The following is a 72,089-nucleotide window of genomic DNA, read 5'->3' as shown; positions in this document are numbered from 1 at the left end:
AACCAAGTTATAGGGTTCTTACATTTCTCATCATATGCATTTTTATTTCTCATCTATTGTATTATAATCTTAGGAGTTGCTACTGAATGTGATTTGGTCACAAGGTTATGTTTTTCATATTTATTTGTGAAATTTTTCAGAATGCTGAAGCTTAAAACCATATGGAAACTGATTTCAAGGTACGAGTCTTTCGTTAAACTTTAGATCTGGTTACTTTGTTCATTTTTGTTGAATACATTAGTGTCATTACTTTGATTCTCTTATGACTTTCATTGGTTTCATTTTTTTTATAGGTTTGACAACAACTAAAGGTGGTGTTCATTAAATCAATAGGTCAAATCCAACTACATTGTACTTTACGGACCGCTAATTCAAGGTATCGGTATTTTGCCAAACTTTAGACCTGATTACTGATTGATGATGCTTTTGATTATGATATGATGCATATATGTATGTGTTTGTTGATACGGATTTTAATATTGAGAGTTTGCTGTTATTTTTTTTTTTGTTATACGCATACGAATTAATTGATAATTATTGACTTAACAATTATGTTTGTTTAATTCTATTGCATTTATTATTGAATGGACCAGACTTGAATGTTAATTTTGTAGAAAACATCATAGGGATGTTATTTGGGTTTGTTTTTTCGGGTCTTGGGTTTTTCGCGGTTTATACAGGTTTCAAAGTTTTAAATCTAGACCCGAAACCCAACCCAAATCTCCCACGATTTTTTCTGGTTCGGGCTGTTCGGGTTGGTTAATCGGGTTTCGAGTATCTAAGAAAAAAAACTTAGTTAACTATAAGGTCACCGGATTGGGTTAATCAGGTTTCGAGTATCTAAGAAAAAAAACTTAGTTAACTATAAAGTAACTTAGATTTATAGCTAGAGTATCGTAATCGATTAAACAAAATGTGACATCCCACATCGGTTGGGGAGGAGAACTAAGCCTTCTTTATAAGAAGGTGGATACCTTCCCCATCATAACGCGTTTTGGGCGCATAATGGTAGTGGATGAGAGGAGAAATCCACAGTTAAGCGTGCCCTGATGGGAGTAGTATCAGAATGGGTGACCTCCTGGGAAGTCTCCACTTGGGCAACCAAAAGCAAATCCGTGAAGCGATAGTGGTACGTCCCAGCCAAAACGGACAATATTATGGTGCAACGGTAGCTGGGCTGTTACATATGGTATCAGAGCCAGAGCCAGGGCCAGACCGGTGGTGCCAGGTCCCGTGAGGACGCTGGACCCCTAAGGGGGGTGGATTGTGACATCCCACATCGGTTGGAGAGGAGAACTAATCCTTTTTTATAAGAAGGTGGATATCTTCCCCATCATAACGCGTTTTCGGCGCTTAATGGTAGTGGATGAGAGGAGAACTCCACAGTTAAGCGTGCCCGGGTGGGAGTAGTATCAGGATGGGTGACCTTCTGGGAAGTCTCCACTTGGGCAACCAAAAGCAATTCCATGAGGCGATGGTGGTACGTCCCGGCCAAAGCGAACAATATTATGGTGCGACGGTAGCTAGGCTGTTACATATTGTATCAGAGCCAGAGCCAGGGCCAGACCGGTGGTGCCAGGTCCCGCAAGGACGCTGGACCCCTAAGGGGGGTGGATTGTGACATCCTACATCGGTTGGGGAGGATAACTTAGCCTTCTTTATAAGAAGGTGGATATCTTCTCCATCATAACGCGTTTTCGGCGCTTAATGGTAGTGGGTGAGAGGAGAACTCCAAAGTTAAGCGTGCCCAGGTGGGAGTAGTATCAGGATGGGTGACCTCCTGGGAAGTCTCCATTTGGGCAACCAAAAGCAAATCCGTGAGTCGATGGTGGTACATCCAGGCCAAAGCGAACAATATTATGATGCGGCAATAGCTGGGCTGTTACACGAATATACCATAATTGATTAAACCATACTTGATTAAACAATTAAGTCAAACATAATATACATAATCAAACTTGATATGAACCTACTAATCGATTCAACAGTGTCAAAGTTTAAACTATACTCGATTAAGTTCAATACACATAATCTCGAATAAGCCATACTCTACTAAACTGTTAAGTCCAACATAATATTTAGGTGTGGACATAACTAAAAATCGATGTATCCTACATTTTTATGATTTTGTGTGTACGATCAGATTACCTAGGTTTTATGTTCCCAAATCCTAACATGATTATATTTTCCTAAAGTCTTATGATCATTTAATTATGAAGAATTTTTATGATAACATTTAATAATTTAAAATGCTACTATTGTCTTTTATTATCAAAATCGAACCCAGATTTGAGCTCGATTGCGATCAAATAGAATATATCATAATAAAGTTGGTTATTAAATCTGCCTAAAATATCATAATCAATTAAACAATATATACCAAAATCAAAATCGAGTGAACCTACTAATAATATAATGGGTTTTTTTAATTAAAAGGCTTTTCGGGTTGACCCAAAATCCAAATGTTAGACCCAAGAAGAAACCCAAATTAGTTCGGTTCGGGTTCGGGTTTGTCTTATCTTGGGTTCGGGCTTTTTCAGCTCGGGTTAGTTTGGGTACGGGTTTTCTCAGGTTGGGTTTCGGGTAAAAGTGACAGCCCTAGAGCAGCATGTTGTTTTGTTGTTTTTCCTACTTTTTAAATTATAAGGCTTTTCATAATTTAATACAATTATGGATCTTGTTTAATGTTTTTAGGATTTGTTGAATATTGATCTTTTAAGTGTAGAAATCTTATAAAAAAATTGATTTTAAAAGTAATTTTTGAATTACGATTCTATGGTTTGTAAAAATTCGTGAGTTAACTGATTCAACCAAGTTATGGGGTTCTTACATTTCTCATTGTATGCATTTTTATTTCTCATCTAATGTATTATAATCTTAGGAGTTGCCACTGAATGTGAATTTGGTCACAAGAGTATGTTTCTCATGTTTATTTGTGAAATTTTTCAGAATCCTGAGGCACAAACCATGTGGAAGCTTATGTTTGGAATCACCAAAAATTGCCATAGATGTGGATTATGCTGCTATTTTAGCTGTAATTGACCCCATGGTATATCTCTGTCTATTTTATTATTTGAATTTATATTGTTGTTTAAATTTTAATTACATTTAGTATTTGTGGTTTCTTACTTCTATAAATTTCACATGGTCAACTATTTATGTTGACACATATCCATTTTTCAAAAATTTTCAAGACTTTACACCAAAAAAATATAAAACTTTTTACCCTAAACACTTAAACTTTCTTCATGTGTTCAGCCCTTCTTAAAGTAGCTTTACACTATTTTTAGATTTAAAAAATAAAGTGGCAAAAAAAAATTTTATCAAATTTTCATTCTTTCTTAAAGTTACTTTGAACACATATTTGAAATTTTCCATTTGTTCATTATTATATATACAATTCACCTTATATAAGATTATCTTCAACATTAGCATTAGTCTCAATAGTTTACATATATCTTAATCTAAATTGACCATACAAATAAGATTATTTTGAAATTTTTCATTTATCTTATATTAGATTATCATTTGAAATTTTCCTTACTTCTATAATTTTCATATGATCAACAATTTATGTTGACACATATCCATTTTTCAAACTTTTTCAAGACTTTACACCAAAAAATATAAAACTTTTTACCCTAAACACTTAAAGTTTCTTCATGTGTTCAGCCCTACTTAAAGTAGCTTTATACTATTTCTAGATTTAAAAAATAAAATGGCAAAAAACTTTCATCAAATTTGCATTCTTTCATAAAGTTACTTTTGAACACATATTTGAAAATTTCCATTTGTTCATTATATATACAATTCACCTTATATAAGATTATCTTCAACATTAACATTAGCTCAATAATTTACATAAATTATAATCTGAATTGACCATACAAATAAGATTATCTTGAAATTTTCCATTTATCTTATATAAGATGTAACATCACAAATTTCATGAGTTATTTAAAGAATCGGTTTAATTAAATAATAAAAGATGAATGTAATTATCTAAATTACAAGGGTTTAGTGTCAATAGATGAAAAGTTAAACATGAAACCCTACCTCCTTCCTATAAATATAGCCACCATCCCATTTTATAACAATCTCCACCTCTAGCCTCCCTCCTTACCAATTCCCGTTTTTAGAGAGCAACCCACAAAGATCAAACGATTCACGGAGATCTAACCGTCAGATCGATCTCAAATTTAAAATGAGTGTTCATAGAACATAAATGAAGATTTCTACCAGACAGATCTTCGATCAGAAGTCGGGAAGCCCGGTTTTCATCAGAAAAACATTAACAGTGGGAAATGAAGTTTTCCGGAAACTATTTAGATTTTCCGACGATGGTGGCGGCGGATTCCAGCAGAGGCAGCAGGCAGCCCTGGTAGAGCTCGGCGACCCAGTCACGTGGCCGCTTGAATCACTCAATTCCGAGTTTGTTTGATATGGTTTTGGGCTATTCGAGTTTATCGATTGTTTTTCCCTAGATTTCCCTAGTCTCATTGTAATTCTGTGTTTATCGATTGTTTTTAGGTTACCCCTTGCACTTTAGGGTGTATTGAGAAAGTGAGACCGACGGGTGATTTGACTTATAGGGAGCTTTAGTATTGTTGTAGAGACTGACAGGTAATCCGACCAACCGGTAAGTTTGAACGCCGCTTAGAGTTTTCATTTAGGTCACACCCACAGAATGATCAGGGATCCACTAGGTTATCTAAGTGTGTCAGATTTTAAGATCCCAGTTCCATCATAGTTTCCATACCCGAGAGAGATCTGAGAGTTACAAGTAGGATTCTAAGCCTCATTAGTGCTTCTCCTATCTTTGAGTTTGTCTAGGTCATCGTGTTGAAGTCAGTCAGTGTCGGTTTTTAGTTCAATTAGGCAATCGTTTAATCAGTAAAATTATTAAGTTCTTATTCAGAGTCTAGTTTAAGTGTCGCTAGTGTCATTTGGGTTCGATATCCGGACTTCATTAGGCTTTACTACCGTTGATAGGTACACTTGCCTATCTAATGGTCTAGCAATAGGATAGTCTAGGTTTATAAATTTAAAACTAGAGTGTCTAGGTTAGGTTTAATAGACCGCTTTCAGCACATCAAGTTTTTGGCGCCGTTTCCGGGGATACTTAGGCGATAGCGAAACTAGCTTTGATTGAACTTAATTGGTTAACTAGTCTTTTTGTGTCTTGAGTTGTGGTGTGTATGGTGAGTCCATGTCTTTGTGTATTTTGTGATTACTCTAGTGAGTCTATTATTTGTGTGTCTAATTGTCTGCGTCTAGTAAGTCTTAGAGAGTTTTTTTAGTGCGTCAATTAAGTTTTAGTAAATATTATTAATTATATATTTATCTGGTGCCCGTGATCCGCTTTTTTGAGTGTCCATTGCAGTGATCATTATGGAGCATTACTATAGGAACCGTCAGCATGGATACAATTATAGTTATCGGGATCGTTTTAGGGAAGTTTTGTGTGAGATATGTAGTGGACCCCATTGATCATATGATTGCTATTATTCACAAGGTGGTCGCACAAACGAGTATGATGATCATCGACCTTACTCGCAACCGTATGAGCCTCAATGTCAATCATCATCTATACGCGAACTCACCAGATTCACAGATGAGTTGTTGCAAAAATGTTTAAATAGTTGTTATCATTGGGATCCAGAGCAAAGTAGAATTAGAACTGAGCAACATATAATGGAATTTGATGAAGCAGTTAGAAAAATGAATGACAATTTCAGGGTATTGAGCGACTGGTTGGCCGAAGATCGAGAGGAGCGTTTAACTAGTAGTATATAGCAAATTGGTTGTGATCCAGAACACACCCTGGAACCGGAGACCATAATGGACGATGAAGTCCCACCTCCGATTCAACAGAGCGTTGGCCATGTTGGCTCAGATTATCAGTATTCCACGCTTTGGTATTGTGGATCCGAACCCGTTGATGATGATTTTTGGGGTGATGAGGAGATAGAGGTAATAGAGTTGCCTAATGACACTGTGGTTGAAATTGAAGAAAGTGATGAGGTGAGGGAAAATGCCATGGAGGAGGAGCACATGCTTTCATGGGAACTGGAATTTGGTGATGAGTAATTAGATTTGCCCCCTCCGTGTTGCAAAGAAGAAGAGTTTGACCCACTTGGTGATATAAAGCTTCTTGAGGATTTACTGTATAACGAGCCAAGTGTGGGGATTGAGAAGGAGCATTGTGAGGAGAGTCGTGAGGATGTAAGTGACTCGGTTACTATGGCATTACACATCGAATCTGGTAAACCAAATAACGAACCGTACTCAATCTCCATTCGGAGCGTATCGAGGTTCCAAAATTTGGCTAGAAGAGAAAGGATACCGAGGCTCAGGGATCGAATTGTTCTTAGGAAATTGTCATACACACCTAACTTCACTGAATCATTATGTAGGGATGACCACCTCTTGGATTACACGCATATCATACAGTTCGGTCCTGGGAAATTCAAGAGTTGGTGGGCCGAGTTGAATTCATATCTTTGGGCCCATAAGAGTTTTGTGATTGATTTCTTCCCAAATGATTGTAAGAGCAGAATGTTGAGGAGCATCGATGGGAAGAGGATAAAGGAGAAGCCTCCTGATTGAGGTTTCCGGAGCGAGTCCGGCTGAAGACTCTTCTGTAAACTTAGCGCTTCCCGGGAGGCAACCCGGTAATATGTTTTCTATCTAGTTTATTTTATTTTGATTTTATTTCTTATTATGCCGGGTGTTTTCTTCTTTTGTTTTCATGTTGTTTCAGGGTTGTGTATGGACGGTTGATGAGCTAGGGTTTGAAGCAAGTGTGGGGATGCTGACTACTGCAGGATTCCCGAGACATTTTCAGAACTATTATTTGTTTATTGCAGCATTTGTTCGTGAGTGAGAGTTTGGTAAAGAGCACGTGATTTTGAGGTTTTCGTTCGAATTGGAGGGCAAGGAACATGATCCACCATACAATTTCACCAATACATTTACCAGGGGAGTCTGTTCCACTTTATTTTTCTTTATGCTTTATTTGTGTATTTTCCTTGCCTCACATTGAGGACAATGTGAAATTTAAGTGTGGAGATGGAGAATTGACGTTTTAAAAAGAAAAATAAAATAAGCTAATAAAAAATATTTCAGAAAAATCATAAAAAAAATTGAAAATTTTAGAAAAATGTCCCGAAAATTTTAAGTTAAGTTTGCAAAATAATGGAAAATGATAGAAAAATTTAAGATTGGTCTTTTAAAACTACTACTATATATGAGATTAAAGAAAAGGATAGCGCACTTAGCTTGGGATGTGTCGGTAGGCCCAACTAGCTTTGAAAGGTTTCCCTTGATTATTATTAATATACCTAATATTCATAAAACTTGTGGGTTCTCATCTTGAGGGGGGATACTGAAGCTGAAAATTCGATAAGGCATAGCGAGTATTACTATAATTTGACTACCTTGATGTGGTGAGAATTACATGCACTTAAATTTAGCATGCCACTCTATTTTATGAAAGTAAAGAACGAGTGATGGCGCCCCGGCATGTCCAATTTTTTTTACAAGCTTAGAAAAATAGTTATATATTTAGGTAAAAGATGCCTAAGAGTATAAAATCTTGTTGCACGAACATAAAAGATGTGCAATTATTTTGAAAGAAAAAGTGAATGAGAAAGTTATGAAAATGCCAAAGAAGCACTCACACACAAAAAAAATCAAAAATAGAAAAGGAGGCCAAAAGGCACATACTAGACGGGGCCGAGAGCTTACGTGTTACCAAGGGGATGGTGACTCTGAGGATATACTATTGGGGTTTAAGGTTTTTAGTCAATAAATATGTTTAGGAAATACTAAGGGTGGAGGCCTGAGACCGTCATATACTGGGTTGCAGCTCGGGTGAAACAATGCTGGGCCGAAATCCGCTAATATAGTTTTAGGTTTAGCAATTGCTCGTACGACCTCACTTGACCTTTCATCCATCTAAATTACACCTAAGTGCATTTTCTTCTTGCCATTAAAGGGTTTTTAGCTTACGGTGATAAGTTGAACCAGTCTGTTTCAACCCTGTTTTATATTGTCTTGATTATGCTTGAGATGGGGATAAGCAGATCTCTAACTCTTTAGGTGTGAGACCCATAGGTTTATTGATATCACTTGAACTTAATCATTAAATATGATGAGGGGCTTGATAGGCTGGTGGCTGGGTTTAAGTGGACAACAATATCGGCAATCACGGTTTTTGCGTTTATCTGTGCTTAAAAATTAACCTATATGTTTTAAAGATCGATTTTAAATTATGATTCCATTGCATTATATATTTTTCGAGGACGAAATAAGCTTAAGTGTGGGGATGTTTGATGTGTTGCAAAACACATCTGGTTTTAATACTCAATTTATGAATAAATCATGCTTAATCACATTGTTTATATATAAAAATGGCATGTATTTATGGTTTATTGTGTTTATAGGTACCCGTGCATGGAAATAACGAAAACGAGGCTAAATCTTGACGAAATGAGCACACGAGAGAATGCACGGGAGTGAAAGAATAAAACTAGAAAATACAAATGGATTGGAAGTGGAGATAATAGAAGAGAATATGATAAAGGGTCATCATACGAATACGTAGGAAAAAACAGGGAAGAAAACGAAGCTATGACGAAGTTTCTACGGACAAAACAAAGAAAATACTAAAAAAACATATCAGAATTATCCTCCACGTGGCGTGGAGGATTGGGCTTAATGCTACGTGGGTCTCGAGGCACTCAGAAAAGGAAAGCGACTATTTTGTCTTATTAGACCCCTCGGAGGATAAGAATTCATGCTACGCGCGACTCGGAGGACCGTATGTCGGCAAAAAGTTTTATAAACCCTATATAAACAATTTTTATCAATCCTAATCGAATTATTCAACCTTTAGCCGTCCCTTAGGGACCCTTGGGGCGATTTTGGAGCAGGAGAGTGTTCGGGATCAAGACATTAAAGGCCGGTGCACGAGATTGATCATTAAGCAAGTCTTGGTTCGTTTATTCGGTTTTTCTTGTGTTTTCTTCTATTTTCAGAACATGTATGTGCTTAATTATTATATGTTGCTGCTGTTCTTGATGATTATCGGCTAGATTCCCATTCTACCTAGGTTTTTGATGATTACTTTGTGATTTATGGATTATTGTATGTTTATTGGATCTTATTGTTGGTTTAATGCTAAAGTAAAGAACTTGATAACAATTTTTATGATGTGTATGCGTATTTAGGTCTGATTTATCATCTTTCTTTGTTCCACATGTGTCTTGTTGAATGTATTTCAGTTATTGATGCATGTTTAGGTCACTTATTGTGTGTTTGTGATTATTTTATGGTTTTGCTAGGTGTAGTAATCCATAGGAACATTGGTTGGTGATTTGTTAGAACTTCATATTCTACCTATCTAGATAGCTGACACGTGATAGATAGTCGGGTTATCTTTAGGGTTAGGATTTTAGGTTTAAATACTCTGACAGGAGGTTTCCCTAGATTTCCCTAGTCTCGTTGTAATTCCGTGTTTATTGATTGTTTTTAGGTTACCCCTTGCACTTTAGGGTGTATTGAGATAGTGAGACTGACGGGTGATCTGTCTTTTAAGGTACTCTAGTATTGTTGGAGAGACTGACATGTAATCCGACCAACCGGTAAGTTTAAACGCCACTTAGAGTTTCCTTTTAGGTCACACCCAAAGAATGATCAGAGATCCACTAGGTTATCTAAGTGTGTTGGATTTTAAGATCCCGGTTCCATCATAGTTTCCATAGCCGAGAGAGATCTAAGAGTTACAAGTAGGATTCTAAACCTCGTTAGTGCTTCTTTTATCTTTGAGTTGGTCTAGGTCATCGTGTTGAAGTCAGTCAGTGTCGGTTTTTAGTTCAATTAGGCAATCGTTTCATCAGTAAAATTATTAAGTTCTTATTCAGAGTCTAGTTTAGATGTCGCTAATATACTTTGGGTTTGATATCCGGACTTCATTAGACTTTACTACAGTTGATAGGAACACTTGCGTGTCTAGTGGTCTAGCATTAGGATAGTCTAGGTTTATAAATTTAAAACTAGAGTGTCTAGGTTAAGTTAGGTTTTAATAGACCGCTTTCGGCACATCAGTTCATGCGAATTCTTTTGGCATGCGAATTGTTTGCATGCGACTGGATTCCATGCGATTTGATTCCATGCGATTGGTTTACCATGTGACGCGAATGGTCTTGCAATGCAATGCGATGCGATTCCTTAGGGACTTCACTAACCTAGAAGAATGATAGGGTCAAAAGTAGTGAATTGATACTATAAATTATTATATAGATAGACGTGGATAACTAAGGAGAAGTGTTGCAATACTTCAAAAAGGAAACATGACCCATGTGAGTTCTAGCCCCATTTCTCTTTGAAATGTTTTCGGGGCTATGTGCATACTTGTAAGACTAGAAGTATATATATACTATTATATACATATATGATGAAGGTGAATAGCTAATGCAAGAATGAAAGAATGTGGTGAGAATTTGTATGTGTTTGGTTTGATAACTTAATGTGATTGTAAGAGTTGAATAAAAAATATAATGTAAGAATCAGGGTGGCAGACCCTTCTAATACCTGGGCAAGAATAGTAAGAGTCCAATGTAAGAGTCAGGGTGGCAGGCCCTTATAATACCTGGGCAAGAATAGAGTGGCCGACTCTACGATATCGGTGCAAGAATTCAGGTGACAGACCCTTAAATATCTGTGCAAGAATTCGGGTGACATGCCCTTATAATACCTTAGCAAGAATAGAGTGGCTGACTCTATGATATCAGTGCAAGAATTTGGGTGGCAGACCCTTATAATATATGTGCAAGAATTCGGGTGGCAGACCCTTATAATATCTGTGCAAGAATGTAAGAATAACCGTTTGTTGTGTAAGAAAATGTAAGAATAACCGTTTGTTGTGTAAGAAAATGTGAGAATAGTTGTATGTAAGAAAATATAAGTATAATGTAAGAATAGTACCGAGTAATATTGTACGTAAATGAAAGAACGTGTAAGAATAATCATGTAACTTGTTAAAGTAGAACTCACTGAGCGTAGCTGAATTTTAGTATGCACGCAGGTGAGTAGGATGAGGCAGGTTGTTTGAGGTGGGACACATGGCATACGAGAAGAGACTAGCGTCGAAAGAAGATAGAGTCATGTGATTTTGGTGGTTTATGTTGAGACTATATATTGTGTTTAAGACAAGATTTTGTGATTTGTAATATATTGGTTAAAGTTTTAAGAATTCCGCAAAATGTTTAATTAACTCTGAACGCCCTGCTTGCGGTGCGCGCATATAATGTATATATGTGTGAACCCTCGGGTGGGCAAAAGTAAAATTGCACTAATTTTGACGTTATTTTACTAATCTCGTGAAAATAACGTTAAAAGTGGCGGAAGGTTAATCAGGCATCATGTGGTGGCGTTGATAGCCGAAAGACAAGGGCACATGCACCGATCAGCCGGTGTCCCGATGATTGAGTGCTATGTGCCTTATGTCCAAGGCTTGATGCAAAACTACTATCGAGCCGGGGGTCTCACCGGAAGCAGCCTCTCTATCCCTATGGGATAGAGGTAAGGCTGTCTACATCTTACCCTCCTCAGACCCTACCATAGCATTGCTATTGGTGGGATATACTGAGTACGATGATGTTTAATTAACTCTGATTTCAGAACTGTTTTTATGAGTAAATTCAACGTCCAATGTATGGCACCGGTATCGAGGCCTTACATAAGATTATCATTTGAATTTTTTCCTTACTTTATATTTTTCATATGGTCAACAATTTATGTTGACACATATCCATTTTTAAAACTTTTTCAAGACTTTACACCAAAAAGGTATAAAACTTTTTACCCTAACCACTTAAACTCTCTTCATATGTTCAGCGCTCCTTAAAGTAGCTTTAAATTTCAGGCTTTCCAAATCTGCCTTTTCTTTTGTTACACCCTATATTTTTTATTTGACCTTACATATTTTCATCAAGACCAAAGTTTTCAAACCTTTTCACCAAACAATTAACAGGTTACCAACACATATTCAACTTTATGCATTTTTGATACATACCTAAATAGATTTTTGCTTTACTCTTCAATATTATAAATACCACCCATGCTCCATCATATATCTACAACTCATCTTCTCATTTCTTTGTTTTTATTGAGTTCTTACACTAACAAATACACTCAACTCATGGAACCCAAGTATCATCTTCTCTTCATATTTTGTTTTCTTTTTAATGTTTTATATCATCAACATAGTTCATACACTGTTAAACATTTGTTGACAAACATTTATATTTGTTTACAGCTTGCCTGAACTCGGTAACGTCACTTACCTGAAGGATCTGGATTTGTCACGCCATGATTATATGGTCAAGGTTCATGTAATCCGGTTATGGAAACAACCCACGAACAACAATCCTCAACAGTGGTACTCCATTGAAATGATCGTTGTTGACGAGCAGGTATATGTTTCTCCGTTACTCATATATTATCATTTACTTGACTTAATAAAATATGAAACTTTTTCATTTTATCCTTACAAGGTACGACTATGCAAGCAAATCTTCTTCGTCGATGGTTTTCTAGATTTGAAAGTATTCTCGATGAATCATGTTATATTTTAAGACTTATCAAACTTTTTTCGTTTACACTGTTTGCTTAAATAATAGTGTTAGTTTTCTTCTCTGTTTAGTAAATACCACATTTAATCATTGTTTAGTAGGACTACCCAAACAAATGTATTTTTTTATATCGTAGTTCAACCATTTTGTCCTTTTGGTATATTTTGCTATAAGTTTTCAATATTTTTAACTATTAACAACTCACCTAACTAAGCAAAATATTTTACAACTATTAACATTTTATAACTATAATTGTATGAAGCTGTTTTATCAAAACCGGTTTTGAGCTGCTATAAATAGAACCGGTTTGATAAAAACCGGTTATAAACCGGTTTGCCTATATTACATTACAAATCTAATTAATAGCTTAATTATCCTGTTATAACTCATATCCATTTTAATACACAGTTTGCGTTGAAATTTGAAAGTCAATTTACTTTAAAGGAAATAATATCGGATATTAAACCCATTTAGAATTTGACTAAATCATTTACTAATATATCGGATATTAAATAGAGAGCTGACATTATATATAGAGCTGGAAATTTATTACACAAATGGAAAGTTGTTTCTACCAATAAATGTAAAGTTGTCACTATAGAAAAGTCACTTATTACTCCTTGCCTTTTCTTTATGAATTCATATAACAGAACTGGTTTTAAATTGATTGAAGGCAAACCGATTTGCAACTGACCCAAACCGGTTTTATCAGTTACAAGTTTCCAAAGGTTCAACCCGGTCCGGTTTATAACTAATTTAATATAAAACCGGTTTTGACTATTTTGACTCTAAACCGGTTCAGTTTCAACCGAAATCGGTTTAATTAAAAAAACCGGTTTGTACACCTCTAATTGCAAGTAACAACACCTTGCATTACTAAGCAATTTAAGTAAAACTACTAATATTATTATTTTTCCTTTTTTCTAGACTATTACTAGATTATCAAACCAACAATTGGTTTAAATGAGTCCAAGTACAAGTACGTAGACAACCAAAGCAAGCTAGGAATATATTGTGATACCGAAGTCTACCCATGCAATCAATTCTCTAGTCCAACATATGGGTTTTCATTCACAAACTTTAAGCGTATCGTTGAACAAACTTTTCTTGAAAATCAACCACTAGGTAATAATAAACATCAGTTTTATTCATTATAACTTACAATACTTATTTGTTTTTATAATTATTTAATGGTTGTTTGTTAGATGTAAATGGTTTTGTTGCTGATGTTAGGAACCCTACGAAAATCAAAACACAAAGGGGAATAAATGCAAAGAAAGTGATTGTCGTTCTTCAAGATCTACAGTATGTCTTTTTCTTAAATCATTTAACTATAAATATTAACTCTCAACAACTACTTTTTGAACGTTTTCTTTACTTTCTTGAAGGATGCAAAAAATTTACTTGACGTTGTGGGATTCTTATGTTGATATGATACTTGAGCATTGGGAAAACAGAGAACAACATGGTCTCATTGTTGTCATCCTACAGTTTGGTACGCTGAAGTACTTTGGAAAATCTTGTTTTGTTAACAAGTGTTTTAGTGTTTCAAAGCTTTTCATCAACTCTGACATTGATGAAATCACTTCCTTTCGAAACAGGTATCATAACTTCAATACTAAAACAATAATTTTTTAACATTTTGTTATTTACTTTTATTGAGCACTTGATGTTTTTTTGAATAGCCTTCTCCAGAAGTCTGCTGGTTCTTCATGTTCCACTCAATCTTTTAAGCTGTCAGGATTGTTTTTATCTTTTTATGATAAATACGTTGAAGAACTTAATCTGCATCAGGTTATATACATTACTTTACTATAATAATCGCTAATTCTTTTAAGTACTTATAACTTATAGTTATATTTTTTAGGTCAAATCTGTTGTAATTGTTGGGACAGTTCGGTTGATACCCGAAGACTTGCCTTGGTATTAATTAGCCTGTAAAACTTGTAACCGGAAGGTTACCAAACAAACCGGTGACAAGGAGAAAACTGTTGGTGTTTTGGTTGACGAGGAGGATGTTTACAAGTGCAAAAACCAAAGTTGCAATAACAATGTCATTCACTATCTGCAAAGGTATTAACAAATTCATAAGTTATCTTAATAATATTATTCATTTCACTGTGTTCGTATCTGCTTACCGACTTAAATACAATTTACTTTTTAGGTTTAGAGTTCCATTAGCTGTCCAAGACTCAACCGGAACTGTTTCTTTGACATTATTTGACCGTGATGCTTGCAAACTTCTCAACACAACTGCCTCAGCTCTTATCCACAAATATGCAAGTCTTAAGAACGGCTTATTACACATACAATATTATGTTTGCTTTTTTATATTTTTTTGTGGTTTATCTTTCAATATATCATCACAGGGGATTGATAACGGCGACTCTCCCACTGAATTTGATGTCCTTTTGGGAAAAAGTATGCTTTTAAGATTGAGATCTCACAATACAACTTAGATAATGGTTTTTCAGTTTGTGGCATTACCAAGCTAACTGATGACGTGGATGTCATTGCTGAACTCAAAAAGAAGGCCAACAATGTTGAGGTTGTACTACTGTTTTTTTGGTTCATTAAAGTTGCATTTATTCATCATAATCATTTTTAATAATCAATATTTTTTTTTTAATATTTAGGTGGACAACTCTACTTCCATTGGTAACGAAATCAATGATATCCATTCACAAGGAACTGTTGACTTGAAGGTATGCTTGTATGAACTATTAATTTTTTCATTACTTAAATTTATGATACTAAATATTTGACTTACAATGTAGGCTCTTCAATCTAATTATCTTACTATGGGTTTCCTTGCTGTTGAATCAAAAAAACCAGCAACTCAAAGGTATGTTTACATGAAATAGAAATCCATTTTTCTAATTTGATATTTTATTTTAAACTATTATTGTTTAAGTTATTCCATATTGAATATATGTATGGCCCCGATCCCAGGCGCCCTAGTTTGTTACAGCGATAGTCTATACAAATCGCAACGGAAATTTAATTTTTTATAAAATACTTCTAACTCTAGCTAGATCTTCAATATGGATAGCCTCGCGCGCACCCTAAGCTTGCCACATCATCAATAATACCTGCATGCATACTAAAAGTCAGCTACACGCTAAGTGAGTTTTAACGTTTCTTTCTTTTCATAAAATTTTGAATTATAATTAAATCTCATTCTTTAAACATTCATACGCAACGTAACACTCGTCTATAACTAGCCTCGTACGTACTTGCTCATAATCAAGCCTTCTATTCTTAATTGTAATCGAACCATATCCAGTTAGAGGGATTTGACATCCTAACTCGTTGCGCATGCATGAGGCCCGAAGGCTCTACGCACGAACATGCACCCGTTCTTCTTTGTATAACATCCATTCACATCAATATACATATTATTATTCTACGCAAATATTTGGCAGGGCTGGCTCCCTACCTTCTTTCTGTTCTATCCACTAACATTTACCCATGCCACTAGTATCCATAGATGGACCATACATTCACACAACGTATATCTATGCATTTAAAATTATCATGTCATGCAATCGTACTACATATGCACACATAATTAATAGCTACTGCACTTAGTATCCCTAATTGGACCACTTATTCATTGTATCCATAATTGGACCATCTCACCATAGTATCAATAACTGGACCATATTATCTTTTGTATCCATAACTGGACCATATTATTCTTCGTATCCATAACTGGACCATATTATTCTTCGTATCCATAACTGGACCATCTTATACATATTATTCTAATCAATAAATTCATTGTATCTATAACTAGACCACATTACTATCATAACATGTGCCCGAACACAGTATAGGCTTTTTGTAACGATTCCGGCAAATTCAGGTATACCCTAGCCGGAATATACCATTTATGTGTTATTTAATACTAAATATATGAATTATAATGTGTTTGTACGAGTATATAAGATTCCCAGTACGGATTATACTCGAATGTACAGTTAGTCGTATTGGAATTACGATTAACCGATGAACGCTTATTGAAACCCGAACGAATCGGGGATTACGTCATAGATGAAATATATGATGTTTAGTAAGGTTTACGAAGTATTAAGGCTTCGGGATAAGTGAATTATAGCACAGAAAAAGGATTTCGATTTATTAGTACGTCGGTACGTTAAACGAAACCTTTAATATCAAACCAAGCAAGAGACGATCGATCAAGCCGAAAAAGATGCACAATGACCGACAATATGATGTGTTGAGTCAATAAATGTCATGGTTTAAGTTTTTAAAGATTTTAAATCGGTTTTATATAAATTTTATTTTTAAGCCGAAAAACGACCGTTTTAGCCTCGTTTTAAGCCGAATTAAGTGTTTAACCGAAAAACGAACTGAACCAGATTATTCACAACATTATCCGGATTACACAATCCAAATGTGTGGCCATGGTTTGAGATGTGGGCCCCCCCCACCATACATGGACCGATCGGTCCATGGGTGCACACACACACACTTCATTTTCTTTTTTCTACATTCCAACTCTCCAAATCCTCTCAACCCTTTACACATTCAACCAAAACCTTTGATTTTTAAGAAGATCCACAAGGTATAAACATGTTATTATGGTTTGATCTTGCTTTTTAATTCCAAAATCATGAGAAAATGAGGTTTCAAGTGAAAAATGGGTGAAAACCCGAGATGAAACCGATTCTCGCATGATCAAGTGATGTATACAAGTTATACAAGGGATCTTGGTCCAAGAAAGGAGTTAAAAGAGTCAAAAACGAATTTTTACGGTTAAAATCTTTGTTTTGATGTCTTAACCGAAACCATGAATGAAATGGCTTGATTGTGGGTATAACTTGCTTGGTGTGGTGTTGTTGTGCTTGTAGGTGTTATATCTAGTTGCTAGCAAAGGCTAGAAAGCAAGATCTTTGCGATCTAAAGCTAGAAACACAAGGTAGTTCGGTTTTTCGTATGATTTGTAAGATTTGGACAGATTGTGGTAGACTTAGAGTTGAGTCATGAAATTTCACAAAGATGATCTACACATGAAAATATGAGATCTATGAAATTTTGGTAATTTTTGGGTAAAGGATGAATATTTGGTGAATTTAATGCTCGGTTTTGTCTAAAAATGGTGAAAAATAGCTAAACATCATGAAAAATTCTGGAAAAATTCAGATAATTTTTTTATAACATATAAAAGTCACATACAAAATTTCAGGTCCATTGGAGAAGTCTAAGTAGGCTTTTCGGTAAAACGAGATCTAGGGTTTTCTAGCTCAGTTTTGGTAAAAATAGCATGAAAAATGAGTTTTTGGTTCTGTAAAAATTACTGGGAACTATGTGGATGGCAGGAGTCATCCCAGAAAAATTTGGGATTTTTCTAAGGTCGTTTGGTATTTTCGACATATTTGGTGTTTAAATGACGTTTAAAAATAGATAAATAAATGTTAAATATAAAAATTAATTCTGGAAATATTTTTATAAAATTCCTTACTGTCAAAAACTGATTTGTGCAAAATTTCAAGATCCGAGACTAAACGGATAATTATTTGTGCTAAACAGAACATAAAAACAAACTTTTAAAGCTTAAAACGCGTAAACCGGCAAAGTTCGCCTAAGCGAGCTGACTGGTGTATAAAAACCCTAAAAATGGACTATTTTCATGAAAATGAGTAAATCAAGTAAAAATAAATCATCCGAAAGTAATTCGGATGATTTGGGTAATTTTACCCGATTTAGTCGTTTCCGGTATATTAAAGACGGAAACGGGCCCCGCGGCCAAACGGGGTGTCTAAACCGAGCTCTAATTTCACCACTTTAATTAAAATATCAATAACAACTATTTTCGGGTCATATGTGGCCAAACTCATTTTTGAAAACATAAAGGCGAATAACCGTGCTATGCACGCAAAACGAGAAAACAGACTAATGGTAGTTTTAACTAAAGAACTCTAAGTGATATCACAATCTAAGTCCTGAGAAGTGTATTGGGGTTAACATTGTCCCCGGATCGTGTACGGTACTGGGTTAACAGTGTCCCCGGACGTACCGGTTAACACGAATTTAAGTTATATTAATAGAAATTGTGTAGTAACGACTTAGGGATCGTATTACAGATCCGGACAGGTAGCCGTGCCAGTATTACATCTCTGCTCACCAAAAGGTGAGTTTCACGAGCCCCTTTTGATTGAACTGTTTTAAATATTTTCCCGAGGCGGAAAGCATGTTTTTATCAAAGTGTTTAAGTACATGCCGATCGCATGGAAATGAATGTATTTATATAATGTTTATTGTACGGGAATCGTACGGTAATGTATTAAGATGGTAATTGTCTGAGTTGCTAATATTGTAAGACCCGAAACAGTGTTCTGGGTTAACAGTGTCCCCAGAGGTTATTAAAAGTATTTCTGGGTTAACAGTGTCCCTAGAGGTTATTAAATGTATTTCTGGGTTAACAGTGTCCCCAGAGGTTATTAAATGTGTTTCTGGGTTAACAGTGTCCCCACGGGTTATTTGATAGGTTTCTGGGTTAACAGAGTTTTCACTTGTAGGCTCAGCATAATTACATCATTAATTTATGATTATTAAAATGATTTGTCATGGTTTATTTAAATTAGTGAAACTCACCAACTATTCGTAGTTGACCCGTTTTCTTTACATGCTTTCTAGGTACACCCAAATTGGAATGAGTGATACGTGCTTGATGATGTGTGCTATTTTGTGGAAGATTAAGGATCTATATTTTGCATTAAATATATTAATGTACTATCGGTAAAACTTATGTGATAACACCTAGATGGTAACGAAACTAGGAACAATGTAATTCGTTTAAATTAATGTAGTGGTGTTTTCTTTATAAGCAATGCTGTTGATATCAGATGTGTTTGTTGCATCCCGTGCACGTTTCCGCTGCGGTTACGGGGTGTTACACTTTTAGTCCTTTATTGTGCACGTGTCTGTGCTTTCCCTTCCATAGCACTCTGTCGTTTCCATAACTAGAGCATCTGACTATCGCATGCGTGTCTGCCTACCACTCATGAGTACTAGTGATGTAGACAGGTATAAGGTACTACGACCCTCCTGATGCCCACATCATGACTTACTCACGTTCTTAATACATTCTTAACATTATTAGTTAAATAATTTTATTACTAATCTACACATGTACTTTCTCTCTTAAAACATATCTCGTTCGTCTTTTATCTTCTTTCTTGAGTATGCATACAGCCCCAAAACGTTTAAGGAAAAAGGAGGCTAGAACTCACTTGTAGACGATTCCTTTCTGAGTTAATCATAATGTCTTTCTTCAACTGAGCTCGATAACTTTTATTGAATAACACGTATTAATTTTCTATCTTTTATTCTTGAGTTAACAGAGTTAACTTTTAAGTTAACTAATATGAACTCATTATTTATGAAACCGACACCGAACTTGTCGCTTACAAAACTAATCTTTATTCGTTAAGATCTCTATAAGTTACCAACCCGAACTTTCAAGTTAATGATTCCTTAAGGAACCGGGTTAACGATTCCTTAGCGAACTTATATCTTAACGAATCCTAACTTTATTACTTTAACGAACCGAACTTTATTAGTTTAACGAACCGGTCTTTTTAAGTTAACGATTCTTTTAACATGCTTATAAGGTAGCGGGTTCTTAACGAGTTTGTGGGTCATGATCCTTAAATGAGTCGGTTCTTGGGTTCGGGTTAAGTTCTCATATTTGAACCGAGTTTCAAGTTTTACTTAGGTACATTCACATCGGAGTCGTTTAGATTCCACTCGAGTCACATTGGAGTCAAATACATTCGAGTCACATAGGAGTCAAATACACTCGAGTCACATAGGATTCAAATACACTCGAGTCACATAGGAGTCAAATACATTCAAGTCACATAGGAGTCAAATCCATTCGAGTCACATAGAAGTCAAATACATTCGAGTCACATAGGAGTCAAATACATTCGAGTCACATAGGAGTCAAATACATTCGAGTGGATTTTTGGATCGAGTCCCTTGTTCCACTCGACTTATTTCGAGTCGATTTTCTTCTTCCTCATTTTTATATCATTCGAGCCGAACACCTTCCTCCCCAATCGACTCGATTCGATTCGATTTGGGTGTCCACATTCTATCGACTCAACTTATGATTCGGCTTCTTTGTTTACTCGACTCACCCTCGAACCGAACCCAACTCACTCATTTATATATATATATATATATACAGCCCAATCACTTCAACCGAGGTCCGTCTTCCTCACTTGGTTCGGTTAGGGTTTACTACAGTCAATTTGGTTCTTTTCGTTTCTATCTTACAAGACCCGTTTATTTATTATTATAACTTTTAACTAGGAAGAACGAGATGAAGATGAAAAGGATAACTTTGATCTTAATACATACCTTAGAGATGACACTAGGCTAGATCTTGATTTACTTGAAATCTCTAAACAAACCTTCTTAGATCTTGACTGGATGAGAAAGGGTAGGGATGTTTGTGTGCACAGGAGGGTGGAGTGTACATGTGTTTGATGAAGATGATGGAATGAGATACTTTATGGTTTTAAGTTGTTTATATAGGCTAAGCCTAGGCTTAAGGTCCATTATCCCTCTTAAGCCCGATAACCAACTTAATCTTATCCTTTCATCTCATTCTTATTTAATAACTTTAAATAACAACAAACGATAATTAAATAAAATTATTTTAGTTATAAATTCGAAAGCGTGGGTGTTACAATACATATTGTGACACTTTTATTATATTTGTGTTTAGGCCATAGCTAAATCCATGGCTGATAATGGCACTCCTTTACCAAAAACTTTGAATGAAAAATGCATTGAAAAAAGTCATGTTGGTGAAGCTATAGCATTTAAGAGGAAGTCAAAACATCCCGATTTTAAGAAAAACTTGATTGATAGTTTTGATCATGAGGATATTGGCCAATAGTTTTGATCATGAGGATATTGGCCAATTGCAAGCCAATTCTTTTTATTCCCAAGATTGAAAAATGATATCTTCAAAACTTAATGTTCTATGTTTAATTGTCGTTTTTTATTTAAATGTCTTTGCACTTAGTTTCATGGTTTAAGAACTTCCAAATCATTTTGTTGGACTTAGTCCAAGGTTTGTGTTAGGAATTTCATTTCCTGGAGTAACTTTTGTAACATTTGGTTAAACTATTATTATCGTTTGGTTATTTATGTGACGCTTATTTTGTTATTGGTTGGATATTTGGTTTTATTGACTGATATAGTATTAATCTTGAATGTGTAATTACAAGGAAATATGATAGAATATATAGCATGTATAGGAGAGCTATTTTAGGTATAAGTTACACAATTATTCTAATGGAGAGAATAAAGGATGTAGAGCAATTCAAGGAGAGTAATTTAGGGAGGTCTATTCGTGATAGGTGGACTATCCGTAATACGCCCCCGCAAGATGAAGGCTCCATTGGAGACGCCAATCTTGGACCGGAATTTTTGAAACGGACCCCTCGAAAGTGCTTTTGTGAGGGTGTCGGCTGGTTGATCAGCCGTGTTGATGTGAAAGACACGTGGTAGACCGGTAGCCACTTTCTCTCTAACAAAATGGTAATCAAGGGCAATATGCTTCATTCTTGAGTGGTACCCTGGATTTGCACATAGGTAAGTAGCCCCGGTGTTGTCACAATATAAACGTGGTGGATTCGGGATAGTGACATGTAGCTCATGTAGGAGGTTTTGAACCCAAGCAACTTCCACGGCAGCATTGGCGAGGGCCTTATACTCGGCTTCCGTGGAGGATCTTGAGACTGTCTTTTGCCGAGTGGATTTTCAAGATATAATGTTTGTTCCAAGATATAGGATGTAGCCCATTGTGGACCGACCTCCATCAGTGATTCCACCCCAATCTGAGTCGGAAAATGCATTGATAGCAATGGGAGTGCTTCTAGAGAGAAACAGCCTGTAATGAATTGTACCCTTTAGATACCTTAGAACACGTTTTAAGGCTTGCATGTGTTTCGTGGTTGGAGCATGCATGTATTGCGAGAGTTTGTTAACCGCAAAGCACACATCCCGCCGAGTGAAAGCCAAGTATTGAAGTGAACCAAGAATCTTGCGATACGAAGTTGGATCGATACGGGTTGACCCATCATCAGGTGAAAGGGGTTCCGATGAGCTAAGAGGTGTAGACACATCTTTTGCTCCTTCCATATGAACTTTGTGCAGAAGATCCGAAATATGCCTATGTTGAGATAAGAACAAACCACAGATGACTTCAACCCCCAAAAAATGGTGAAGTGGACCAAGATCTGTGATGGAGAATCTGTTGGATAAGGTCTCCACAAAGTCTTCTATGAATTTGGTGCAATTTCCTGTTAAGACAATATCATCCACGTACACCATAAAATACATAGTTTTACCATTGTGATGATAAATAAAAAGTGACGCATCCGATTGGGATTTGGTGAAGCCACGGGATAAAAGAAACGTGGTGAGTTCCAGGTACCACGGCTCGGGGTGCTTGCTTGGTACCACGGCTCGGGGTGCTTGCTTGAGACCGTATAAGGACTTACGGAGTTTACATATATGGTCCGGGAATTGTTTGTTAGTGTAACCCGGTGGTTGGGCCATGCAGACGTCCTCTTGTAGAGTGCCATGTAAGAAGGCAATATTGACATCAAATTGACGTAAAGGCCAATTTTTGGAGAGAGCAAGCGATAGGATTAATCGAATTGTCACCGGTTTGGTGACTGGACTAAACGTTTCGAAGTAGTCTTTGCCGGGTTGCTGATGAAACCCTTTGGCCACTAAACGAGCTTTGCAATATGAGGTTTGTGTTTAACCCGGAACACCCATTTGCACCCAATGGGAGTGTGAGACGAAGGGGGTACATTATGGAGTAACGCATTGAATTCGTCATCCATTGCATTTCTCCAACAGGGTTCTTTAAGAGCTTGAGAAACTGTGGTTGGTTCATGGGTAGGCGGTAGGGGGTGAATGGTGGTATAATTCACGTACTGGTCACCAAAATATTTGGGGTTTGGCTTTCGGGCTCGAGCAGGCCGTGGTGAATTTTGTGTGTTCGTGTGAGAGGGTGAGGCTGGTGAAGGTGGTGATTGAGGTGTTGGTGGCACCATGCATCCTTGGGAGGTTGGTGAAGTGGGTGTAGTGGTGAATTCTGTCGGGCTTTGAGTCGTAGGTGGTGGTGAGTGTGGTTCGGCAGTAGGTGGAAGTGTGGTACGGGTGGTTGTTTCAATTGGAGGGGTAAAGGGTGGTGTTTGAGAATTGGCTGAGGTTGATGGAAAGGTAGGTGGGAGTGAATTGTTGACAGTTGGTGGTGTGGGCTTGGGGTTTAAGAAGTCAGTAATGGATATGGTGGATGGAGGTGATTTATTTTGGTCACGAAAGGGGAATATATGCTCAACAAATTGGACGTGCCTAGAATGATATAGTTTATTCGTGAGTATATCAAAACATTTGTATGCGGATTTGGATGTGGAATATCCAAGAAACACACAATGAGAGGATTTTGGATGAAGCTTGGATGGTGAGTAAGGGCGAAGCCATGGATAACATAAGCATCCAAATGGTTTGAGTTTGGTGTAGTTAGGAGAGGTAGTGTGTAACATTTTGTAGGGTGTGTTATTGTTAATGATAGAAGTCAGTATCGTTTTGTTCAGGTGTATGCGGAGGTGTGGTGAAGTGAGATATCCCCAAGGTTTGGAATATGGGAATGAGAGCTTGATATTCACCTCCATTATCTGAGAAGAATGAAATTATGGGTTTTTGAAAATATTTTTCAACCATGATTTTGAACTGTGGAAACATCCGATTTGTACCGCATGGGATAAAGCCACACATACTTGGTGTGGTAATCCACAAAAATTACATAGTATTGATAACCGTCAATGGACTTATGAGTTGGTCCCCAAACATCACTATATATAAGCTGTAGCGGTTGTGTAGTCACAAAAGAATTCTTATGAAATGGACGTTTATGACTTTTGTTGACCGAACAAGATTCACAATGAAATTTAGAATTAACAATTAGACTTTTGATGGCCTAGAGTTTTTTTAATGGACTTTAGGATCTGGACAGATGATGCAGTTCAAGGAGAGAGTTGGTGCTGACGGTGTTTATTTGTGGACTAAATGGAGATGAAGCGTAGTACACATCATTGTCGTTAACCCCCCGCATCAGGTGCGCCCCCGTGCGAAGATCCTTCACAAGAAAATAAGAAGGAAAGAATTCAACAGAAACTTGGTTTGTTTTGCATAGTTTGGCAACGGAAATGAGATTTTTACGTAATTTAGGTACACAGAGAACATTTGGAATAGATAGGGAATGAGAAGAATTGGGAATGGAGGTGTCACCGGTGTGGGAGATGAGAAGTCCCCTACCGTCTCCTAAGATGATTTTGTCGGAACCACCATAGCACGATAAGGAATGCAAATGCGACTGGGCAGACGCGATGTGGTGAGATGCATCAGTGTCAAAAAGCCAAGGAGCTTGAACCGAAGTCGAGCGAGTGGTTGTTGTGTTGGCAACCTGGTCATTGTGGATTGTGATGTTATTTTCCTGTAGAAAACTTGCTAATTTGCGACAGTCTGGGGTGGCATGACCATTTATGGAACAAAAATGGCAGAAAACGTTGGATCGATAGCGGTTAGGAGAACCATTTTGTTGTGATGGTTTCGGGCCTCGATAACGTTGTTGACGCGACCCACCATATCTGGTGTGGGACCCTTGAGAGTCGCGTGATGGTTGGGTGTGTGTATGGTGAGAACAGCAGGTGGGTTTTGAGTGGTATCTTTGATAAGTCTCTCAAAGTCCACTAGTTTGTCATATAACTCATAATAAGAGACAGGTGTGCCTCGAACTCCGATTGCAACAACAATAGGTTTAAAATCATCGCCCATTGATTCAGAATGTGAATCATCAGATCCTCATCTTTAATTGGCTCCTGGGCGAAGGCGAGCTCGTCCGCGATCGACCGCATGTCAAGTAGGAAGTCGGCGCAACCCTTTAGGGTTTGTGGCTAGTTTAGTTTTGAGTGAGATGATTCTAGAGCGAGAGGTATTAGCAAAGGTTGTTGTCAATTGCTGCCAGGCTTCACGGGATGTGATAGCAGACGATATGAGGGGTTGTATCACGTCTGTTCAACTGCCGAGAAGGGCGCTAAACAAGAGTTGATCTTGTCTATACCAGCGAGAATACTCGGAGCCGGTGGTTATTGGTGGATCGGAGGAGCCATTGATGAAGTGATAAAGGTCTAAACCGATTAGAGTTGATTCGACATGTTTTCGCCAAACCAGAAAATTGGAGGGGGTGAGTTTAATCGTAAGGTGACTAGATGCCGTAATGTGAATGATGGCCGAAGAGGAAGTGTCATCGGATTTGGGCAACATCGTTGCAAAGTGGGAAAAAAATAAAAGGAAAAATGGAATTCTGGTAGGGATCGATATTCTCAGAGGAGATATGGCTAGGCTCTTGGTACCATATTGACTGATATTGTATTAATCTTGAATGCGTAATTACAAGGAAATATGATACAATATATAGCATGTACAGGAGAGCTATTTTAGGTATAAGTTACACAATTATTCTAATGGAGAGAATAAAGGATGTAGAGCAATTCAAGAAAAGTAATTTAGGGAGGTCTATTCGTGATAGGTGGACTATCCGTAATAGGTTTCTTACTGGTCTTATGTTTATTTTAAATAAACTTTTTCCAAAGAATTAATATGTATTCTATTATAAACTTTTTTGCAATTGCAAAGTCCTTTATAAATTATTAGGCTTATGTGTTATAAATTTTAAAAGCTATTAAAATTTTCCACAGATACAAACGCTAGAAATATATATATACAAAGCTTATGCGAAAGAGAAGAAAATTACATTTGGATGCAAAAGATCAAAAGTACTCAACTCTGGTTGCAACATCAAAGGTCGTATTTCAACACATGTGTCATTCAATGTTTACATTTCACATTTATAAACCTGTTACTAGATTATGGAGGTTTTGGTTGTATTTACATTTCATATTTATAAACCCGTTGCTAGATTATGGAGGTTTTGTTTCTAGCTCCGCAGCGCTTGGTCCTTATATATCAAATCCATCTGAATATACCAATATTACTTCTTCAAGCGTACAGACCAGAAGTCCATCATCTAACATTACAAATGGTATAGATTTACTATTTTTTTTAATTTTTAAATCATAATTTGTATGTTTTAATTTCGTATAGATTCGAAAGAAAAGAGACTAATTAGAAAAGAAAAGATGGATACAACTTTGAAGGTAAGATGTTTTTAAATATCGTTTTCATATTAAAAGAACATTTACTGAATTTCAAGTTAAATACAAACATTGTTAATAAATTTATATTTTTTGATAAATTTTTTTTTCATAACAGCTTTGCACACATGGAAGTCAGCTCAAAGAAATTAACCACTAGCGGAAGTCTTGTGTATTGGAATGAAGTTGTTAGTCCTTATAGATCAATTCCATATCATCACAACAATGTTACTTCTTTACAAGCACATGCTACACTTCCGCTATCAGACGTTACAAACGGTATAACATAATACATCTTACATTTTCAATCATTCACATGCAAGCAATTTTTTTTAGTTTTGACATTCACTATCCTTTAAAATACTTTATATGTCATATATATCAATAACATTTCTTGCTCAGTAATGATTCATGTTGTATTTTTTTTTTAAAACCAACTTAATTACTTTATTAGTTATGCTTAATTCCAAATTTTATGTATTGCAGCTTCAATTAGCAATGATGGTCATACCACCCTCAAATTATGTCGATAAATCAGAAAACAATTTACGGATAGAAAAAAACAAAACCTTCAACGTACTCCTTTAACACTTAACTCTTCAACGGAAAATAAATCTATCCAAGTATCGCAAACTATACTAGGTAATGTATATATTTTAAATTAAACTTTTTACCTTGAAATTCTATAATAGTAGAGGTTTTTAAATATATATACATAGATGTTACATATTACTTCCTTCGTAGGTATATGTACGTCCGAAAAAAATAATCAAGCATCTTCATTCAATAATTCACAATTGAAGGGTATATCCAAGTCAAACAACAAAAATATTTCAAAGGAAATTTCGTTAGCTTTAATAGAAGAAGATCAACATAATGATGGACAACTTATTGAAGACATTTTTTCTAGTAAATCAAAAGGTACTATTCAATTTAACAAATGTATTTATTTATTATTGAACTAAGTTATACAATACTGCAATATAATAGGATGGTAATAAAACTTAGAAAAAACCATTAACAGATTACTTGGATCATGGTGATCAAAGTCATATATGTGACAAATGTCATGCAAAATTGTGGAAGAATGAAGCATTATAAGGAAATAAAAGACTCTCCAAATCAAGCTTTTCTCTATGTTATGGTTACGGCAAATTTAAACTTCCAGATTTGAAGGAGCCGCCATCTAATTATAAAAGTCTTTTTAGTTGTTCGGATTCAAAAAGCAAACATTTTTTGAAAAACATTCGTCGTTACAATTCAATGTTTTCCTTTACCTCAATGGGTGGTAAAGTTAATTCATCCATTAACAAAGGTAATGCTCCGTTTGTATTTAGACTTAGTGGTTGAAATTACCATGCTATTGGAAATCTACTACCAACGGATGGATCAAAGCCAAAATTTTCTGATGCGCTTAAAGTGGTATATAAAAATAATGCTATTAATCAACCTAGCACAACGAGTAATAAAAACCTAGAATACCCTAAACCAAACCACTAGCAACAGGCAAGTGAACCTATCGGGTGTAGAATAGCTATGGGAAGTCCGGGAATATCGAACCATAGAGACACTAATTAAATTAACGAACTTAGATTCTAAAAGCTAAATAAATTAATAATTAAGAAAAAGATTATTTTTTGATTTTTATTTATTTTATTTTAAAACTAATAATGATTTAGACTATTTAATTAAACTAAATTAACTAATAAATTAAACTTAAACTATAAAGACTTAGATGAAAACCACTAATGAGAAAGGCGTTACCTAGGCAAGGAATCCAAATTGTAATGACTCGGGCTTTTATCGGTTACGGGAAAATGCTACTGGAATCGGGAATCTAAAAATATGAACCCTAGGAAACCTAATGGGTCCCTAATCACTCTCAAGGTGCCACCTAAGAGGAAATCCTAGAGATCATGTAAAAAGCACCGGCTTATCGGCTCACATGTCAGTTCACCAATTATGATTAATTACCCTAGAAAATAGCTAACCCATCGGTTTCACTATCTCAATGCACCTAAGTACACGGGGTGGTCTAAAAGAGATCTAAAGGACACGGGTAAGCAGTGAAACTAAGGAAAACTAGGCAAACTTCCAGTCAGACAGTTTAATCTAAAACCCTAATAACAAAGACAAACCCGACAGCTTATCACCCGTCGGATATCTAAGCAAGTAAGAATATCAACTTCTAATAATTTGCTAAAAATCAGTTTCTATGGTGAAAGAGGTCAATAAACCATAAACAAGTTGCAAACATACAGTAAACAACCCTAACATGCACCTATAATCGAAAGACATTCGATCAAGCAACATGTGAAACATTCATTCAAGCACAAATCAGAAGTAAATACGCATAAATAATATCCAATAAATCTGATCGAAACTTTTAATTAATCAAAACCAAATAAACAATTCCCGAAAACCGTTTAAACCCTTAATCAATCACAAAACATCAATCTAAGCCTAGATAACTAAAAAGGTTTAGCCAAGTACCATGCTCAAAAACATAAAATAGTTTGGTTCAGCACCCAAGTTTATAATAAAAAAATAATAAATATAAACTGAAGAAACCGTGTTTAGAATGAGTAGGCGTGAATCTGAACACCTTCGAAAGCTTGATGACCTACAGCTTACTGTTTCTTTCTTCTGTTGACTTCCATCAAAGAAAAGTATTTGTTATAATTATGGTTGATGGAAGCTGCCACTTTTCTTTTTCACCAAAGCAGCTAATCCACTGGTTAAGCCTCCAATTGCACCTGGAATCTTCTAAACTTTCGTACTGTTTTTCGGCTGCTCATGTCTTCTTTATATATATTTCCTCTTGACATGTAAACCTACTACATCTATTCAAAATTGGTTCTTGGGCCGACAAAAGACCATAAATGGTCGATCCAATAAGAAAATAAATATCACTCAGTATATTTTATTTAACTCTACATGCATATGTAATTTTCACAGTTACGTTCTTTTCTTTCTTTCTTTTTTTACTTTCACTTTTTTTTTCTTTTTTTCTCTTTTTAAGATACTGTATAAAATAATTAATTATAGTAATACTAAAAATTAATAATATATAACATATGCTCGTCTTTTCATTCGTCGGTCTCAAGTTTAGTAAAAATGTTTCATTTTAGCCCATAGTCTCTAGAAACCATTTAAAATTCAAATGTGAACCAAATATTAATAATATTCAATAAAAACTTGGCTCAAAAGTATCCAAAATAGTAGAGAGATATTTATATAATAATATGTATGTTTTAGACCACATCATTTTCTCAGTTGTATATATGTGACACCGAAAATGAAGTTGCAAATAGACAAGGAGCTAATGATTAATAATTAACTTGTTTATTTATTTTCATTTTTTTAGGGAAATTTCGCTTAATGATTAATAATTATCTTGTTTATTTATTTTCATTATTTTTAATCGTTACTTACTTGCTGCTTTACATATTCTAATCAGTGAAATGAACAATGGCTCCACATCAAGTTCAAACATTATAGATCTTGAGATTATTTAAGATCTGAAGGTCATGTTAGATTCACATAATGATTTGGTTAAATCTTATAGAATTGCACGAGTTCGTTTTAAAAACAATCCTCATGCAGATCTAAAGTTGGAGACATTGACAGCAAGATGGAAGAGCATATAACTTGCCTACCACTTCCGAAGTTGCAGCTTTAATAGTTGGAGACATTGACAACTCATTGGAACCTAGAGATATTATTGTTAAGACTAAATCAGGTACGATTCAGCGAATAAGTGAACTACATCCTTTGTATTCACCGCTTCAATATCCGCTACTTTATCCATACGGTGACGATGGTTATAGAATAGACATCCTTTATCGAGGTGTTTCTACTTCAAACAAAACTAAAAGGCACACATGCACAATGAGGGAGTTCTTTGCTTACAGATGCCAAGACAGAGTTAATGTTTTTTCTTTGCCTCTAAATGCGAGGAGGCTTTTTCAACAATTGTTAGTAGATGAGTATACTATGATAGAAAGCGAAAGGCTCTTTTACATACGTAACCAACAAAAGAAACTAAGATGTGAGACTTACGAGAATCTACGGTCTGTTAAAAACCAAGGAAATAATGATGTTTCGAAAATCGGTCAACGCGTTATATCACCTTCCTCTTTTACTGGTAGTTCACGGTACATGTTGCAAAACTATTTAGATGCCATGTCGCTTTGTAAGTGGTATGGATATCCAGATTTTTTCATAACAATCACATGTAACCCAAGTGGCCAAAAGTTAAGAGGTTTCTTGAAGGCACGACACTCAAGGCGGAAGACAGGCCTGATATTTTTTGTAGAATATTTAAAATAAAGTTTGATGCCATGATTAAGGACTTGAAGGATAATGTAATACTCGAAAAAGTTCAAGGAGGTATGTTGATCATCATTCTATTATTCACAAGTTTTTACATGTTTATTGATAATGAAGTAATATATTAAAACTACTTTTATTATTGTATTTATGATATATAAGTGATAAACATTTTCATATAAAACACACCTACATATATAACATCAAAATTAACACATTCAGGGTTACATACATAAGCAGTACAATATATTTTACTATTAATATTATATAACATGTAGAATTAGGTTATATCCATATTTTTTTAACATAAAATTTTGTACCTAAAAAGTTGAAGCATGTACCCATGATTAGAGATAAAATCAGTACTTTACTTCATATAAATTTTAGCAAATATAATCTATTTATTCACGATTTTTAATAATTTTCACAACATTTTTTTATCATCAAATTTCTTTTTATTATTTTATTTTCATTTTTTTAGTTGTATATATGGTGGAGTTTCAAAAACGTGGGTTGCCTCATATTCATCTGTGCTTGTTTATGCATGTCGATCACAAGCTTCCAACAGTCGACCATATTGATCCATTCATTTCTGCTGAATTACCTGACAAAGTTGAAGATCCAGAATTGTATTATCTTGTAAAGGGGTTCATGATTCATGGTCCTTGTGGCATTGAAAATATGAACTATCCATGAATGATTGATGGAAAGTGTTCTAAAAAATTTCCGAAGAAATCCCGTGAATATACATCCATAGACGGTGAAGGTTATCCTGTATACAGAAGACGTAATGATGGGCGCTTTGTTGACAAGTCAAATATCATGTTAGATAACAGAAGCGTTGTTCCGTATAACCAAAAACTTTTAAAAAGATATCAAGCACACATCAATTTGGAGTGGTGCAATCAGGCTGGTTCAATCAAATATATAAACAAAGGCCATGATATGGCTTCTATTTGTTTTGTACCAAGCAATCAACAACATGACCATCAAGAATCGGTAGATTAAATAAAAGATTAAAAGATTACTATAGCTGTAGATACATATCTGCATGTGAAGCATCATGGTGGTTTTTCTCTTTTGACATTCATTATAGGAACCCTTCAATCATTATTAGGCTTCCTTTTCATCTTCCAGGACAACAACAGGTTATATATGAAGACTTAGGTGCTGTTTGTTTTTTAAGAGGTAAAATGTCTGCAGTCTGCGGACCACATCTGCAGACATCTGTGGAAGAAGAGGTGGACCAAACATCTGCAATATGCAAGAAGAAGACTGTTTGTTTTTAAACGTCTGCAGAGTGCTATAATAAATAGAAAATTAAATAAATCGATTCATTATACCTAACTTTTCTACAAACTTTCTTCAACCAAAAATTAATAATAATCGAACACATGCAACAATAAACAATCAACTACAACATTCATTATATCAATCCTTTCTACAAACTTTCTTCAACAAAAAATTAATAATAATTGAACAATTACAAGAATGGTGAACATTAAACTAATCATTATACCTAAACTAATAATAAGGTTGGATTTAAGTTAAAAAATTATCAAATCTGAAAATTACAAATATGAAAACTACACAATGATATGTTGGATATGCTGAGAAGAGGTTGGAAGAAGTGAGAAGTGAAAGGTCCAAGTCTGCACAAAGAAGAGGGCGCGCAGACGTTTATTAATGAAATGTCTTCGAAAAACAAACAGTCTATAGAAGGCAATATCTGCGCATGGTCTGTGCGCTGCAGACAAAAGAGGTCAGGAAGATCTTTTGTGAAAAAATAAACACCCCTTAGATGATATAGACGATGTCTTAGATAAACCTTCAGTGGCTGCTTCTAGTTTTTAGAATGGATGAACTGCAATAAAACTTACCCAGAGGCATGTAAACTAAGTTATGTTGAGTTTCCTACAAAGTTTGTTTGGAAGGTCGATAAACGCATGTGGGAAAAAAGAAAAAATGGGTTTTCAATTGGTAGAATTCATTCTGTTTCTCCCTCTCTTGCTGAAGCATATTATTTACGAATTTTGTTAAACAAAGTAAAAGGTCCAAGAACATTCGATGAAATTAAAACAGTCAATCATGTAGTATATCCTATATTTAGGGATGCATGTTACGCGTATAGCCTTTTGGATGATGGCAATGAATACATTTAAGCAATCTCAAAAGCAAGTTTCACAAGCAGTGGTTCTTGTTTACGAAGTTTATTTGCTATGATGTTAATGTCTGAAAGTATCTCTAGACCTGAAATTGTATAGGAAAGAACGTGGAATTACTTCTTAGATGATATTCTGTTTCACCAGCGTATTCTTTTAAAGAATCCAGGTATCAACAATTAAAATTATTTACAATTTGATTTTATAATTATACTTCAAAAATAGTATATTTAATTAATGAGGACTATTTTTAGTAACACTTCCAGGTTTAGTACTTAATGAACAACGGCTTAAGAACCTTACATTGTTTGAACATCAAAAGTTCCTGCTTAGAAATAACTCCAGTATAAAAAGGTTTCCAACAATGCCTTTTCCTGATCATGAATCTATCTCTTCCACAAACAATCTCCTACTTAGTGAAGAACTAGCTTACGACAAGGAGATTTTAGCTCAAGAGTTTGCTCAGCGTTTTTCTTTACTGACTGATAAACAACGACTTATTTATGAAGAAATCATCACATCAGTAGGTAAGAATAAAGGAAGCGTCTTTTTTGTTTATGGTTTGTAAGACCCCGTAACCCGGGAATCCTACAGTTGGTAATCACATCCAAAATTTCACAAAAATTTAAAAACCAAAGCAATTTGTTTTAACTTAAAACCAGTTCAGAGTATAAAATCGGCGGAAAGTCATAAGTACTAAAACCAGTTCCCAAAACCAAATTTGAATACGTCTAGTAATAATTGAAAAGAAACAGAGTTCATTATTGAATTCCCCGACTAGATATGCCTTCAACCGCCCAAGTAGTCTCGAGCACGTCCAAGCGGTAAGCATACTCCTTTAACCTGAAACTCACACTAACATACACACAAAGTCAGCTTGAGCTGAGTGAGTTCAAGTTTTAATAAACGACATTTTAATAAATCATTCCAAGAGTTTAAATATAATACGGGATATGAACAATTAGGCAGTGGGTAAATAATAAGTAGTCATACTTATTTATGTATAAATATATCCCTATGCATAACATCCAAGTAATAACATCAGAGTCGAACATGCGTACGACCCAAACACGTGATACGGGATTTTAGGGACCCGTTATGATGATAATGCCACACGAGCCGCCCCCCTTACGGGCTTTCCAGTGCCCGCCACAGGATTTTAGAACCTGAGTAGTATAGTTTGGCCTGGCCAAAATCATCATGCACGCAACATTCCATCCGATGGTGATCATGACACACGAGCCTCCCCCTTACGGGCTTTCCAAGGCCCGCCACAGGATTTTAGAACCCGAATAGTATAGTTTGGCCCGGCCAAGATCACCATCCACCGTATGCAAACACAAAGTAGGCATACGCAAACATCCTTTTTCAATAATAACTAATTAGCATCACTAATCATAGGCCTAACACATGTGTAAGCATACATACATATATATATATATATATATATATATATATATATATATCCAAAATATACCACAACAAAAGTAAGCCTATGCAAAATCATTTAAACGGTTTATCAGGAGTTAGGTGTGTATTCTAGCCCAAAACTTGAAAAGAGTGAAAAGGGGCATCATGAACTCACCTGACACGAGGCACAAAGTCACCACGAGCTAGAGAACCCCTAAGTATTCCCACAACTCACACGACTGTCGGATTGTACACAAGAATTACTAACGATACCGAAAAGACTCGTTTATCCTACGAGGCGTTCTAACATGGTTCGAGTTACCTAAACCCTCGACCTCACCAAGTTCAATTATAACATCCCCCAAGGCCTTGTATATACTACAACGACCCTTAGGTACTCCCGGGAATAAAGAATTCCCAAATTACCCCCAAGAGTTGTTAGATGAGACGAATATGCGCGTTTATGAGTTGTTTAGCACTTAACCACCAACTCAGCCCCATGTGGACCAAAATTAATAAAATCACAGCCAACTAATCCACATGACACTACACAAGTTGGATGGGTCGATAACTCGCAAGCACAACGCACAAACTAATCAATACGCGAATTCGCGTTGTACATACCCGTTTGAGTAACCGACAACCAATTCAGCCCCAATACTTAACAAAATAATTTTCCAACAGCCCGTACATTAAACCGAAGCTATCCAAACTGAATTGGTCGTTAATTACTTCAACCCTCGCGTTAAACGCAACAATTCACTATTCTAGACAACCGAATACTAGCTTGCAATCTACCACTAGTTGACCAATCAAACGAACGCCAAAGCACACAAATTTAAAGTATGTTGCATTGGACATACCTAGGAAGATTATGGAGCAAAAACCTCAAGCAAAACAGCCCCGAAACTGCTCAATTGGACAGCCACCCGGTAAGCCTAAAACAAGCGACTTATCGATCAATACGCGAGATATAAAGATGAATTAGGGTGTAAAAGACTAGCATGGGTTTAGGACTAACCTTGAATTGAAGTTTTACACTTGGAATTGGCTGCAAAAAAAAGAAAAATGGGACCTTAGCTGCTACTCTCTGCTCCGATCGGACTGCATAGGGGGAGGGTTAGGGTTTTTTTGATTATAATATAAAAATATTACACTCTAGTCCCTTGAGTTGGAAGGATGTAGCAAGTTGTATGAAAAGTAAATTAATTTAACGTGCCGGAATGACGAGAGGGTCTCTGAGGAATGCCGGATAAATCCCGAGAGATGTACATACTTTACATGCTTTAAATCTTTTAACTGAAATTAACGGGCGTTACATAGTTACGGTGGGACGTGAAAAACATTTCTTTGGAAGACCTTATCTGCATCCATAAGATCTGAAGGGAAAATTTTTTTAAGTGTCGCTTCAAGTGGAATTGCATCTCTTTATTATCAAGAGGAAGGACTGCACACTCCCGATTTCACATTCCTATAAATTTAGTTGAGGATTCATTGTTTACATAAAGCCAGACAGCGATCTTACGCGTTTATTACATGAAACATCACTCATTATTTGGGATGAAGCACCAATGATACATAAACATGGATTTGAAGCTTTGGATAGATCCTTAAAAGACATATTTTCATCTAAATTTGGAAAATCATCTGACCTACCATTTGGTGGAAAGGTAATAGTTTTTGGAGGAGATTTTCGACAGATACTACCAATTGTCCCCGGTGGAAGAAAACAACAAGTTGTAAATGCCTCTTTAAGTTCGTCTTATATTTGGATGAACTGCAAGGTGCTTAAACTAACAAAAAACTTAAGGTTGACAACTTCAAACGACTCATTTCAAATAGAACAAACAAGGTTGTTTGCAAATTGGCTTTTGGATATAGGGGAGGGTAATGTTGGTGGTCAAAATACGGGTGAAGCAATTATAAAAATACCAGAAGACCTTCTCATCAAAGATTCAATAGATCCAATTTCTGATCTAATAGAATTTGTATATCCATCTATTCTCGATAACTTCCAAAGGCCAAATTTCTTTCACGAAAGAGCAATACTGGCTCCAAAAAATGATGTTCATGAAATTAACGAGCGCTTGCTCTCATTATTTCCAGGAGATGAAAGGGAATATCTAAATTCAGATAGTATATGTCCAACTAAAATGATTAATGAGAATTTAAATGAAAGTTTATGCCCACCCGATATTCTTAATGGAATTAAAGATTCAGGTTTGCCAAACCATAGATTGGTATTAAAAGTAGGTGTTCCGGTTATGCTTCTTAGAAATATTGACCCAAAAAGTGGATTGTGCAACATAACTAGATTAAAGGTAGTGTCATTGGGAAATCGTGTTATAAAAGTAGAGATTATATCTGAAATTACCATCGGAGAGCGTCACTATATTCCCAGAATTAACTTGATACCTACAGACAAAAAACTCCATATTAAGCTACAAAGAAGACAATTCCCTCTTGATGTATGTTTTGCAATGACCATAAACAAAAGTTAGGGACAATCACTATCAAGAGTTGGTTTGTTTTTGAAAAAACCGGTTTTTACACATAGTCAATTGTACGTCGCATTATCAAGAGTTACGAGGCGAGATGGGTTGAAGATTATTATTCTAGATAGTGATGCCAATCTTTCAATTACGTCAAATGTTATATACAAAGAAGTATTCAGAAATCTGTAATAAGTTTGTAATTGCTTTAGCATCTTTTATGTAATATTTAACTTATAAGTTTGTAAATACTTTTTGATCATTATGAATTATTTAATTTACTTGGTTACATATTTATTTGATATTCAATTTTTCAAATATTATCTATATCAATATGGTATAAAAATAATTTTAAACATAGATAACCAAAAACAATAAAATATTTCTTGCTTTTCTTCTCTTATCATTATTATTTTTGATTTTCTTAATGCATTTGCTTTCATGTTCACCTTCAAGTAAAACAAACAATTGCATTTTTAATAACAAAGGTAAAACGTAAACAGAGTATTATTATACAACTTTGACAAATCTTCTTATTAGTGACTTCATTTATGATTTATTTTTTGTCTTAACATAAATCCTTAATAAAGTATAATATCAAATTTAATGTATCATATTATATTTTTACTAGTTTGAGGCCCGTGTATTACACGATTAGTTGATGAAAATTTTAAACATTAACTATTAAGTGAAATACAATCAACAAAAATGATCATATAACGTTAATAAAATTACAATTTACATTAAATTAACAGAAATTACATAACTAAGATTACACAAATATGTTGCAAATAAGTAAAACCTTTATTGTATACTACATTTGTCATTGTATTGGTCAGTATACACTGCTTATCAAAAATCAAAATCTTTAGTCCATGTCTGCTTGTAACTCTTGATAATGTACAAATAGGCCTGCTTATAACTCTTCTATGTGACAAATATTGTTCTTCAAGTGCATTCCAACCCTAATAAATGATATTGTATCCATAAAACCAACAAAAAAAATATCCATGCACATAAAATATCATACCTTTTAATTAGTTAATATGATTTAATTTGAGTTCATCTGCTAATGAATGGATCGGTTATGATTTACATTTAATAAAAATATTGAATTCATATATTGAAATGACTTAAAGAATAAGGACTATTTATTGAATTGGGTTGAAAAAAATGTGAGAATGGATATAAGATTGACAAGTGGCAAGAATATGTAGTCTTTTATTAGAGATGGCGGTGGGGATGAACGACGGTGTGTGTTAAGAAAAGAATAATAAAAAGATCTGGAAACTATTATTTGGACGGGTTGATTCGAAATAAAAACCATATATTGAATATGTGTTAAAAAAAATAATGAGTGATAAAAGCTTGAGAAGTGACACAATTTATAGCAGCAAGATTTTTATTTTTTTGCATTTTTTACGTGTGTTGGAAATATAGTGACATCGTGTCTTGGTAAAAAAACTCGGGTCTACTTTTTTATCCGATCCAAAAGAGAAAACATGACTGGTGCTGCTACCTTATCGGCGGTGGTTCAAATCGGAGAATCCATAAAACCATTACGCCTTCCTTCTTTTGCCTTACACCAATCAATCGTCATCATCATATGTACTCCATTTCATCTTCTACGCCATCTCGCCTGTTCTTCACAGCCACAAAAGACTAACTTCACATCATCTGCTACCAAGCTATACGTCAGCGGTAACCTAACCTTCTTTTTTTACGATTCCAATATTCATTCATTCATTATTATTATGTCTCACCTTTGTTATTGTTAATTTTAATGTCAATCATACTATCATTATAGGGCTTTGAATGCCATTAATAACCAAACACTTAACAGTAAATAATGAATCCAAATCAACCCAATTCACCTAAAACTCATTAACCGAAATTAACAGCCATATATTCATGTATTTCTAGCTGTTAACCTCTAATTTATGTATTTATGAGCAAACGTTTTAGCCTGCACCGAAAACTACGGGTAAAAATGAGCCGAGTCGAGCCCGAGCTTGACTAGGCTGCTTGAGCTTGGCTTGTTTTGACTTAAGAGGGCTCGAGCTCGAGCTCGACTCATTTGGTGCTCTTTTTTCCAAAGATCAAGCTCGGCTCGTCTATTATTAATTCATTTATTTATTTATAAATGTTTTTAATTTTCCTGTATATGTTGGTAACCCATAAATGAGCCGAAGCTCAGTTCTAGCTCATGTAGTACCTTAAGCAAGCCGAAGCTTGGCTTGAGCTCGGGTGTGGACTGTGGAGTGTGAAATTATACATAGAGGTACAAGGCTAGAGTTTTGGGCTCGATGAATAAATGAGCTTTATTTGATGCTCAGGCTCGACTCAAGCTCGAAAAAGGTCGGCTCGTTTCAAGCTTCTTACGATCTGAACTTGAGTACCTCCCGAGTAGCTTGGCTCATTTGCACCCCAACCGAAAACTGACAAACTAACTGGATTAATTGAACTGATTTCAGTTATCGGTTTTGGTGGATGATTTTGCAAAAACCGAATTTTGGTCTTCGGTTTCGGTGGAGTGGAATAAACAACCCGAAATGATATATGCAGTCTTCAGCAATTAAACAATATGTATTAATGTGCTATTTGTAAGATTTGAGGATGCAATTTTGACCTAAAAGTCAACAGTTAATGACTATTAATGTAGAAATAGTAAAGAGTGGCTGGATTCTATATGTGGTTAGCAATTAATCAATTAGGTGAAAGATCAAGCAACATTGTAATATAAGGATCTGAAATTAAGGCTTAAATTCTTCTTGAATTACTAGAAGAAACTGTAGTTCAAATGTTCAATAAACAGCAGGCATGTTTATGCTATGATATTTGTTAAACCTAAGTAATTGCTTTTCATGTGAAATCTATGGTGTCGGGGTATGGTACTAAGAACCCTAATTTATTGTGTTTTGGGCTTATTTTATTATATGGGCTAATACATTTGTTTTTGGGCTGAGGGGGTTTTGTGGAGGTAACCCTAACTGGGCTAGGCCCATTAGGGTACCATGATGGTGGCCATGAGGCTCCCTATATAAGGAGGTCTCCACCTCCTTATCAAGGGTTGGCAAATAGCTCAATAAGAGCCACCACCATATTTTTGTGTCTGTGAACAAGAGATCCTCTGGATGTCTTAGCGGTCACCTCCACACCCCCAAAAATCACAGCAGATCACAGCAGCGGTCGGAGCAGAGCTAGCAAGTCGTGGTTCGTTCATCTCGAAGTCCGTGGAAACATTGTCATGGGTCAGGTCAGATTCATTTCACGTTTCTACATTTGGCGCCATCCGTGGGACGGCAATGAACCACACTTCGCTTCTCGTTTCGGCCCTCCGATCTGTCCATCAGCATCTCAGATCTACGGATCTGTTCATCAGATATACGGATCTGTTCATCAAGATCTACAGATCTGTTCATCAAGATCTCAGATATACGGATCAATATTCCAGATCTGTTCATCAATATTCCAGATCTGTTCATCAATATCTCAGATCTGTTCATCAATATTCCAGATCTGTTCATCGATATCTCAGATCTACGATTTCTTCTCTCAGATATGTTCTTCCGTAGATCTAAAAAATATTTCCAGATCTGGAAATACTATCAGATCTGTTGGAAGAAATACACAGGAAGAAATACTATCGGATCTGAACAATGATCTGGAAATACACAGGAAGAAATACTATCGGATCTGAACAATGATCTGGAAATACACAGGAAGAATACCCGATATTTTGGGGAAAACCCTCATATCTGTGCTGAATCAGATCTGGGTTCGCTCACGCGTCAAGCATACTCAAACATCTAAGTATGCTCACGCATCGATGCTCAAGCATCAAGCATGCTCACGCATCAAGCATGCTCAAACATCTAAGTATGCTCACGCATCGATGCTCAAGCATCAAGCATGCTCACGCATCAAGCATGCTCAAACATCAAGCATGCTCGAGCATCAAGCATGCTCAAACATCAAGCATGCTCACGCATCACGCATGCTCACGCATTCAAAATCTCTAGATCATGCGCGCCACCGCGGATCAACTTCGGATTCCGCATGCGCGCTCCCGGCGATCACTCTTCGCCACAGCGGTTTGCATTCACGCCACCGCATACATGTTTTTGTATACATGTTTCACACTTCCTTTTATTAATTTGAGCAATATGACAACATTATATTGACATCAAACTAAAAATAAAACGAAGTAAAACATACATGCGCGAGCTTCAAGCTCAAACGCGTTGACGAGTCTTAACTCTAAAACGTCAAGGCCTTAGCCCAAAAATATGTGCCTTAGCTCAAACTTAAAAGTTGGGAATCCTCATAAACCCACAGGCCTCGCGCCAAGGGCGGAATACTCATAGACCCACAGGCATCGCGCCAAGGGTGGAATACTCAGACCCACAGGCCTCGCGCCAAGGGTGGAATACTCATAAACCCACAGGCCTCGCGCCAAGGGTGGAATACTCATAAACCCACAGGCCCCGCGCCAAGGGTGGAATACTCAAACCCATATGGCTACGCGCCATACTAAAAGGTTCGGCCACGAGCCGCGCAAGCACCTGTGACATCATTATTATCTGGCAGTTTGTGCCTCCATTATTATTTTGAAGACAAGCCGGGATAGTCATCCTGCGCAGAAGAGGCCCTTGTCGGCCAGTCATTATCATCATTTTACAGCTCGTAAGCCGCCTTGCGCGCCAGCTTCATTATTCTACAAGCTCGTAAGTCGCCTCGCGCGCCAGCTTCTTTATTCTTACAGCTCGTAAGTCGCAATGCGCGCAGGCTCTCATTATTCTACAAGCTCGTAAGTCGCCTCGCGCGCCAGCTTCTTTATTATTACAGCTCGTAAGTCGCCGCGCGCGCCAAGCTTTATTATTCTTAGCTCGTAAGTCGCCTCACGCGCCAGCTTTATTATTTTACAGCTCGTAAGTCGCCGCGCGCGCCAAGCTTTATTACTCTTAGCTCGTAAGTCGCCGCACGCGCCAGCTTTTATTACTCTCAGCTCGTAAGTCGCCTCGCGCGCAGGCTTTTATTATTCTCAGCTCGTAAGTCGCTTCGCGCGCAGGCTTTTGTTATTATTATAGCTCATAAGTCGCCTCGCGCGCAAGCTTTATTATCAGGCCCCGCGCCACTATTATTATGATGCGTGCTATATCTTATTCATACTAGTGCACCATCATCATCATAAGGATCACAACATGTCACCATCATGGAGAAAACCTCCCAAAACTCAAAGACAAGGCCGAAGAAAAGGGGAAGAAATAGCCTCACGATCTAGCACACCTTATAAAGTCCAGTGCTCCACCTAAACGCTTGCACGCCTAGGAGCAACACTGGACTTGGGGGGCTTGTCGGGGTATGGTACTAAGAACCCTAATTTATTGTGCTTTGGGCTTATTTTATTATATGGGCTAATACATTTGTTTTTGGGCTGAGGGGGTTTTGTGGAGGTAACCCTAACTGGGCTAGGCCCATTAGGGTACCATGATGGTGGCCATGAGGCTCCCTATATAAGGAGGTCTCCACCTCCTTATCAAGGGTTGGCAAATAGCTCAATAAGAGCCACCACCATATTTTTGTGTCTGTGAACAAGAGATCCTCTGGATGTCTTAGCGGTCACCTCCACACCCCCAAAAGTCACAGCAGATCACAGCAGCGGTCGGAGCAGAAGCTAGCAAGTCGTGGTTCGTTCATCTCGAAGTCCGTGGAAACATCGTCATGGGTCAGGTAAGATTCATTTCACGTTTCTACATATGGGTTTGAAAGTAGGCTTGTAAACGAACCGAACAAACACGAACGTAGCATGTTCATGTTCGTTTGTTTAACTTAAATTATCGAACATGGACAACTAAAAGGACTAAGTTTTCTTGCTCGTGTTTGTAAGTTAAGAAAATAAATGTGTTCGTGTCCGTTTATGTTTGTTTGTTAAAAGTATAAACAAATGGTTCACGAACGAGCATAACTGAGCGTAGATGAATGAAGATAATTTTGCAAACACCAAACGAACAAACATAAACAAACATAAATGAGTTTAAATAAACGAATGTAAATGAGCGTTCATGTTCATATATGTACGAACATGATACGTGTTCATGTTTGTTCATTTAACTAGATGAACTAAAAATGTTGTTTGTGTAAGGTCATTTATCAAATAAACGGGCTTCCCACCGAACGGTTCACTGAATGTTCAGTTTGTTACTTTGTTTACAACCTTATTTGAACGTTCAGCTTAATGGTAGAATATCATATTTACCAGACAAAAAATCATAATATCAAATATATTAAATTTTAAATTTATGACATATAGCGCTTCTGTAAAATTTGCATTAGGATATAAGAGTTTGGAGTGTAAGGAGAAAAAAGGGTATAATGGTCACATTAAAAATTGTATTAATAACTGAAATGGGTAAATTTGAATTATGAAATATTTTGAATGGCAGGTCTCTCATTTAGAACCTCTGAAGAGAGCTTGCGAAGTGCTTTCGAGTCTTTTGGTCAACTTATTGAAGGTATTATACAGTGTTGCGAATACTTTCTTTATAGTTCTTTACTGCCATATTATTGTTAAAATATAGAAATATATGCGTGTATATCTGAAATGACGATAATGGATGAATTTTCAGTAAATCTGGTGATGGATAAGATTGCTAATAGACCAAGAGGGTTTGCCTTTCTTCGATATGCAACAAAGGAGGAATCTGAGAAGGCCATTGAGGGCATGCATGGAAAGGTTAGTTTTTTAGCTTTATTATATGCAAGCAAATATTCCGAATCTGTAACTTTGAGAACTATTACAACATTCTCAACAAACTTAACTTAAATCCCATATACTACAACTCGTAAAGATAAGTGTGTGTGTGTGTGTGTATATATAGATAGATAATAAGAAAATCCCCAAAATGGCAATTTTGACCAAAGGGGTTCAAGTGTTTAACACTATCCATATTTTTCACAATAACCCAAAATGGTCATCCAAAAACAGTCTGCTCAATGTTTCTTCACCTACCATCCGCCTACACTTAGAATCCATAGATTTCTGCCACCGTATGTTTAATTTGTAGGTTTAATTGACACATGTAGTTTTAACAACGAATTGTCTGAAGTTGTGAGAACATATTATCATATCAGTCGGATTGCAACAGCCTGACATGTAAGGAGAAAGAAGAGTATAATGGTCATATTACGATTTAATGAAATAATTGCAAATGCAATTTCAAATGTTTTAATGGGTATTTTGGTATCAACTTTTTTGGTTGGGTAAACATGATATTTTAGCAAGGTTTTAACTTCTGTGCATCTTAAACAAAATGATCAACAATAATATAAGCAACAACACTCATCAACCGATAGATTAAAGTACCTCCAAAAAAATAGGCGTGCAGAATCTAGAAAAGAATCTGCGGACAGCCGTCTTTCCTTGTCCGGACTCAAGTTTTTCTTCAACCTGCAGTAGTTTGGTCAACTTACTCAACAAAAATACATATTTTTTCAAAAATAAAACAAACAAAAAAACTTACTTCTTCCATCTCCTTCTTCTGAGATGCTTTTGAATCTGATCTCCAAGCAATATAGAGCAAACGCAACCCAAAAAATGCATACAGAACTGCATTATAAAAAAACAGTTTAACGGTAGGTCAATCTTCATGTTTTTAAATTAAAACCGAATATGATACTATGATAGCAAACATTTGTTCTCTTAACATGCATTTATATCTAATAATTAACAATTCAGCACAAAACGTGAGTTGCATGCCTGTAGCAGCACTGTTTGTGTGCTTCCTCGATATCAAATTTGGAACAATCCTACCAAGTCCTGTAGAAAGTATCTGCATACCAAAATAAACCTCAAAATACAAAAACACTACTAAGCTGGTAAATGAACCGAACGTTAAGTGAAAAATTCATAAACAGTTCGGCAGGAAGTTGGTTTATTTAAGTACTAATATGATCAAAATATTTTGTTCATGTAGTTAAAAGAGAGAACATAAATACAAGTCTCGTTCATTCATTTATGTCCTTCAACATTGGTTTACGTTTTTGCGTTCATTCACTTAAATTCAATAATACGCTTGTTTACATTCATTTATTTTCGTTAGTTTACGCTCGTTAATATATTCATTACAAATCTTTGGTTGCTTACAGCTTAGTCTACTTTTAAACATTTTCCAATACAGTGTTTTTCACATTACTTTTGACTAGTTTTAGCTCAGTTATGTTCGTTCATCAATGTTCAGTTTAGTTCATTCATTTACGTTCATGAACCGTTCGTTGATATTGTTAACCAACGAACATGAACAAGAAAATCCTGCTCGTTTAGTTGTTTGTGTTCGATCATTTGCTCGATAAAAGTTAAAACCAACAAACACGAACATGCTCTGTCCGTGTTCATTTGGTTCGTTTACAAGCCTAAACACAACCAAACACAAATGGATAAATTTACCGTCATCACAAACAGCGCACTGAGGGCACCAGACAAAACAACTGACTTTGGATGTCGCATTGCCATAAGAGCTGCTATAATAAAAGTCTCGTCTCCAATCTACATAAAAACAATAAATGAAGAACTGAGTTATGGATTTTGAGAAGGAAAAAACATCATAGAATTAGACCTATAAATATTCAACAAGGAATCATGCATCTAAGCTACAAATTAAGTTTTAGCTAGCAAGAGGCCTTTGGCTCGATGATAAAAGTGCCAAGGAGGCGAAACATGCGGGGTGAGTAATGGGTCAAATTAAGTTTATGGTCAAAACAAGTAAATTTCTGGTATGGGTTGTAATGGGTGTGTGGTTGCCCCAATACTCCTTTTGTCCATATATTTTAGTTTTTTATAAATACTTAGTGTCAAATATAATTACAGAAATTAGAAGTGTGCATGGGTCACTCGGTTTTTTAAGAAAATTCGATTTTCAAGACGGATTAGATTTTCCATTTAGCCTATGTTAATCTCTTTCTTTTGACCTACTAACTCACACACCCTCTAAATCACAGATGAAAACATATCAGATGGATGATCCATTGGTTGAAAATGAGCCCAATCACTTGTAACACAATCACTGACATCTGGCTACAACTATCTGCGCATGTGGTACAAGCGTATGCTGCTATTTGTTGTATGGTTTATGAATTTGTATAGAAGTGACAAAGATGGGGGAAAGAGTTGGATGTGTCTACACGTGGAGCTATAGAAAGCTGTGCAGTTGATATCGCCTATATATCACCGATATATCAGTGATATATCGGTTATCGGTTCCTTGGCGAAATGTCAGTCAAAATATCGGTCAGAATATCAGTACAGATAATATCAGTGATATTGACTGATATCTGACCGATATATCACCGATATTCCCGATATAAGTGCTTTAAGTCTTAATTATCAACTTTTAGTGTTCAATGTTATTGTTTTAAGTCTTAATAATCCTTACTTGCCATGATTGTCAGTGTTTTGCAATTTGCAAAAGGTTAATTTGTTAATGGTAGGATGCTATACTGAATTATAAGTGTTAAAATGTTTACATTATATTAAAATTACCGATATCCCACTGCGATAACTGATATATTAACTGCTTAGATAGAAAGTATCTGATACCTAATCACTCGATCCTCTCAGTCTCTTTTTAAATCTGTAATCCAATCCTAAGTTTCTTCTGTTATATTTTCACTATAGTGACAGAATATTTTAAGTATTATAAGATATTAGAGAACCAATGTTAGGCATGTTCAACGTAACCTAATTTTTATTAAGCTAGTGTATTAGGTTTGACCAATTAGAGATAGGACATAACCCGAATTGACCCATTCATAAGTAAATGTGTTGAAATTGCCACCTAAATCTAGTATACAGGCGTGCTTGCATTCAGTTTTTAAACAAAAAATATCCTCTTATTTTTAAGCCTGTATTATGATCAACCACATTAAAATGCATCTTTGCCTTGTACAAACAATAATCTTTTGCATTTATTTATAAAAACATGAGAAAAGAACACGTACCTCACTAACAAGGATCATTGAAAAACTAGCAAAAAATGCATCAAAAACTCCAAGACCAGAATCCAAATTCAGTACAGCTTTTGGTTCAATCTTGTCACCTATAACATTGTTCTTTAGTTTCTCCACAACAACCTGTCCAAAATATACAATCATTAAGATGCAATAAGCAAAACAAATCAAAAAATTATGTCAATGTTCAACATATCCTAACCAAGGCCGGCCCATGGGTGTGGCTGGGTGGTTGACGGCCACAGGCCCGACATCCCGCTAGGCCCGAAAATTTTTTTTTTTTGAAAAAAACTATTTAATGTTTAAACACAATTACATAACCACTTGCTTGGTCTAGTGGCAAATGGGTATTACCCGCAATCAAGAGGTTGTGGGTTTTACCCTCACTTGAGATATGTTTAATCGTTTTTTCATACAAAAGTTTTTTTACACAACCCAGATTATAACCAAGTAAGCCCCTATAAATTAAACCCAACAAAATACTTTTTTTGCTTAAAGGTCCAAAAAATTTTTTGCCTTCGGCCCAAATTTTTTTTTGCTTTCTCGGAGCCGGCCCTGATCCTAACATATTTCTAATCCAAGCTATACCAAATCCAACAATTACATATGACTTAAATTTCTTAAAAGAGTTTATTAATTTGGTATCGATCCCAATAATAGAAAACTTGTGTTTCCTACTCATCCCTTGTAAAATAAGACATATTAAAAAGAATGTTTGGGTTTGCTTGTCTGTTTATATTTATTTGACTATGATTACCGGTTTCTTGATGAGTTGACCAATACCAACACTCCCATTCCCATGCAAATTCTAAACATCCCATATTCAATACCAAACACGCAATTTACGTTGATGAACAGTAATATCCACACACTGACTATGGTCCGTACAGATTGCGTACAACATAGTACATACCATACCATCAAACATAAAAGAATAATACTTGTTTTTTTTTTTGTGAAAATACAAGTGGTCAACCTGTCAGTTTGACCAAAAGGTTGACCGTGGAGCTACAATGTATGTGTGCACTTTGAATCTCAAAAATCAGACCAAATAACATGCTTGCTTATAAGCAGATGCCAACACGAAACAAGACCTCTTATTATAACTTAATTTGATCTCTAAATGCCTAATTTAACCATTTATGAGCAGATGTTGAATGAGCTTAAGTTGAGTGTAATATAATATCCCTAAAATCTCAAATTACTTACACATGAAGCAAGAGTTATGATATAATAATAATAATAATAATAATAATAATAATAATGAGTTGTAATTAAACAATACGCTAATGAGCAATTAGCGTAGAATAAGCAAATTAGGGTTTTGTTAGCCAACCTTACCACGGCGGCCTAGATCTATGATTGATCCGGTTGAATCTCCGGTATCATCCTGAAATGAAAAGGGAGAATTAAATCAATTGGGATGATCATGTTCAATTACTAATCAGTAAACAGAAAGTGAGTGAGTGTACCTGTGCATAAACCCTAGATGCAGCATCAAAGAGGAATAATAGAATCACAAGGCCATAATAATTTACAAGCCGGTTCATCATTATGCCGACGAGACGACCGATCGGCGAAGGGATTGAGATGTAATAAGAACTAGTGCTGCATTTCTAGCTAACTAATATGATGAATGAAGATGCACATATATAAATATATAATAATAATAATAATAATAATAATAATAATAATAATAATAATATGGTATCGATGTAAATAATATTATATCAAGGGGCTACCTAAGCCTGTACGGCTGATTCAATTGTTTGGCTCCAGTTTCCACGACTAATTTGGATGTATGTGAATAAATTTTATGACCCGTTATTGTGTATGCAGTACTCGAATTCAAGATCTTTTTAATTTAATGGACTACTTTAACCGCTTAGAATAATTTAACCACTTAGAATAATTGACCGTTGACGCTATTATGTGATATTTAAGTTCCGATTTTTTATATAATGCTGAGGGGTGTGGGGGGCTTTAATGGAGGCTCCAACCAATAATATTATGACGTGTGGCAGAGAGAGAAACTGGATAAGGGGGGTGTTGGAGCCCCTGGCCCTGGTGTGGAGGGGCTCCAGCGAATTTTTTTTTTATTTTTTTATAAATATATTCAAACAACGTATTATTAAAAAAACTCATAAATTATTAAAAAAACACACATTAATAAAAAAACACATTAATATCTAAAAATAAAATAAAAATTAAAGTACTAAAAAAAACATTCTTCTTATTCTTCGGCTTGGTCTTCTTCGATCAACCTCTTTCAGATACGTTCCTTTTGTTTTTCCATTAGCATTTGATCGACCGGATTTAGGTTACTCAAGTCTCTAGTAAGAAAGTCCAAATCTCTCATTCGACTTTTTTCCTTTTTGTCATAAGAGACCACCTCCATGGTTTTGTTGAATTTATTGAGGGATTCAACAAGATTGGCGATGTTTACGGCTTCCCCCTCAGCCGGTTTTTTCCCCTTGGCGTCCCTTCCCAATGGCCGCCTCCTCGGCGGTGAAGACGTTTCCTCCTCCGCAATGTTTAGGTCGAATCCAACGCGGCAATCTGACCCGGTTGAAGTGCTATACGCTCCAGACGAACTAGTTTTAGTCCGTTTCGGCCCTACTTCCGCATCAACGTCCGGCGTCACTAGCTCAACCCACTTGGAACACCTTTTCAACATCTCCCACAACTTTAAATCATCCCACGTCTTCACCATCCCATACCTCCGCAAACACTCCTGCTTCCACTCTTCGACCGTGAAATTGTAAACCGCCAAATCATCACTGCCACTTGATCTCATACGACCGCTGTTCCTGTTGAAAAGATTAGTAAACAAGCCGACAAATTTTCTGATTTCGGACCACCGACCCGAAATCATATCGGCGTTCCGCTCTGTACTCCCAACGAGCATGTAGAACGTCTCCATAACCTTTGTCCAAAAAATCTTGCTCTTTTGGTAGTCGGCTGCAAAATGAATAAATAAATTAGATTTCCATTTAACTTTTTTATTTAATTTTTTTATTAAAAATCATTTTTAAAAACGTTAAAACAATTACCGCAACACCGATCCTCAGAAATGACTATCCAAGCCCGACACAAGGCTTCCTTCTCATCCGATGACCACGGAGTGGCTTTCCGTTTAGTCCTCGGAGTCGAAGTCGGTCCCGACCCGTCCGTTGCAACTTGTTTTTTCCGGTGGACGCGTCTTTTTGGTCCCGTAGCTTCACCGTGTGATTCTTGTGTCTCCGGAACAACAAAGTTAGGAGACGGTTGTGTGTTGGATGGTTGAAAGCCGGATGATTCTTGCGGCTCCGAATAAAACATCGGTTGGTGCGGTGAATAAATCGTCGTCAAGATAATCTGAATCAAGGTTTGGGTACCAATTTCCAGCCATTTTTTTAAAAAAAGTTGAGAAGATGAATTGATTTGGGGTGAAGGTTTGAAGTTTTGGTATAAAAATGGGTGAAATGGAGTATAATTATATAGAAAATATATATTTTTTTTGTTTTTTTCGGCTCTCAACGGTCCTAAAAACCTCAAAAGATGTGCTCCTCTCTCTCTTCTCCCGCTAACCAGCTCACGCCTCCCTTGTTTTCCACGCTAGCGCCCCGTTCGCTCCCCGTGTGGTGTGGTGTTAGCGCCTGGGGGCGCGAGCAGAGGGGCTCTAGCGCCCCCGTTGAAGCCCCACACCCCTCAGTCTTAGGAGTATATATGTGCCGTTAGACTTTATATCTTGTCACGTTACACAGTCCTAATTTCTAATCAGTCATTTCCTGTCCTATCTTATATAAATGAAATATTTAAAAAGTTCTTTAGTTATTCTTTACATTCTCTTAAGTCACCAGATTGTTTTATTTATAAATGAAGGCTTCTCATATTTGACCCAAATTCGCAGTATGAGTCTCACCAAACCCAGATAGCCCTTAAACATGCTATAACATCTCATTAAATTAAAAAATAATTTTACCAAATATTTGATATGAAAATCATATAGAATAAATATATATTAAAAATTAATATTTTGATTTTTTAAAAAGATATTATTTATAATTAAGAAACAATTTTTTAGTAAAAAAAAAAGATAAGCGGGTCATGGATCTTACCAAAGCCATATACTTTTAAACCGGGTTATAACATTTTATTTATTTGTGAAACCCATTTATCATCAAACACTAAGTATATTATTAACTTCCTTACAATAAATAACATTAAAATCCAAAAAAATATATAAATTTTAGAAATGAATAATGTAAAAGAATCCTTGTAATACATGAGATAAAAGCTAGATACTCCTTTCTAATGAAACTTTCAAAACAAACATAACATGAATATATATAGGTTGGTTTTGTAGAAAGTGTTTTTAGCCGATTAAAAGAAAGCATATAAAGTATCAAGGAGCTGACACATTTACGAAAAGTATATGTGTGCATCTATATACGCACATTTTTGTTGCACATAGTTGTACCATCAAAACAGATAACTGCAATGTGGTTAGCGCAATCAAAAATTCATTTTAAACTTTGACATGTATTTGTACTGTGTAAATTGGATAATTCCATTGCGAAACACACAAAAGTTATTCATTGGTGAGGTGATGGTTTTGGTGATTGTTTTAACAGTTCTTGTGTGTGTGAGTGTTTGAGAGGTGGTGATGTTTGATAAAGTTAATTGGTAGTATTATTGCATCAAGGTGATTCGGGTAAATAATGAAATATGAAAAGGGGATGGTTTGAGGGTTATGCCTCGAGGTTGTGGTGTTGTAACTCCTATGACTAGATAGATTGACGTGTAACTACTACTTCGTTTCTGAAATATCTGAATCAACAGTGATTTGGATGTTAATCAATATCAAACTCCAGATAAACTCAAACTTGCTCGGACGGATATTACCCATCCAAACTCAGTTAAGAGGTTCTTAGTCCTAAAATTTATAAAAGCAAGAAAGATAAAACTTTTGAAATTAAAAACACAAAATATTATATACAATAGCACAAGGAATTGTCACAATATAGGTGAAAAGGTCCAATCAGGTGCCACAGAGATGTCACAAATTTTCCTATTTTTTAATATTCTAAAGTTGGTTTTGTATTTATATAGTTGAAACTATATCGAACAACAAAAAAGTAAGTGTGGTGATAAGGTTATGACATTACAACTAAGGTAGTGTGGTGGTAATACTATTCTATTGCAATTTCTTCAACACAGATTCGAACCTTGCGAGCATGCTTTTTTGATATAGAAATATTCAAATAACGGAATAAAACACCGACACAACGCACTGAGGCAACCTATAGTTCCTATAACATAAGGTTGTTCGAAAACCTCACAACTTGTAGCACGAGCTCGATAAAAGCTCGAATAAAACTAGAAGAAAAAACTTGATTTGAAACAATCTGAGCAAAGCTGACTTATTTTTGTAATCGAGCCGAGCTCAACCAAAGCTTGGCTCGTTTAACTTCAAGCTCAAGCTCAAACTCACTCTGACTTGACTCGTAAACAACCCTACTATAAAACCATAATTAATTAAGTGTAGATAAAAGAAATTAAAATGAAATAATGTTACTATCCATAAAACTAGGGGTGTTCATAATTTGATTCGAATTCGAAACATTCGAAATTCGCTTCAATTCGAATTCGATTATTAAGATTCGAATTCGTTTTTAAGAAATTCGAATTTGATTCTCATCGTATTCGTGTATACTAATCGAATACGAATTTATGATTTATCATTCGATTCGATTCAAAATAATACATATGTATATATATACATATATATAATTTATATATAAATATACATATATAATTTTTTGTTTGGGCCAAATTCATAAATAATAAATGCCAAACCCCATAGCACATATTATTGTTTTTTATCACATACTATTTGTATTTTAATTTCTGAACTTACTACTCGCATAGTATTGTAGCAACTTTAAACTAATATTTGTGTGCTTTACAATTATGATTTTGGTTTTTGAAATTTTTAACATAGGTGAACTTGAATCAAATTGAATTTATTAGAAATCGATCCATATTTGATTTGAATTCGAGTTTCAAATACGAATTAAATCGAATTTCGAATATGGTATATAATACGAATATGAATTCGAATCGAATAGTTCAACTTTTATTCGAATACGAATACAAATACGAATACTAGCAAAAAAAATAAATTATTCAATTCGATTAACTTGAAAATTCGTTATTCGACTCGATAAACACCAGTGCATATAATAGTATGTTTGTTAATAATAATAATATCCATTTGGCGACAAACATACTAGACAGCGTCCCCATATCTAATGTTTGACCAAACACATTTATTTTCTTCACTCCAGTTTTTTCTTTGCTTATCCTTTTCTTCTTCTTTTTTCTCCTACTCGTAATAATAATATTATTATTTCACATATAAATAGCCACACGGGTCCATCTTTCTTTTCTTCCAATCCCAAATCCTCGATCTTGATTTCACACCCAACAATGTCCAGTTGAATTTATAAACCTTCAACAACATTGATTTGATTGCTGGGTTATCAATCAAACAGTTGGATCCATTGATTCCTGCTTGGATCTAGTTCCTGTGCCATAGCTTCAATCAGGTATGATTTTACGCTCTTGATTTCTTTATTTTAGGGATTTTTTTTAAGTTATTTGCAATTGGGTATGTTCAAAATTCGATCTTTAGGGGTTTTGATTGTTGAGTTTAAGGATTTTCTGATTAATTGCAATTGGGTATGTTTGGAACTAGTAAAACATTGGTTTAGTTCATGAAAGCATGTATTTTTTTGTGGGATTTTGCTATTTTGGGATTAATAGTTTTATCTTTACTTCTTGTTAATGGTACTCTATTACTATTATTAGTATTGAATTTTTTTAAATACTTTGTGTGTAAAAAAAGAAGAGTTTTTTTTTTTTTTTTAAGTTCGGGATCTTACCGGGTATGTTTGTTTATTCAGGGCGAACCGTAATCGAGTATGTTCAACATTTTGAAGAAAAAAACCTTTAAAGTTTAGCATAATATAGTATTGTTGATTTGAAGAGCACACAAATCAAGAATTTGGTGTTTACAACGGGATCTACAACGGATCCCTCAATCGAGAATCGAGTGTTTGTTACGGAAGGTGGTCTGGAGTGCGTATTAAGCATTATCAGGGCCCTGAGGATGGGGTCCTGCTTTCTGCAAGAAAGCGGGACCCCACTCCCAGCTTCCCCGACATCAACTTTAGGGATTGGGAAAAAGAAACCTTCCAAAAAAAGGCCGCCACGGTTGCGGTCGTTTGATTACCGGAGGGAAGAACAACTTCATAGAATTGCGGGTCGGATGTTCTTGAACGGGTCTAGTGAAGTTGCTTCATTGTTTACTCAACAAGGCAAGAAAGGAACTAATCAAGATGCCATGATTGTTTGGGAGGTTAGTTATTTTTGATTTCCTGTTAAATAAGTTAGTCTTTTGATGTTGGATTTAGAGGGTGTTTGAATCTTGTATTTAGGGGTGTCAGTCTTGTCGGGTTGATGGGTTTTGGGCGGGGGTTAACTGATGAACCTACATGGCCCATGTATTTATACGTGTAACCAAAATAACCTATTTATTTAAACGAGTCAAATGGGCGAGGTTGTAATTCAATCGTAAACGGGTCATAAACAGGCTGGTAGTTTGCAATAAATGTGTTAATGGGTTGACCTATAAAATATAGTTTTCTTTATTTATAAACTAGTTTAAACGTGTCGACTTGTTTAATTAAGCTAAATGGGTTAAAATGTTAAATAGGTCAATCCAAACACGACTTGCTTATTTAACAAGTTAGAAATGAAAACCTAAAACTGTTATATTCATGTTAGGTTTCGGGCCGGGTTAGGAATTTCCACCGCTTTTACTTTTGTTGATTGATGTAATACTCACGTAGTTGGTTGTTGAGTGTTTGAAACTTGTGATTATTTTAAAAACTAATATATTTGAATGACCAAACAAGACTTTTGTGTAAAAAAGGTAGATTATGACACTTTATTTTATCATTTGATGGTTGTAAAAGTCTCTTGAATTAGGTTAAAAAGAGGGGTGATTAGCACACTTTATTTATTTTTATATTAAAACCAAACTGATAATTTAACCTTAAACTGTCAAATAATTAGAAACATAATCTGTTTATGTTTATGTTTATGTTTAATGTGTGCTAAGGTTGTTTGCCACTATATGTAATAATGTCGACTTGTCTACTTTTAAATGGTTCAATTTAGGTTTTGTTTTATCTCAAACAGACCAAATAAATAAAATTACTTAAAGTCAAACGTGTTGAAAGTCATCCGAAGTCTTTTTTAACGCACACAGCCTCCTAATATATATATATATTTTTATTTTGAGGTTTGCTTTATTATTGTAATTATATATTGTTGTTGTGACATATTTTAACTTTTCAGAATTTCGGGTCAAGAACCGACACAGTGTTCTGTGGCGTGTTTGATGGGCACGGCCCTTTTGGTCACATGGTTGCTAAACGGGTTAGAGATTCACTCCCGTTAAAGCTAAGTGCACATTGGGAAGTCAACATTAAAAACACCGATGATGTTCTTCGGGAGATTGTCGGTGGCTTAAACACTGAAGGGACATCGGTTGATTCACCAGACGTTAATTTTGAAGAAACTGATAGGGTCCCGGAAATCTTTCAAACCCTAAAAGAATCCTTTTTGAAGGCTTTTAAAGTGATGGATAGAGAATTGAGTATGTATGCAAGTGTTGATTGCTTCTGTAGTGGGACGACTGCAGTGACGTTGGTCAAACAGGTTAGATTTTTAAACGATTTTAATTTAAATGGATAATGAGTCTTCGGTTTTTTTAAAGGGGTGTGAGTTTCTAACATGACATGTACCAGACACGATATGCGTGGGTTTGGGCCAGTTTCAGGTTGAAACCCGCTAACATATTTAGCTTAGCAGGTTGTGTTCGGGTCAACACGACTTGTTGACTCGTTTAACTGGTTTGGTTTCATAATAAAAAACATTACGTTTTATGTCATAACTTATTTTTATTAGGTATATTAATGCGAAGTTTTAACTGTAAAAGTTTTATAGGCTAGACGTAATTATTCAAATATAAATGGTAGGCATTGTTTATTTATCTAAAGAGTAGTGACTACATCGAAACAGAAGGCAAACGGGCAACAAGCTGCGCCACTACCCACCTTTTGAATTGCAAAACCCAATCTTTTAAAAACATGCATCTTTTTATAATCTTTAAAAAATGTGTATTTTTTTTTGTGTAAATTAGTACTTTTAGAGTATTAATATGTAAAAGCATAAAATAAAATACAATTGTACTTTTGTTATAATCTTTAAAAAATTATGTTTTATGTCATAACTTAAACATATTTGGTTTTTTATGCAAAAATTTAAAGATAAAGGTGTTTGAATGTAATCATTCTATATAAAATGTGTATTTTTTTTTTGTAAAGTTGTAACTTTGGAGTATTAATTTGTAAAAAAAACTATAATAAAATAATATTTTCGATTTAAATGAGTTGTGTTTGTGGCAACCCGTAAAAACTTGTGTTGTCTTAAGAGTTCATGTGTCTGACACAATCTTGGGGCTCATGTCATCGCCTTTCCAACCTGCCAACACGACCTATTAAGTACCCATGGTTTTTAATTTGTTATTGTAATTAAAGATTAAAGAATGCTTTATTGGGGTATAGGGTCAGCATCTTATAATTGGAAACATTGGGGACTCAAGGGCCGTATTGTGTACACGGGATAAAGATAACTCTCTTGTTCCGGTTCAGTTGACGGTGGATCTAAAACCGAACCTTCCAGGTTTTTCCCTTTAAAAACTTTACCTCATATAATGGTTCTACTTTATATTTGTTTTGTGTGTTTGCTATCATGTTTATTTTTTTTAACAATGAAGTTGTTATGGATTTCATAGGTGGCAGGGCAGGTTAGGCGGGCTGGGTAATTACAGACGAGTGAACGTGGGTTTAACGGGCTGGATTGACCCGAAAACTTTTCTGCACATTTTGATCTTCATATAATTTATAATTTGTTCAATATGACTATATGAGTAAATCATATTAATTTTCTTAAATAAAACGATATATGAGGTAGTATGCACTAAAATAAATGCATGCAACTTTGAACCGTATGGCCTATTTTCTTTTCAGCTAAATTATTTGATTAAAAGTTTCAATTTAGTTTGTGACAAGAATAAAGACCATTTCCTCCAAAAGTTTTTCTATAATAAAAATAAGAGAAAATTACTGTTTGCGTCCCTGTGGTTTTAAAGAGGAGGCACAATGAGTCCCCAAAAATTTTTTTGAACTGGTTGAGTCCCTGTGGTTTCAAAAATGAACCATTTGAGTCCCTGCCGTTACTTAACTTTCAGGTGAACTTTCATTTTACTGAAACCACAGGGACTCAAATTGTTCGTTTCTGAAAACACAGGGACTCAAATTGTTCGTTTCTGAAACCACGGGACTCAATTAGTTCAAAAAAATTTTCTGGGACTCATTGTGTCTTCGCCCTAAAACCACAGGGACGCAAACAGTAATATTCTCTAAAAATAAAAGTATTGTCATAGATTAGAATGTAATGTTTAAATAATAATAACAGTAATAGTAATGTTAATAATAATAAACAGCAGCAGGGTTAAGCTGTAATTTCTAAAAGAGTAAAATAGCAAAGTGGTTAAACTGTATAGAAAAGCGCAAAATAGTAATCTTACCTGAATGAGGGACCATTTATGAATACAAAACTAGTTGGTTCTTGGGGGGCTATACCCATTGTTTTAAACCATAGGGGCCAAATCCATAATGTAGGCCAAACCACAGGGACAGATCCGTGTAATTTACTCTACTTTTTCGTTCTTTATTTTTTTCATTTTGTTGTTTGACACATGTATGTTATGCAGAGGAAGCTGAGCGGATCCGTAGATGCAAAGGTCGCGTGTTTGCCTTACGGGATGAACCTGAAGTGGCTAGAGTTTGGCTGCCAAATAACGATTCTCCTGGGCTGGCCATGGCTCGTGCTTTTGGAGATTTTTGTCTCAAGGAGTACGGTCTCATTTCAGTTCCTCAAGTTTCTTATAGGCGCCTTACAGAAAAAGACGAATTTGTTGTCCTGGCGACTGACGGGGTACGAAATATATTAGTATTGTTAACCATTATGCTCTGCATGCACTTGTTGAATGCATGTTCATTGTTAAGTATAAAAGTTTTTGGTTTTGGCCTTAAACCGAACTGAAAACCGAGAATTCAGTTTTTGGGTTTTTGAAACCCTCCGGTTTCAGTTTTCGTAATGGGTTTGGTTTGGGTTTGACATATATGACCCAAAAAAAGGGTCCAAAATAATGAATCTGGGCCTAAATGTTTTTTTGTTAATGCATGATTAATTTTTTTTACGCATTTGGAACTAAAATTTATGGGGGTACGCTATTTATTAGTTTTTATAAGTTACTTGACGTTCAAAAATAAAATTAAAATTTGTAAATTCAATAACAAAAGTGGGTTTTTACGGGTTAGATCAATTTTTCGGTGTTCTGTACATGCAAAACTGAAACCGAATTGGAATGTGGGTTTTGAAAAAAGAAGAAACATAAACACCAAATCAATAGTTTTGGGTTGGGTTTGGTTTTCGGTTCGGTTATGTTGGTTATTTTGGTTACTGTTTGGTTATCTCCGTTTCATGCACACCCCTATGAACAAAAAGAACCAAAGATAGTGATGGTTATGTTAAATAAACGTCTTATGCAACATAGTTAAATCAATACTAAACCAACATATTTATTTTCCGACACACATTAACAGGTTTGGGACGTGCTTTCAAATGAGGAAGTGATTGAAATCGTCGCATCGACCGAACCACATTCTCTTGCAGCACAGGCCGTGGTTGAGTCAGCGGTTCGCGCATGGAAGCATAAGTACCCGACTTCAAAAGTTGATGATTGCGCGGTTGTCTGCCTGTTTCTCGGCTTACATTCATTAATAACTTCTGGCGCCAAATTAGATCATGGGAAGAATGTGGAGTCTGACGACGAAGACGAGTCAGCATCCATCATGAATCTCGAAACCGGAAAAGACTGGTCTGCCCTTGAGGGCGTTTCGCGGTTGAACACATTATTAACCCTCCCGAGCTTCGTTCCTGGTGTGGATGATTAGAACCAAAAGCATGGAGGGAAAGCATAGGTTGTTTGAAAATGCGGGGGGTATTTTCGTCATTTTGCTTTGATTGTTCGTGTTAAAGTTCAACCATTAAAAGAAAGGGTTGTAAAAAAGGATGAACAAACAGGCAGACTTATAGCAGATGTTGAAGAACCCTGTTGTTTTAGAGGGTTGGGGTATCATTTGTTTTTATTTTTATTTTAATATTTTTTTGTTGGGATTTTGGAGGATGGAAAGGGAATTTTATGAAACCAGATCTTGCTTCTTTTTTTTTTTTTTATTTTTTTTTATATTTTCAGGTTTGTGAATTGTGAATTAAATGTTATGTTGATCATACTTATATGCAAGTAAATTTTGTGACTGATTAATATATATTTTTTTTATTGTTTTTGAATGATGAATTTCTATTATCGGGAGATTAGACTTGAATCCAAGACCTTTTAACTTTTGGTGTCATCAAAGTTATTTCTAGGTGTTATCATTTGATTTTCAATTTAACTATGTTCTCCCTCTAGGCGGTTCGTTATGGGCGGAGTTGTGGCGCCTTTAGGGCTGAACACTGCCGAGTGGCGCTAACAAAGGGGCGTCCGGGGGGGGGGGGGGAGTCATGAAGACCGGCGCTATGAGAGGAAAAAGTGGGTCCTCCATTTTCACCGTTTTAAATAAAAATAAAAAATCTCCAAACTTATATATTTATACTATATAATAAATAAAACTTTTTAAGTGCAATATGTTATCACCAAATGATTCTTACAAAGTTTTCTCTCATTTCTCTCATATTAAATACATTTGAAATTTCTTTTTCTTATTAATAATTTTTGTATTTCATTTTTTTTCTTTTTAATCTTTCATTTTCTCTTTTTAATAACTTTTCCCTGAATTAAAAAATTTAATACCAGTATAAATATATGATTTTGTTTTATATAAATATATATTGCATTAGCAATTAATATTAGGTTTTTATAAGTAACCAATTTTTACGTTGATTTTGAATAATGAATCCAGAAATTAAGGATTTAAATTATTTAATTATAGTAATTAAGGTTTATAAGAAATGATATTATTGGATGAAGAGGCAAGATTAATTTAAAATTAAAATTTCAATAAACTTTAACATATTAAACATATATGATTATTTACTAAATTACAAGTTTTTTTTCTTTCAAAGCCTGAAAAGACAAATTCACTATTGATGTATTCTCAATATTTTTGTTAACTTAAACGAGCGGGGTTTTTTTTAACTGATTAAAGTATCAAACATGATTCAGGTCAAAACAGTTTATGATTAGAATGAGTTTCGGTTCACGGGTTGGTTTAAAAAAGTAGCCATTTACAACTTCTTTTTTTAATTGACTATTTATCAACCCATCATTTATATTAAGTTAATCATCTTAAATATCCACAAAATTATAAACACTAGACTACATGTTTTAGTTTTTTAGGTTGATATGACAACTTCTTATCTTTAATTAAAATAAAAATGTTAGACATTAACACACTATTAATCATATGGTAAATTGACTTTGTATATCCTTCTATTATTGAAGATTTCAAAAATATAGATTTCTTTAGTGAGTGGGTTATACTTGCACTGAAAAACGAGGTCGTTCAAGAAATTAGCAAACGTTTGCTATCCATGTTTCTAGGAGATGAAAAATATTACCATTCTTCCGATGGTATCTATCAGACATAAAATGATACGTTATAAGAAAGTATTAGTAACCTGATGTTTTAAATGGCCTCAAAGTTTAAGGTTGTCAAGTGATAAGTTAGTCATAAAAGCCGATATTGAAGTGATGCTGCTTAAAATATTAACTAGAAAATTGGTCTATGCAATGAAAAAATATATGTGAAAATACAATATGATAACTATGTTATAGAAGTCGAAATCATATCCGGAAGTAATATTGGAACTTGCATTTTTATTCTTCAAAAAATAATAAAATCCTATACATTTAGATAAAATAATTAATTCCAAAGAACGAAATTTTCACTTTATTTTTCTCTGCAATGAAGATTAATAAAAGTTACGGTCAATCATTATAGATGGTTGGTTTGTTTTTGAAACAATTTATTTTAACTCATGGCCAGTATGTGTTGCATTATCTAGAGTTAAAAGCAAAAATAATGTGAAACTACTAAGTTTTGATATAGAAAGTAAAGTTACAAATAAAACTACAAATGTTGTGTACAAAGAAATATTTAAAGTTTATGAATTTTCTAACAACTTTTTATTTCCATGTTGTGTAAGAGCATTCCCATCTCACCCTCTATCTATAAACCAAAACTTACACTAAAACTCACTATATTTTCTTTCTCTATTTCAATTAAATAATACTTTTTATACATTTTCCATTAACTTTTCTCTTTCCCCCACTCACAACCACTTTCAAATAATATTAAAAAATTAAAAGGGATAAACAGTAGCTTTTCAAATATACAGAAAAATCACTGTTTTTTCTAAAATATAAAAACTCTTCACTAACAACACCCAAAATCACTCTCTAAATTATAAAAACATCCCTCACATAAAATAAATGGTTGGATGAGAATGCTCTAATGTGTGCATTATTCTACCTTATAATATATCAACATATTTTTGTTAGTATACGAAATGTGACAAGTGCTGGAAGTTGAAACAACGAGTCGCTTAGTCGTGGTAATTAGAATACAATATGATGAATGGATCTAGGATAACAAATGTGGAAGTCTAGATCTAACGAATGAGTGCATTAGTTATATATATAACGAATGGGCAAGCTTCACGAATGGGAGCAAGTGGTTAACGAATGTGTGCATGTGTATAAATAGGATTCATTTGTTTACAAAGTTACAACTTACTAGAGCTGTTCATTCTTACGAGAGACCGCTTGTGCCCTTACTCTGCCAAAATTGATAATCGAACTTCAACGAGTTAATATTTACATATCGTCTACGTGTTCGATCGTTTTCGTTCATCGATTAGTACTGAAACGCACCGAAAAAAACACCGTGCGTTTTCGGTTTCGTATATCAATATTGAGTTAATCGATCCTCATCGGGAAAAACAAGTGGTATCAGAGCTTTCGGTGCTCGATTCTACGTCTAATTGCTGAAATTCGCGCTTAACGTTGCTTCTAGCGTGTTCGATTTTGATTCCGAAGCGTCGTGTTCATAGGTTTGATTTTCGTTTGATTCGGTTCAAAATCGGTTGATATTTTACGTTTAGGATTCATCTACGAGTGATTTCGAGTCCAAATATATGATCAATTTGATGATTCGATGATGATTCTGATCTTTCTGCTGTTTTCACGTGATTCCGGCGAACTTTCTGCCGTGTAACCGTTTTTCCGGTGAGTTAACGGAATTTTCCGGCGAACTGACGTTTTCCCGACAAACGGTATTCTGGCAATCATAACAGAAAATTCCGGCGACCTGATTGTTATTTGTCCGCATATACCAATTGTGAATTGATTAAGTGTTTGTCAGATTGTGAAATTGATTCCGGTCAGATCTAACTACTTTTTCCGATGGTATAACCAACTATTCCGGCGGCATAACCACCGTCGCCATTTCGTTTTCCCGGCGACGATTCCGGCATAAATTTGTTTTTCCGGTCACTTAACACACACTCAAATCTGTTGTAAACATTTGCGTTCGAGTGATTTCGTATTAAATCTGATTACAATTTGTTCTCCAGTGAAGGTTTTTGATTTTACTGTCCGCCATTTTTCGGAGGATTTGATTTTCCTTGTTGTGACGTCATGATGATGCAATTGTTGTGAGCATATTGGTTAACCATACTTATAGCCATATTCAATTTTTAAATCCGTTTAGTGTGTTTGTATCCGATTTGAGCTCGCGGTTTGTGTTCGCATTGTTCGAGTTAGTTTGATGGTGATTCAAGTTCGTATTCATGTGCTGTTTTGATTCCATGTTGATCTGATTCGTATACGCGTCCGTGCTTGTTTTGCTTCATTAGTCTCTTTTTTGGGGTTCGGGTTAGTTCTTCAGTGTTCGGGTCAGACTTTGTATGTCAAACGGACTAGGGGTAGTTTTGGACATTTCAGGAAATTAGATTTTAAACGAGTAAAGATCAAGTGTTCGGTTCAGTTTGTAGATTGTTTCGGTTGGCTTGTTTTGGAGTTTCATTGTTTGGTTATTTGACGTTTATTTGTCAAAACGGGCCAAAACCGTGTTTTTAAGTGCTGAAACGAACCAAAAACACGCCAAAAAGTCCTGAATTTTGCTGTTTTTCTGCTGAGCGTGCTGCTGAATTTTGCTGATTTGTTGCTGAAAACGCGCTGATTCGCGCTGAAACGAGCTGTTAAGTGCTGAATTGCTGCCAAAAACTCGCTGAATTTACTGTTGCTTGTGTTAAAAGTTGCTGAAACGTGCTGTCTAAGTTGCTGATTTGCTGTTAAAACTTGCTGAAAATGAGCTGAAAGTTGCTGTTTTTGTGTTAAAGTTTGCTGAAACGGGCCGAAAACGAGCTGAAACGAACCTGAACTTGCTGAAAATTGCTGAAACTTGCTAAACTGTGCTGAAACGCGCCATTTTGGTGCTGAAATTTGCTGAACTACTGTTAATAAGCCGCGGGTTGCTATTAACGTGATAATTTTGAGTTCGGAATTTGTTTAGAGCTTAACGAACGTCTTTTGATCAAACTTTTCAACGGGACAAAGTTTGATTCGGTCAAAGACGTCATTTCAAGTTCGGATCAAGGAAAATTTTTTGATTTTCGTTTCAGTGCTTAGCTCGCGTTTTAGTTAAATTTCAACGATGAAGTCGATTCCTTCTTCAGTTGCTACTAATTCGATCGGTCAAACCAGTTCTTCTAATAATAAGATCAAAATTCCTGAACTTACAAATATTGCTTATCTCATGGATTGGAAAGTTTGTTTTGAAGAAATTATCAGTTTGTTTGATAAAGATTTGTTGATACCGATCAAAGAAAGGGAATATTGTCGTCCACAATCGAAAAAACCACATGATGCGTACAGTATGTACAAACCAGAGTATGAATGGAATGCTTGTGAGAAAGCTGAGTTTGGTCATGAAATGAGGGCGTTTACTACACTTCAAACAGTAATATCATTTGTTGTACTATATGATCTGTCACGCCCTAATCTAAGGCGGAAATGCCGGGGCGTGATCCTATTGCTCACAGCTTGAAGATACTATCATACATAAAAGGTGACAATATCTATTTAATTATTTTATTGAAAATAAATACACACAATATCCAAATAGAACAAACAATTTAAATACATGAATGTAAACTTAAATAATGGTTATCTCGTTTATATCCTAAGGTCTAGTCTAAGTGTCCAACTTCAATCTTCAATACAAAGCAACCTGCATATGCGTAGAAAATTGAGTTTGTCAACAACACATGTTGAGTGAGATGATCACCAATTTTGACACAACAAATAGTTATATAATAAATAACTAATAAATAATAAGTGTTAAAAGCGGAAACCAATCTATGTGGTAATAATCAATCAAAACTTAACAAACCATGTAACCAAATCGTATGTAACATTTCGGTTTTTCTGTTTTTCTTTCAATTGTAAACGTTACCCGACCCGGTTCGTGTTCAAGCGAGTTATTAATAAAATATTCCTTTTATTCCTTTTTATATTTGTACAACTATCAAAGAATGGCAAAAACAAACCCTAACTAAACTTTAAACGTGTTCTGTACCCAACTCAATAGACCAAGGACCAAACTGCAATTACCATTCAAAATTTTAATAATAAAATAATCCTCCTTCTCCCTCCTCTAACTCACGGCCGTATACCCCCCTCCTTTGCTTGGACCTGAATTATCAGACATAATCAAGAATTGATCTTGCCATATCTTTTACTAACCCAAATCGCACTCCACCGATGATCCAATTAAGGTAAAGATATTATTCGACAGCTAACACAATCAAACTTAAACCACGGCTGGTTTGGGCATGGTAACACTATAAATACACGCCTAAAATTCAATTAAACGCGCACACACCATCCTCTTAACCTCGCGAAACTAAACCCTAAATCAATTGCACGTTACAGAGCCGTCAATACCATTAACGCACTCAAGCTCCGCCTTGACCCATCTGTTGATCTTTAACCCTCAATCTGCAACCATAAACGGTAATTGAAGCATGCTTATAATTCGTTTTTGATCCATTAACAAAAACCCTAAGTCAATTTTAACGTACAATGAACGAATCAACGGAATTAAGATCTAGGGTTTATAATTGAACTGGTTACTGGTAGTATCTGGTTACATACTTTAAGATCTGGTAAAACACACCAAACTAACACACAGCAGAGTGGCTGGTGTGTGAAAGGTTAAAACACAACAAACGCATGTATAAACACACACACACACACACACACACATATAATATATATATATCATCCCAAATATATCATCATGAAAGTAAGCCTATGGTCATAAAGTAACACCTGCATACACATTCATAAATATCATCTCACGACATACTACAATACGAGTAAGCCTATATTCTTGAGTCTAGACCATAAGTAATGTCTATAACCGTATAAAGTATATAACCATAAACTAGCCTCAAATATTCAAAGGCTTAGAATATAATTCATCCATATTTTCATAAACCCCCAAACACAAGTAAGGTCATATAAAACCATCCAATTAGTTTAAACGAGTATAGTCGGATAAAAGTGTAATATGGTGAGTATGCTAGCCCAAAACGTAAAAAGAGTAACAAGGGGCATCATGAACTCACCTGACACGAGGAACACAATCACAATGGGCTAGAGGACCCTTAAGTACTCCCACAACTCAAAAGCTTGTCGGATCACGAACAATCATTACTATCGACACCGAAAGGACTCGTTTATCCTACGAGACTTTCTAACATGGTTCGAGTTACCTAAAGCCGCGACCTCATCAAACTTAATCATAACAGCCCCCGGGGCCTCACATTTACCGACACGACCCTTAGATACTCCCGGGATTAAAGAATTCCCAAATTACCCCGGGGAGCACTAGGTGATACTAGCACGCGCGTTTAAGAGTTTTTTAGGCAATTAACATACAACTCAGCCCTGTGTGGACCCAATATGATAAATTCACAGCCAAAAAGTCCACACGATGCTACACGAGTCAAATGGGTCGGTAACTCACAAGCACAACGCACCAACTATTCGATAAACGCGAATGTGCGTTGTATCGACCCGTTTGAGTAACCGACAACCAATTCAGCCCCAATACTTATAAAAATCATTTTCCAACAGCCCGTACATTAAACCGAAGCTACCCGAACTGAATTGGTCATCACTTACTTCATCCCTCGCGTTAAACGCAACAAATCACTATCCTAGACAACCGAAAACCAGTTTTCAATCTACAACTAGTTGACCAATCAAACGAACACCAATGGACATGATTTTTAAGTATGTTATATGGGACATACCTAGGAAGATTATGGTGCAAAAACCTCAGCCGAAACAGCCCCGAAACTGCCCAATTGGACAGCCACCCGGTAAGCCTAAAACAAGCGGTTTAACGACGAATAAACAAGCCATAAGGATGAATTAAGGTGAAAAAGAGTTGTAGACATTTAATACCGACCTGGAATTGAACGTTTGAAGGCAAGGTGATGTCTGGTTACATGCAAAACGAGAAGGGGGAGGGGGTAGGGGCGCCGATCGGATATGGGGCAAGGGTTTAGGGTTTTCTTTCTTTGTTTTTTTTTTACATAACAAGAATGTTACAATCTGGCCCTCCTAATTGCGAATTTGAGACAACTTGAATCACTAACTACTTATATGGACTTTTACGAATTACCAGACGGCCTCACAACTTTGAAATTTAATCCCAATTAACATGCAAACTTATATAGGTACATAAGCCAATTAACGAAAATTTTCCGGGCGTTACATTATTGATATATTGTTGTTATGCTAGTTTTAGTATTTCATATTATCGCAAGGAATTGTCATTTTTATATTATATGTATTAAAAAGAGCCGTGATTACTTTCTCAATTTTATGTTGACAAACTATGTATTTTCCCGCATGGCGCAGGTAGCTATATTGGATGAAGAATCAAAGGGATTAAAGAGTAGTTGGACCTTAGGATGCATGAATAATGATGAACTTCATTTTTGTTATTTTTAGTAGTAATTTCTTTTGAAACAATGATTGTGCTTTACGTGTTTGAATAATATGAATTTAATAATTTAGATATTGATACGTGGATTTATTTTAGTGTCTTTTGAGCTATGATACAATTATGTCGCGCCCCGGCATATTCCGCCGTAGGTTGGGGTGTGACAGATTGGTATCAGAGCCGAAGGCTATAAGATTGGTGGTTAGACGTAACGGCCTAGTAGCATGTTTAGGGTCCCTATACGTGTTCCTATACGTGCACCCTATTTGTTTAAATTTTTGTACATAGCTTAATTTATTTAAATTGTTTATCATATGCAATTGTACACGAAAGCACACACTTATTCCGAGGCTATGCCTCAAAATCATTTTTCAAAATTTTAGGACGATTTTTAAATCGGGAAATTCCTTAAGAATTCCCACCTTTTACCTCCACCTTCCTTGAGGATGATTCATGTAACGGATACGTAGTAACTGTAAGGGAGACACACCTGTACACCGATCCCTTGACACCAAGGCTTGCGAGCATAAGGAAGTGCAATGCGTATACATCTCGATCAACTGTGAGACATGGTTGCCTTCTTGAGTGTGAAACTTGTTAGGCCAAAGCGTATCACACCAAACGTTCACGAATCTACTACCTCATTGTATCATTCGTGGTCGTGTGACGATCACATCCTTAATTTATAACCGAATTCACGATGATACGTGGCTAAACTCGGTTTTCCGCATTGTGTTTTAGTTGAATAGTTGGGTGAAGTACACAAATACGGGGTGGTTCCCGAAGTACTTCAACCATCTATCTCAACACCCTTCACAACTCAATTTTAATCAATTTTATTTGGTTTTCGATATTTTCATTTTGTTGGAAGGAACCATGGTGGTTTATGAAATCCTAACCAACAAATGAAACCCCACGTTTCAATTTTAAGTTATGTTATAACTATTTATTTATTTACTTATGTATTTATTTTATTTATTATCCCTCATTACGTCAACACTTCTAAAATCACGTCTCATAAATGACTCCAAACTCAGCATCAAATTGTTAAATAGAATTCACAAGTATCGATTTACACAAACTCAACCTCAAGTTGTTAAATAGAGTTCACAAGTATCAACTTATACAAATTCATACATTTACAACATTTACCCAAGTCTCATAAATTTTACACATTTGATCCTTGCAGTATGTCTTCCCGTCTCATCAATAGTACTCGCCGCAACTCTGGCCGTCGCATGTCATCTCGCATTACGAAGGGAATTGTGGAAGCCTTCCCTATGGTCATCTCTCAACTCTAAGCCGTGAATGCCGCAACTGTTCCCGCAAACCCTAATGTTTTCACAATCAAGCAATTCACCAACGCTAACCCAACCGATTACTTTGGGACTGAGGGTGCTACAAGCCTTCTTCAATGGTCCGAGCACATGGAAAGAGTGTTCCTCCACTCTGCATGTCCGGATGACAAGAAGACCACGTATGCATCAAGTGTTTTCAAATCTAGTGCCCTTACTTGGTGGACTAGCAAAAAGAGAGACCTTGGGGGTGAGGTTGCCATGGCCTTGCCATGGGATGACCTCAAGAAGCTCATGTTAGACCAATTCTGCCAGAAATATGAACTCTGGAAGTTGGAAGAAGAATTCTGGAATTTGAAGCAAGAGGGAGGTGATAATACCGCTTACAACAACCGATTCCACGAATTGAGCGTCCTTATCTCGCATATGATTACTCCTTTGGAGCGTGCCATTGATAAGTACATCTCGGGTTTGCCGATGCAAATCCAAGATTCCGTCCTTAGTCATGACCCGAAGGAATTTCGTGATGCCATTGCTCTAGCCGGTACCCTCACCGAAAACCACGTTAAGGCTGGGACCTTGACTCGAAAAGGCTCCAAGAGCCCAATTATAAGCCCAGATCCGAACCCACTAAAGAGTCCAAGCCCGAATGCTCAAGGCCCGAATCCTCAAAGCCCGAATCCTCCAAACACAACCACAACCACAACTCCTCTCATTACCGCAATAACAAACGAAAGCCCAATTCCCAAAACTATGTCATAGCCCAACCACAAGCCCAACAAGCCCCTCCAACCAAGAAACCATACACCGACCCACACCCGTATTGCAACACTTGTCAACGTCACCATCCGGCTCAATCCACTTGCCGAGTGTGCACCAATTGCCACCGATTCGGCCACCTCACCCAATACTGCCGAGAAGCACCCCGAGTGTAAGCCGCTCCACCGCGGTTCGCACCGTCAAACCAACCCAACCCAGCCCAACCGAGCCATCCCTCGTGCTCCAATCGCTAACACCATTAGGGCTTGCTATAACTGCGGTGATCCAAACCACCTCCGCAACACGTGTCCTCGACTCACTCAAGCCCATCAAGCCTATGTTTCCCCACAACCCTACTACACCTCTCAAGTCTACCAAGTTCAAACTTACCAACCTCAATTACCCCAACTCATGCCTCCTCCAAACCCTCAAGCTCAACCCATGCTCATGCAAGCCTACCAAGCTCCGAACCCTCAAGCTTCAACATCTCAAACCCAAGCACCTCAAGGAACTCAAGGACGAGCCTTCACCATCAATGTGCACCAAGCCCGAAACTCGAACGATGTGGTGAACGGTACATTTCTAGTTAACAAGCATCATACATCGGTAATTATTTGATTCGGGAGCCGATATGAGTTTCATTTCCTTTGATTTTGAGTACATACTTGATGTGACCCGTAGTAAATTGTCTAAACCCTTCACGGTAGAGATAGCTAACGGTAGTTCGATCGTTATTGATTCCGTCGTCCGTAATTGCACGCTCACCCTTAATGGGAAAAAGTTCTCGATTGAACTCATTCCGATGCAAATGGGTAGCTTCGACGTCATCATTGGCATGCATTGGCTCTCTCTACACCGTGCCGAAGTTCTATGTTTCGAGAAGATTATTCGTATCCCTATCGAAGGTGGCGTGATTCTAAACGTCGACGGAGAAAGACCATTCTCAAAGCTAAACCTAATGTCGTGCCTTGAAGCCCAACGTTATTTGCGCAAGAAGTATGTCGCTTTCTTAGCCCATGTCACTACAAAGGCCCACGAAGAAAAGCAGATTTCCGACATCCCGATTGTTCGCCATTTCCCGAAGTATTTCTCGAAGACGTTTCTAGACTCCCTCCAATACGTCAAGTGGAGTTCCGTATTGATCTTGTACCCGGAATAAACCCCGTAGCCAAAGCACCGTACCGTCTTGCACCTCCGAGATGCAAGAACTCTCCAATCAAGTCCAAGAACTCACGGACAAGGGTTTCATTCGCCCGAGTTCGTCTCCATGGGGCGCACCCGTTTTGTTTGTCAAGAAGAATGATGGTACTCTTCGTATGTGTATCGATTACCATGAGCTCAATAAGCTTACTATCAAGAACTGCTATCCCCTTCCTCGCATCGATGATATCTTTGATCAACTCCAAGGATCCGCTTGTTTCTCCAAGATTGATCTTCGTTCGGGGTATCACCAACTTCGTGTCCACGAGGATGACATACCCAAGATCGCCTTCCGTACTCGTTATGGGCACTTTGAATTCTGAGTTATGCCTTTTGGGTTGACTAATGCTCCCGCCGTTTTCATGAATCTTATGAATCGTGTTTATAAACCCTACCTCGACAAGTTTGTGATTGTTTTTATCGACGACATCTTGATATATTCTAAATCCGAGGACGAATATAAAGATCATTTGCACACTATTCTCGACTTGTTGCGAAAAGAACAACTTTATGCTAAATTCTCCAAATGCGAATTTTGGCTAAAGCAAGTTCAATTCTTGGGCCACATCGTCAATGACAAGGGTATTCACGTTGACCCCACTAAAATCGAGGCCGCTAAAAATTGGAAAACCCCGTCCTCTCCAACGGAGGTTCGCTCATTTCTTGGTTTAGCGGGATATTACCGTCGTTTCATCCGCAACTTTTTAAAAATTGCTTCACCCCTTACCGCACTAACCCACAAAGGGAAAGTCTATGAATGGGGTCCCGATCAAGAAAAAGCGTTTCAAACACTAAAGGACATGCTTTGCAATGCTCCTATCCTTGCTCTTCTCGAGGGCAATGATGATTTTGTCGTATTTTGTGACGCTTCTATCCAAGGTCTCGGTTGTGTTCTTATGCAATGAGACAAGGTCATTGCCTATGCTTCGCGTCAACTCAAGGTTCACGAGAAAAATTACACGGCGCACGATCTCGAACTAGGTGCGGTCGTGTTTTCCTTGAAAATTTGGAGACACTATCTTTATGGAACGAAATGTGTGGTTTTCACCGATCATAAAAGTTTACAACACATATTCGACCAAAAGGATCTCAACATGAGACAAAGACGATGGGCCGAATTGTTAAGCGATTACGATTGCGAGATTCGTTATCACCCCGGGAAAGCAAATGTTGTGGCCGATGCTCTTAGTCGTAAGAATCACATTAAATCCGTCTTGCTCAACTGTGTCACCATGCAATCCGACCTTCAATAC

The 72,089-nt window shown here is 36.0% G+C and overlaps 3 protein-coding genes and 1 long non-coding RNA gene across 4 annotated transcripts; 3 read left to right on the top strand and 1 right to left on the bottom strand.

Annotated features, from left to right (window-relative positions):
- The first annotated feature begins 36,389 nt into the window (after nt 1–36,389).
- LOC143596182 (uncharacterized) lies at nt 36,390–37,319 on the top strand. The gene has a single exon (XM_077075025.1). The coding sequence runs from the start codon at nt 36,390–36,392 to the stop codon at nt 37,317–37,319; it is 930 nt and encodes a 309-aa protein (XP_076931140.1).
- Nucleotides 37,320–38,981: 1,662 nt separating this feature from the next.
- On the top strand, nt 38,982–44,046 carry LOC143596180 (uncharacterized). The gene is made up of 3 exons (XR_013146659.1): nt 38,982–39,011; nt 43,757–43,825; nt 43,940–44,046. It is a non-coding gene; the product is annotated as an uncharacterized LOC143596180 (long non-coding RNA).
- A 621-nt stretch (nt 44,047–44,667) lies between these two features.
- Nucleotides 44,668–48,868, bottom strand: LOC143596181 (GDT1-like protein 3). Its single transcript, XM_077075024.1, has 7 exons — nt 48,788–48,868; nt 48,652–48,705; nt 47,307–47,438; nt 45,757–45,855; nt 45,070–45,142; nt 44,834–44,919; nt 44,668–44,760 (listed from the first exon to the last, which is right to left on the bottom strand). The coding sequence occupies exons 1-7, from the start codon at nt 48,866–48,868 to the stop codon at nt 44,668–44,670; spliced, it is 618 nt and encodes a 205-aa protein (XP_076931139.1).
- Nucleotides 48,869–54,279: 5,411 nt separating this feature from the next.
- LOC143596179 (putative protein phosphatase 2C 33) lies at nt 54,280–59,492 on the top strand. The gene is made up of 5 exons (XM_077075022.1): nt 54,280–54,720; nt 55,725–56,087; nt 56,996–57,113; nt 58,207–58,430; nt 59,102–59,492. Exons 1-5 carry the CDS (start codon nt 54,472–54,474, stop codon nt 59,450–59,452), a joined length of 1,305 nt encoding a protein of 434 aa, XP_076931137.1. The 5' UTR covers nt 54,280–54,471; the 3' UTR covers nt 59,453–59,492.
- Nucleotides 59,493–72,089: the final 12,597 nt, after the last annotated feature.

The sequence above is a fragment of the Bidens hawaiensis genome, unplaced genomic scaffold (genome assembly GCF_021521415.1).
Source record: "Bidens hawaiensis isolate Kalapana, Puna unplaced genomic scaffold, B.hawaiensis_p1.1 tig00046141_1, whole genome shotgun sequence".
NCBI lineage: Eukaryota > Viridiplantae > Streptophyta > Magnoliopsida > Asterales > Asteraceae > Bidens > Bidens hawaiensis.
The sequence above is the reverse complement of the archived record's forward strand: the minus strand, read 5'-3'. Positions and strand labels throughout refer to the sequence as shown.

Bases quoted from the DNA above. Each gene is read 5' to 3' on its own strand.
- LOC143596181 (XM_077075024.1), bottom strand. From the start codon at position 48,868: ATGATGAACCGGCTTGTAAATTATTATGGCCTTGTGATTCTATTATTC. The intron at 47,439-48,651 runs GTTGGCTAACAA...TATTTTGGACAG, and splicing joins ATCTAGGCCGCCGTGGTAAG to GTTGTTGTGGAGAAACTAAA. The intron at 45,856-47,306 runs GTACGTGTTCTT...GTTTTTATGTAG, and splicing joins CAATGATCCTTGTTAGTGAG to ATTGGAGACGAGACTTTTAT.
- LOC143596182 (XM_077075025.1), top strand. From the start codon at position 36,390: ATGATACATAAACATGGATTTGAAGCTTTGGATAGATCCTTAAAAGAC.
- LOC143596179 (XM_077075022.1), top strand. From the start codon at position 54,472: ATGGGGTCCTGCTTTCTGCAAGAAAGCGGGACCCCACTCCCAGCTTCC. The intron at 54,721-55,724 runs GTTAGTTATTTT...TTAACTTTTCAG, and splicing joins ATGCCATGATTGTTTGGGAG to AATTTCGGGTCAAGAACCGA. The intron at 57,114-58,206 runs GTTTTTCCCTTT...TATGTTATGCAG, and splicing joins TCTAAAACCGAACCTTCCAG to AGGAAGCTGAGCGGATCCGT.